This window comes from Caloenas nicobarica, chromosome 2 (assembly GCF_036013445.1).
Source record: "Caloenas nicobarica isolate bCalNic1 chromosome 2, bCalNic1.hap1, whole genome shotgun sequence".
In the NCBI taxonomy this organism is placed as follows: Eukaryota; Metazoa; Chordata; class Aves; order Columbiformes; family Columbidae; genus Caloenas; species Caloenas nicobarica.
The window spans coordinates 67,832,505-67,904,593 of NC_088246.1; the positions used below are offsets into that span (position 1 = coordinate 67,832,505).

Below are 72,089 nucleotides of genomic sequence, written 5' to 3' on the forward strand. Positions count from 1 at the left end.
TAAAACTTTGTAACTGACTTGAGAATTTATCTGATATCAGACTGCACAGGGGACTCACAAGATTTACACAAGATTAACTGGCAAAAACTCTCCTTTACCCAGAAATCAATCTTCCCAGTGTAGGAATATAAAATAAGATAAAATGATAAATCTAAAACATCCCTACTATATTTTCAGGGTTCTAAGCAAAAGGAAAAAAAACGTGATTTAAGCTGGCTAGCTGATTTGCTTAAAGGTTTTAGCTGATGGAAAAAAAAATAGTGAACAGATGGCGTGATGACATATACTTATTTTTTGTAAATGTTAAAATACTCTCTAGAGAAACAAAAGATCTAAATTCAGTCCATCACTCCTAAATCCACAATCCCCAGCTGACCATCCTAAACACTGTGTCATGGGGTATTCTGAGAGGGCTTTTTAAAATAACCATTAAAATACTAACCAACAAGGGTATCACAACTTCTAGCTGAGCACTCACATTACAGTTGCCCTCTAAGTGAATTTTAACATGGCAATACAGCCACACCTTTTAGCTTTACGATCAAGGTACTCTTACAGGAGTGTTCCTCCTTCAAACTCGCGTTCTCAACCAGTGGTAGAAAGGACCTGAACCCAGACCTCCAGAATGCAACTTGCTTTCTTAATCCCTGAACTTCAGAGAAGAATGAAAATGCCATCTTTTTCTTGGTTAGGACACCCTTTCCTGTTATTAAAAATACTTAGAAGCTAAATGAAATAATTAAATAAAAAGTTGAAATGAATATTTTCTTGGTGCAGAGGAAATTAATTAAGTGCAAAGTGAAGCGCTTGTTTTATTTGGAAGTGAGTGAAGCTGGGTCTCTCCTCTTCTTTTGCAAGGACTAGACTAGACAAAAAGCTGAACTACTAGTAGCAATTTTTACATACACATAAAGTTTTAGTTGAAAGGTATGAATTTAATACAGGAAGAATTATGTAAAACGGAAGGATCCTAATATGCCCAAGGACCAACAAGTTCCTTGCAGAGATTTATAATCTTTGACTTTAAAATCTGTGGAACAGCAAACTGTACACAGCACAGCTTGAGTTTTCATAAGTACTACAAAAACAGGGTCTAAACCCGTGTGGTCTGGAAGTGTCACAGGAGCAGCTTTTCTTTCAGGTCACATTACACCCGTTCCATTTCATTTTCAGTTGGACTCCAGAGTGCTCAAGGGAACAAAAGATGAAGAACAAACCAACTCTTTTCAAATCTTTCTATCATGGTCAATTTAAGCTTTAGACAAATATGGAGAATCTCACTTTACCCAAACTTCCAGCAATATAATTAAAAACTGTGCCCTAGGCTGAAGAAATAAGATAGATAAATACATAAGAGGGCCAGATCCTGCCCATAGGTAATTAACTAAATCACATATGTTGGAATTAAAAGAGAATTTGTGTCAATATTTCCAAAACCTGCATTTCACATTAAGTATTTTTTAAACCAAAAGTGTCCCTCTTGTGTTTCTTACTTCCAAGGTTTTTTCAGCTGTGTCACTGAAGACAAATATGGTGTCTCTCAATAAATCAGCCATATTTCAGGCTGTTATAATTGCATGACATCACTTCATCTTTCCTTAAAAATAATACTAATGTGGGCTATTTTCTGTTCAAACCATTTGCATGTAACTAATGAGTTCAATATGTCTACACTTCGCCACTATGCTCAAGAAGTTTAATAATACAATGTTCAGGGAGCACAAACACCTGACATGCTAAAACAGAATCACAGAATCACAGGATGTTAGGGATTGGAAGGGACCTCAAAAGATCATGTAGTCCAATCACCCCGCCAGAGCAGGAACACCCAGATGAGGTTACACAGGAAGGCGTCCAGGAGGGTTTTGAATGTCTCCAGAGAAGGAGACTCCACAACCTCCCTGGGCAGCCTGTTCCAGTGCTCTGTCACCCTCACCGGGAAGAAGTTTCTTCTCATATTTAAGTGGAATCTCCTGCGTTCCAGTTTGTACCCATTTCCCCTTATCATTGGTTTTCACCATGAAGAGCCTGGCTCCATCCTCATGACACTCACCCTTTACATATTTATAAACATTAACGAGGTCGCCTCTCAGGCTCCTCTTCTCCAAACTAAAGAGACCCAGCTCCCTCAGCCTTTCCTCATAAGGGAGATGCTCCACTCCCTTAATCATCTTCGTGGCTCTGCGCTAGACTCTCTCAAGCAGTTCCCTGTCCTTCTTGGACTGAGGGGCCCAGAAATGGACACAATATTCCAGATGCGGTCTCACCAGGGCAGAGTAGAGGGGGAGGAGAACCTCTCTCGACCTACTAACCACCCCCCTTCTAATACACCCCAGGATGCCATTGGCCTTCTTGGCCACAAGGGCACAGTGCTGGCTCATGGTCATCCTGCTATCCACCAGGACCCCCAGGTCCCTTTCCTCTACACCACTCTCTACAGGTCATTCCCCAAGTTATACTGGAACCTGGGGTTGTTGCTACCCACATGTAAGACTCTACACTTGCCCTTGTTATATTTCATTAAATTTTCCCTGCCCAACTCTCCAGTCTGTCCAGGTCTCGCTGGATGGCAGCACAGCCTTCTGGCGTGTCAGCCACTCCTCCCAGTTTGGTGTCATCAGCAAACTTGCTGACAGTTCACTCTATTCCCTCATCCAAGTCATTGATGAATATATTGAATAGTACTGGTCCCAGTACCAACCCTTGAGGCACTCCACTAGATACAGGCCTCCAACTAGACTCTGCCCCATTGACCACGACTCTCTGGCTTCTTTCCTTCAGCCAGTTCCCAGTCCACCTCACTACCCGATCGTCCAGTCCACACTTGCTCAGTTTAGCTGCGACATCCCTTCTCAGGTATACCATGGCCAAACAGCTACCAGTGACATATCCTGTGGCGTTTACAGAAAGAGTGAGGAATAATGCTGGAATTTCAGCCAAATACTTCCTTTCTCAGTACAATATGTCCCAGCGGTCAGGCTATGTGAAGGCTTTGGACAGGTGCTAAACCATGCTATGCTGGCCTCTGTCCATTGTGAAATGATGTATTACATTATTTTTTTGACTTATTCACATACTAAGCAATTAAACAACAATATTTAATAGAATCAAAGAAATTTAGCATAGGTAGTAGGAATGACCTAAAATTAACTTGGAATACAAATCCCCAGCTTAAATGCTTTGTTAATGTAACTGTCAGGCACGACCTGCTCACTCACAAAGGTCAAAACAAAGAAGTGACTGCAATGGTCCATGGTATTCTCTTGCACTGTGTTGTCCTATTCAAAGCTGACCATAGCGTGCTCTGCATTGCCACCAGGAGCTCACTTCTGCCAGATGCCAAAACAGAAGAGATAACACATCTTCATACTGCTTGTGATCTGATTCAAAACAGCCTCAGAACTCCACAAAGCAAACAGGCAACACAAGCATAGTAAGAAGAGCTGGGCTGTGGGTTGCTGTGAAACACAGGCAGTGCATGACAAATTGAGATGTGAAGAGATGTCCCAAGAGGAGAACCTTAGCTTGGGATATGGTGACCTGCATGTCTAGGCAAGACAAAGTGCTTCACAAGGTGAACACAGCATTTTCTTATTTTTTTCAGGATGGTTTAATGAGTTTGGCAGCATGAGATAGAGGAAAAACGGTCAGAACAGAAATTGTCACAGATCCTGCGCTTACTAAGACTGAAGCACTTTTTGGTCTGTGCTCTTCACATACTACTGCATCTTCATTGGCAGATCCTTTGTAGAGAAGCATCTCTGCAGCCAGTTGTAATTCTAACATGCTGTCCATGGGGCATAATTGAATGGCAGCCCTCAGTGGGTCAGTACCCCAAACTTACATTACTCTGAGTTCATTCTCAGCATATGTTGATAAATACTGTCATATTGCCAAGGCTGTCCTTCGAAAGATATAGCACACACATCTGGAGCAGGTGTCACTTAGAGGCACAAGAGACTAACCTGGGGATTGAGGAAGCATTTTGGTTCCGACAGGCTATCACCAATATGATTGCTTTATTTAGCATCTACTAAAATGGTGTGGCTTTCCTCTATATAACACACAGGTCAGAGCCCAATAGTCACAATAAAGCCCCAGGTACATAAAATGGGCAGAATTCATCCCAATAACAAATAAGTATAGCAGTCCATGGTTATTTCTTGCAGGCCAAGTTTGGCAGGCGCATCATAGTGCAGTCTATGCTCACTCTCTGGGCCTGGTTTGATCCCTCCTAAAACTGACTGGCTAAGAGTTAGCCATCCAATTCAAGCTAGTTATCACCTAACTCTATCAGAGGGAGGGCAGAAGCAAGAGAAATCTCCACAGAACTCAACTCACCATGAGAGATGTCTGAGACAAGTAGAATGCATTGGCCACTGGGTGTGCCTTGTGAACATTACAGAGGATAACTAGAAGTTTGTCAGATGAGATATTCAGTTCCAAAGCTGAAAAAAATGAATGCTTAGACAGCAAAACGAAGCTGTGGTCGCAAAACAGAAAAGCATGCATTTGTGCAAGAGTTACTGTGGCTCACTTGGCTAACTATAGCACTGAAGACATGGCCGTTGGCATGAACTAGTAACCATATACACAGGTTTCAGGAGCTCTTGTGCTTTATCTACTTTGAAGCCTACAGTAGCACTTTGATTCCACTACCTTAGTAGCCAGTCTGTGCTTGTCATGTCTCCAGTCTGCAATCAACACCACTTTGCTTTGTAGGCATATGTTCAGGGATGCAGGGAGAAGTTTTTAGTCACTATGCTTTTTTTCACAGCTTTCTTAAGCTTTACGGTCAAAATACAAGCAAGTATTTTTAACAAAACTATGGTAGCTCCAGTTGTTGACAACTGAGTAGATTTTTGAGCACAGGCAATTTCTTAAACTGTTAAATAAAGATAAATACTTCACAGTAAAATATGTATGTTTAGGTAAAATCTCATTCTGTGAATGGGTTCCTGAGGCCATCAAACAAGAGAGACTGGAAAACCAGCCTGATGACTCATGCTTGTTTGCACAAAGATACCCTTTTCACATTAGAATCTAATAAAACATGAAAGGCAGCTCTGTGTATATTCTTGCAAAAGCAACAGTGGCAGGAGGAAAGGGAGATGCTCATTCCTCTCGGGGAAGGCTCCCTGATCTTTAGACTGCTTTTGATCTTCAGTGAAACCTGAGCAGACAAGATCACCATTGCTACTCTGCTGCAGATGGGAATCAGCTCAGCCTCGGTTGACTGTGTCTTATAGGGCTGTAAAGTAGTGGCAGTTTGGAAGGATAGTTCAAAGTACTTGAAAAAGGTTTTAAATGTCTCATTGAAACACCTTGAGGAATACTCATTAGAGATGGAGACTTTTAGGAAAGGCCCGGAGACTGCTGTGAGAAAATCTCCTTTTCAGCTACACAAGGCTTGGCAGGTCTGAGCTCAGCTGTGCTCCCAGAACTTTAACTGCCAGAGATAATAAATAAATAATATTGGTTCTGCCAAAAATGGTAGGGAAATCTACTATCCAACAGTGAGATTCCCTTCAAAAACTAAGGAACAACACCCAGGGCAAGAAGTCAGCAGCTACATTTCTAGTCATGTTCATGTTCTTCAGGACTGCTAGGTGATCTTTTCTCTCTGACATTGAGAATGCCCTCTCTCCCTCATGGCCATTGAGAATTTCTGAAGTGCTTTCACTAACTCTCCCAAGATTACCTGCGGCTGTGCCCTGGCTCCTGACAGCATTCCCTCCATTATGCATCACATTAGCCCAAATGTGTTTACCTTCAGGACAAGGTGTAAGGTTCATCTATTCATTCAGGTTTATGCCAGCGGAATGAATGCAAGGCCTTGACTATGGCTTTGCTTATACAAGGAACCGAGGGTGTGAATTTACAAGCTACAGTGTGAATTTATACCATTCTGGCTGCTCCCTGCATGTGTACTTTTACATGCAGTTGAGGAAGCCACTTCGTACAAAGGAACTCTTAGTGTGCACTCTCAATGTCCATAGGTGGTTTTAGTGCAGAGCAGCTAAAGCAACATCATTCCACATCTAACTTACTGCTGGTAATTTACCTGTATAGAGAAGCCTTTGCATTGTGAATTTGCATGATTCCCAGAAAACAATGGCCAACAGTTAAAACAGTCAAGTTTCTTTAAAACCTTAACAGGAATAAAGGTTACCCAAAAGAAAATATAATGTTTTTGTTGTTATATGGGTATCTAGGTAGCCACTGTTTGAAGTGAAGTTAATTTGCCATCTAAAAAAGTTTTACTTAAGAATCAATTGTTCTTGTTTGCACACTGTAGATAATATAAAAATATCCGGAATTTTTCCTCACTTATACAGCAGTATTTCTCTACCTAAAGAAAGTGCAGAATTAACAAGCAAGCTGACACAGAGGTTCTCAAATTCATATTCAGTCCTCTCTGAGCTCAGAACAATTAGCTTGTTGGCATATCTTAAAACATGCAGGTGCCTGTGTACCTCTGTGGTCAGATGCCCATCTGATGGAACTTGACAGAGTTGCATCTGCGTCAACAATAGTCTGTCAATTTAGATAAGTAAAAGTATTGCCTTATTTATTTCCCAGAGGGTATAGTAAGGTAAGACATGCATGCTTTTCGTGACAACATTTTCTTGCTAGAGCCCAAGTTAAAAAAACCTGTTCTTTCTAAACAGACTGCATAAGAAAGAAATCATCTCCCGCTCCCAGTTAATTCATTCTAAATTCTTAGTAGGTCAACATCCACTTCAGGGTCTTCCAAGTGCATGTTGTCTCATCTGTGCTTGTCCTCAAAATTATAAACTCCTCAGGGTATGCTCTGTGCTTGTCTGTGTCTTGTTCAGTGCTGATCACATAATCAGAGATTAGCAACTAATTCTTACGATTAACAATAATAAATAATATGTGGCAAGATGTTCTCACACTTGCTTCTTTCCTGCGGAGCATGGCACAAGAGAACATGGCTTGGAATGACCTGGCAAGAAGCAGACTTTCCAGGATGCTGAAAGGTCAAGTCCCCAGAGAAAGGACACTTCAACACCCAATCAAAACACGACAGGCAAGCAATTCTCATGTAAGCTGTTCAGTTTGGAAGGGTGACGCTCTTTCCCTTTCCTGGGCTTTTCTGCAGGCTGAGTTTTTCCTTCTCTTCTCCATATGTAGGAAGCCAGCTAGGGTAACTGAAGTGCAGTAAAGGAAAATAAACAGATCTGCAAAGTGCTGAGTCCAGTCATTTTCCCCAGGAGAATCTGCGCAGCTCTGAGGCTTTACTGGGGATTGCAATTAACACCTGACTGAAGCGTGTTTATGAAAAAAGTTAGGGAGCAAGAGAGAGAGATGTTTCAGACTTGAACTGAATAGTTTGAATTGGCTCAGCATTATGGACTATTTTGGCAGTAGCTATGACTGAGTATAACCCTGAAATGAAAAGGAGCTTGGGGCTTCTTGCCACCTCCTCTCCCCACCATGATCTAGCTCCTAGTGCAAAGCATGTGTTTCCGTTTAATACAGGATAAGAGTCGCTTGATGTCTGGATTCTAATTCAAATGTTTATTCTTCTGTGGAATTATTAACATTATTTTTTCAGTTAGGTGTATCTTACTTCTACCTCAGATTAATAAAATCCCTTCCTCATTTCTTATGATCACACTGAAACCTCAGATTCTTGATAAATGTTCTATCATCTTCTAAATTCAGGCTGTATCCTATTTATAATTCTCTCTCCTTGTTTATAGACCAAATCCTCAAGTTCTTTCAGAATTAAAAGGAAAATCTCCTTCTGGCATTAGCAGTGAGTTAACAACAAAAACTGAGAACATTATGGACTTAATCCTTCACCAGTTTCCGTTCTTTTCATATCAGAATGACTCCATGAGCACAGCCACTGTATTCTCTCTGTCTTCCAGGAAGAGTTTATGTTTCTATTTTTCTCTTTTTTTGTTTGTTTTTTTTTTTTTGACTGACCTTAACTCCGCTATGTAAACTCAGTTTACATCAGAAACTACTTCTAGATTAGGTTTAGGACAGAGTTTGGATTTTTGCTTCAAGGCTCACCAAGACAAAGTTGGAGCTTAAACTTCAGAGCACCCATGTTTTACTAGCATTACTATAACATTTAAAATCACAAAAACCTGCTATGATTAATGTATGGATTTCCACCATCTTCGATAACTTGCAAAACATACCTGCTCCCTATATACCATGTTTATAAGCAGTTCCACCTACAAAATTCAGTCTGAGCTCCCCTGACATTCCATAAAATCTACTCAAGTGTTCTGAAGTAAGATGACGTGCATTGTCTGTTCAAGTACAGCACATAATAAATACCCAGCAAACACTGGTGTCAATACTGCTGTGGGAGCAGTAGCTCTATGAGTAACTCCTAAAAACCTGGGTTTAGACCTGCAGTACACAGGGCTCACAGTTCTTACTCTATATAACCAGGAAAAATTAAAACTTCAAAAGAAGCAGGAGGCACCACTCAAGCAACACCTGGGCCTATCTGCTTTCTGTTGACCGTTTGTCCCAAGTATACTGTCTAGTTTTTGTAGCATTGTCTGTGTTCCACAATGTATCGTTTAATTTCCTTTCCTGAAGATCCTTTGGCAAACTGCTTTTATGTCAGACATCCTAATTTATTCATCTGTTTTCCAGAATTTTACTACAGTTTTGTGTTATTACTGAAGACAAAGTATTTTCTAAAGAAAATATGCCAAAGGACAACAAAAGTACAGAAATTCTCTGCCCTTCTGCTCAGCAATTTTTAACCCTACTATTTATAGCAAAACTAAATGAGTCATAATGTCAAATAAATCAAAATTCTTATCATCCTGTGGTAGGACAGGGAATGCAAAGCACTATCTGCATATACAGCAGTAATAAAAACAAAACCAATAAGAAAATAAAATGTCCCAATAGTTTGATCAAATGGTCATTCTGCTTTGCATTTTTCCAAGTAACTAAGATTTCCAGGCATTTGGTCAAATGACTGACAATATAATCAGAATGATGGTGAGCAGACTGCCTGTTTTATAAACACCTCTTTGGGCAATCAGTCAAACTACAGAGCAATGCATACTCTTCCAAAAAGCTAAGATGAAACGCTTGTGGCATTTATATGCCCATCAGTCACAGCACAGGTCTGAGTAGTAGTTAGGGAACCATTTTCCTTGAGCCTGGTTAACAGCTACTGATCTACTTTTTATAATTAATGAAAGCTTCAATCTGGAAAGCTTGGTATTGTAAATTTGGCAAAAGCACATTAGGCAAGTCCACTCTATCATAGCCACATGATATTAATCAACTCTTGCTGTCTCTTCTCTCCAGGTGTGTGTTTCTTTCATTGGCAGGACTGAGGCAAACACATACTAGAAGACCAGCTCTTTAGGAGTCTAGTAGCGCACATTTTAAAGGAGAATTTGGCATGATGGACAAATCCACATGAATCTCTCACACTTCTCAAGTCTTTAGAGGTCTCTTTGGGATTACGTTTGGCACTGGACCATATCAGAGACAGACAGGGTCATGATTTGTGTGGGAGGTACAAAGCTAGGGATCCACAGCTGCGTGGGTCTTGCCACCCACTCAAATATCCATGAGAAGGCTGAATTTGATATGTTCATCGCTACCTTAGGAAACAGTCTCAAGTCCCAGCAGGCACCTGGAGCCATTCCCTGGGGCCTGCAGGGGAGACTGTCTTCCTAATTCACCACCATGCAGCTTCTCAGTGCTCAGTCGAGTTCTCCAGTCTTCACTGCCAATATATTTAACCTTGTGATTCAGTCATCACAATCACACAGTTGGAGTCAAATTTAAACAGTCCACATGCAGCTTCTCTGTGTGTGTGTGTATGTGTGTATGTATTCGAATTTTGTCAGGCCTTAGTGACAAGCTACCAGCAAGAAGGCCGTATCCTTGGTGCTTTGCTTTTTTTTTGTGCTTTTTTGGTTTTGCTCCTTAGTATTCCTAGGAACAGGAAAGTTTTGTGAATGAATCCACTACTCCCTTCTTTCACAGTTTTCCATAAACACAACCAAAACCACACATTACACTCTACCTTAGTGCTTTTCCCTACGCAACTGACTGTCCCTGGGAAAGCTGAGAAATACTAGGAAAAGGATGCTTGTTCAAAACATGTTTCCTAAATGTATCAACCTTTTGACCTATTCCTGTGTTACTGTTACAATGTCCTCCAACAGTCATAGCTTTGCTTGATTGTCAAGAACAGGGGTGTCAAACTCATTTTCACCAGGGGAAGTATAAATGTATAAATGTAGAAGTAGGTACATTTATACAGTCTGAAAATTACATTTGGCCCTTTGAAGGCAACTGCGAGGCTGACGTGTCCCCTGGTGAAAATGAGTTTGACACCCCTGGTCTAAAACGTAAGCAGCACAGTACAGCTTCAACTCTGACTTTCTTAAGGGGAAAGTGACACTCCTAAGTGACAATTCTGTGCTTCACAGATTAAGACTTCACAACTTCTTTGCTAGTAAGTCACAATTCTTCTTTTCTTTCTTGGGTAGAGTGACTCAAGCATATTATGAGAGCTACATATTTAGGAATACAATGAGCACCTTCATGAGGAAATTTGGCTGTGTGGACTGAAATCTGCTTTCACCAATGCAACTTGTCAGAACCTTCAAAAGGTCTCTCCTGTTTATGAAACATACAGCATTTAGAAAAAAAAAAAAAAAAAGTAAATTGAGAAACACTAGACAAAGTTACCATTTTCTTATTCAGAGTTCATAGTCTGCCATTAAGCCTTCAGAAAGTGGCACGAACAAAGTAACTGAAAAATCGTGACAGACTACTGAGTGTTGCTTAAGCCCTAGTTCTGCAGGCTTACGTACATGGTTAATTTTACACATACCAACTTTCTCACTGAAGTTTCTTCACCTAAGTTAAATCAAAGCAGCTATTTTTGGTCTTAAGTTTAAGCATGTGACTATCTACAGTACCAAATATGAGTCTACTACTGCCACTTTACCTTTCAAGCTTCTCTCTTCCTCAGTTCCTGGCTCTGTTGTCATCCTCTGTGGAATTTGGAGCGGACCTTCTCTGATGCTGGATGAGAACCTTTGTTTGTTTATGGGATGTTAGATGCCTAGACAACGATAGTGGAAAAGCCATCAAGTAACTTCAGTTGTATTTTCAATTAAATTAAATTAAATTTTTTTACTAAGCAGGGTGCAGAAAATAAAGTCGATACTTGCTAGAGCTTTTGGGTCAAATACAATGGATTCCCTCTAGATTTATGAAAAGTAAACGGAAAGTTGCATTCGTCCATCTCCATCCCTCACAATATTTTCTTTTCCCCCTATTTTTTCCTGGTGGTTACTTCACCAGTAGGAAAATACAGGAAAGACAAAGGAAGAGGTGGGTGTACAGCTCTCACTGTCTCATATACCAGTAGGCAAAATCAACAAGTCAGGCGGGAAATATCCAGCTGCATGTCACAGCCAGGCCTCCCACTCATCAGCCTGAGTCACTGCAGAGCTCCCTGAAGTGGTGGGCTTCTGGCCCATGGCTCAGCCAAGATATGAGATGTCTGCTCAGCCCTGCCACTGGCCCAGGGTGACAGAAAGGAGCAGAGGAACAACCTTTGTGCTGGCCCTTTACCAGCCACTGCAGTCATGAAGCAGACCTGAATGTGCCCTGTCTGGGTACAGTTTCATCATTTAAAAATTAAAACAAGCGCCACACCAAGCAATGGTATTGTCTCCTTGACATCCATACACAGTTCAAGATCATTAAAACTACTCCAGCCTCCTCATCTGTTGCCTTCTGGGAACAGAAATAAATGAGGTTTACATTAGATTATGTCTGACTAGTTCAGCTGCCAAATGTTTGGAGACTGCAAGTGCTTAGCAAAGCTCAAGTATATTACAATACTGCATAGAGAAGGGAGGCTTTTTCAAGGTCTCTACTGACTCTTTCCATTTACCTCACACTTACCTTAAACACAATGTGAGCTGAAGGAACTCTGCACCTCCCACAAGGCACTCTATGTGAAAGGATGATGTCCATAGACAGTCAGCACCTAAACCACACATGAGTTTACAGATCAAAATCAATGCTTCATGCCCTGAAGCAACTCTGTACGCCAGGGCAGACTTTGGAAAATGGGAATAATATGTTGCCTGTGACTAGCTCCACTAAATAAGAAAGCAGCTGCATTTGTAAAACTGGCTCTAAGACTTTCGGGTTTCACAGGCAGACATCATTTTCTGACATCTGGGAGGGAAATGTGAATTCCAAGCTTGCCACATATAGGGTCCCAATCAGATCTAAGATTTAACAGCAATACTTGATTTGAGTCCAATTTATTTTGGGATTGGGGTGTATTATTTTGAAAAGGACACAACTGAGCTTCAGAGAGAAGCACTACAAGATGAATAGAAATGTATATGTAGATTAGGGTTGGAAGGAAAGTAGGTTTCCTATGAGACCCTGTATGGGAAAAAGAAAAAGCTACTCAGTGTATATTTACAAAAGGAAAAACGGGATGGAAGAATGGTATCTTTTGGCTACTTGCAGCATACATCTGGGAAATTGAAAAGAACTAAAAGTTGTTCGGTGTCTTAAAAAAAAACAAAGCAATATGTTTCCCAGGTTGCTAGCCTATAAAACAAAAAGCAGGCTCATTAATGAACTCAGACGCTACACTACTCCATGATGGTCTGCACTGGGTTGAAAGTGCCAAGTGGAACTTTAAAGTGATAGAGAATGTAAGATACAGGGGAGAAGGGAAAAAGAGAAGAGAGAGGAGCAATGTGCTCTGTTAAAAAAGACTTCCCAGTAACTCCTGCACACGCATGGTTCTCTCACCCAGACCAAGATCTGCTTTCAGCTGATCCATCCACAGTCTTTCTTCCATCTCAGTTGTCACTGATCGGAGGCTTTTTGTCCACTGTCAGATGGCACATGCCATGTGTCAGACAATTTTTTTTTTTCAGACTCAATTAAAACAAACTTGAGTCCACCCAAGAGGCATCCTACCCCAGCTGCACTTCTGCTCTGATGTATACTCTGTTCCAACCGTACTGGAGACAATAAAAGAGTTGACGTGGAAAGACACTCTCTTTTTTAATTAAAATCATTTGTATCATGTAAAATACTCAGGACAGAAGCAAGTGGAGTTTATGAATATCAGATGAAGTCAGTCTCACAGAGCAAGAGCCAATATTTGCAATTCTATTGCTTAACATTGTTTGAGTTGGGAATTATAGCAGTTTTCTGATTAACTACCTGCAGGCATGCACCAGCTTGACCTTTTGCATGCTAAATTGCATGCACTAAATTAAATTTTCCTCTCTCTCTTACTAAGATACACGAGGCCAGTTACATGACTCAGGCTGCCCTTTTCCTCCTACCATTCCATATGCAAAGTCAATCCCAGCCAGTTAATCCTCTAATCTAAGAGCAGACTTCTGCATTTCTGTAATGATTAGAAGGATTTTTTTTTTTCTTTTAAGCAATTGTGGGTCAATAATTGGTATTCAGAAATCAGCACAAGTAGCATCATAATAAGGTAAGTTTCCTAATGACAGTTTTGCATGAGCACTTCAGAGGTAACTGAATGAGCAATGTACATTATTATTTCTCTATAAATTTGATGAAAAAAATATCATCAGCTACAATGTCTACTTAGTATACTTCTCCAGAGAACATGAGAGGAAAAAAAAGGGGAGGAGGGGGAAGGAGAAAAGACCACATTCAGCAGGTGATCTGTTGTCTTTTTGTATAGATAATGGACTAGAAACTTACATAAACTCCAACTATTCACAGTTATAAAATACTAGTCACTAACTTGAGAAATATTTCAGTTGCATCATTACTCAGACATTCTTATTATATTCTTAACAGAAATTATGCAAATCAGGGACAACTTTCCTGAAATCAGATGAAGTTATTTTGAGCCCAACCACACAGACTTAGTAGTACTTATTCCCCAACAAATCATGAGGAAATGTAATCAATTTACAGACTACATTGCTGAATTTACACAGATGAAGATTACAGGGAAAGTAACAGGTCAGGCTGTGAAAGAAAACAAAAATCTGTCCATTTTCTTAGTGACAACTAGGAAAGATTTATATAGTTCTAATATGTGTTATAATTTATTCCATGTTGAAATAAGACATTTTCGTTGCTACACTAAAACAGAGAAAGGGACTCAGTGCTTCGTAATTTAGATTACGTCACCTCAGAGAGGAAATACTCCTTGCTTGTCTATGCAAAAGCAATTCCAGACCCTGTCTTGTCTGAATGAGTAGAATAGGAAGCAGTTATAATTTCCCGACTGGGACACATCATGTCTACCCCACAAAGTTTAGTGTTGCTGCTGCTATGCAATGAAAGCTTATATTCTGTTGCCGTACCATGGGTCACAGAAAACACCAGGTCCAACCATGGCTTGACAGCATCAAACAGTACCCACCTGGCAGCTCTAATGGGGACTGGCTAAGCCTCAGTTCATTGCAGTGATGGACCATCAGTTTCCAAAGCCTTGTAGCCAGAATAGAACTTTAGAAGAAAAAACTCTAACAGAGACTCCATGTTGCTCAAATCAATCAGCTCAGGACCTTTCGAAACTTTTAACAGAAGGATTCTTCTGGAAAAATGGTTTGCAAACATTGTTCACTATCACTCTGACAAAGTCTTGTAGCAAACATGTCTCTCCTCTCTTTTATTATAACACATAAATTAGGAATATGCTTGCAGTTTACAGCAACTGTTTTCACAGAGAAATGTTGATTGGAAAGCATGTATGTGGTTTTGATGAGGATATTTTTTTAAAATTTTTTGTTAAATATTTTGTCTTTTTTCAAAGGATTGAGGTGGCCCGATCTTACTCTACAATTCATCCACTGCTTCCACACAGGCTCTCTCAGATAGAGAGAAGAACAAGCATGATGTGACTAAATATTTCTCCTTCAGCCACAAATCAGAGTTTGAAAATTTCAGCTCTGCTTACCTGATATAAACAAAAGCAGACCACGTATTTACCATGACTGCATTAGGATTTGTAGGACATAAGTATTTGCTTATACCAGTCACTGCTAAATTTTACTGGGTCTTTTTATTAGTATGTATCTGTAGGGTAAAATGACTTCTGAACTGATCAAAAGAAACCAATTATCATGCAAGTGGATGTTTTTAACTGAAAGAGTAGTTCCTATTCGTTACATGGACCCTCTGCCATTTATTCAAGAACGTAATGGCATATATGATCAGTTCCTTGTTGAATCAAGATGTATAGGTATAAATCTTCACAATCCCTTAAGTACCACCTACACAGACATCCTGGTTTTCTCTCTCTATAGTTTTGCGAAGACATTCCAAATATACCTGCTGTAAGGAAAGAAACTATTTTTCTTAATTTAGCAAATCTGAGAACTAAGCCAAATGAAAGTATCATATTCCTAACATATACTGCACAAAGCTCAGCTGTCTGAATATGAGTTGCACTTGCTCATCCTAGAAAATGGTCTGGCCAAGAGTTTACTACTTCATTATGGCCAAACTAGGTGTTGTAGAGACTGTGAAGTCAGAGATAAATGATTCTTCTCTCTGTTTAACAAGAGTTATTCTCAAACCCAAAAAAGTGGTGGTTTAATTTGTGTTTATTTGTTCCACTACAGTACATGATAAACTTGCAAAATCATGGAGAAGATCATTCTGGGAGTTATTGAAAAACATCTGAACAACAACGCAGTCATTGGTCCCAGCACAGGTTCATGAGGGGAAAGTCTTGCTTGTCAAACTTAATTTCATTCTACGACAAGGTTACTCACCTAGTTGACCAAGAGAAGCCTGTTGATGTGATATTTTTGGATTTTAGTAAAGCCTTTGACACTGTCTCTCACAGTATCCTCCTGGACAAGATGTCCAGCATACAGCTGGATAAATACACAATGCAGTGGGTGAGCAAGTGGCTGATGGGCCTGGCTCAAAGGTTTCTAGTAAATGGGGTAATGTCGGGCTGGTGACCAGTCGCTGGTGGGGTTCTGCAGGGATCCATCTTAGGGCCAGTGCTCTTCAATGTCTTTATAAATGACTTAGACTCAGGACTTGAGGCATTGCTTAGTAAGTTCACCAATGACACAAAATTGAGGGGAGTCATTGACACTCTCAAGTGCAGAGAGGCCCTGCAGAGGGATATGGACAAATTGGAGAACTGGGCAATCACCAGCCACATGATTCAACAAGGGCAAGTGCTGGATTTTGCACCTGGGACACGGCAACCCTGGCTGTACATACAGACTGGGGGGTGAGATGCTGGAAAGCAGCTCCGCAGAGAGGGATCTAGGGGTTCTGGTTGGCGGCAAGTTGAACATGAGCCAACAGTGTCCCTGGCAGCCAAGAGGGCAACCGTGTCCTGGGTGCATCAAGCCCAGCATTGCCAGCCGGGCAGGGAGGGGATTGTCCCGCTCTGCTCTGCACTGGTGCGGCCTCACCTGGAGCACTGTGTGCAGCTCTGGGCAACACAGGATAAAGGAGATATAAAGCTACAGGAGAGTGTCCAGAAGAGGGCCACAAAGTTGGTGAAGGGTTCAGAGGGGCAGCCATATGAGGAGCAGCTAAAGTCACTTGGTTCGTTCAGCCTGGAGAAGAGGAGACAAAGAGGACACCTCATCATGGTCTACGGCTTCCTCACAGTGAGAGGAGGAAGGGTGGGTGCTGAACTCTTCTCTTTAGTGTCCAATGACAGAACCCGAGGGAATGGCAGGAAGATGTGCCAGGGGAGGTTTAGGTTGGACATGAGGAAAAGGTTCTTCCCCCAGAGGGTGGTGGAGCACTGGAACAGGCTCCCCAGAGAGGTGTCACGGCCCCAAGCCTGACAGTGTTCAAGAAGAGACTGGACAACACCCTCAGACACACAGTGTGAGCTGTGGGGTTGTCATACGCAGGGACAGGAGTTGGACTCGAGGATCCTCGTGGGTTCCTTCCAACTCAGGACATTCTATGATTCTAACTTTCCTTTTTATTAAGTACTGTACATTGAAAGCCATGCATCATTTATTGTATGCAAACGTACATGTAATTTGCATCAGCCACAGGTGCCTGTAATGCCATGATGCACAAAGTGCAACAAAACCAAAATCCAGACATTGTGCATTATATGAGAAAAACAGGCAGAGCAAATTTCTAGGAGATATGCATACGGAAAATAAAAGAGAATTCACATTTCTCAAGGTCATCTCCTATGAGCTCAAGTTCACAGATCCCACAAAACAGCCCCTGCTGGGTCATATAAGCATCAGGTGAAGGGACCAGAAGGGAAAGAGACTGGCTGAACCTCAATGAAATTAATTTTAAAAGTCAAATAATTCAGACAAACTGATGGTAATCAGTATAGCTGTGAGAAGGAGATAAGATTCACTTGGGAGATTCTCCCAGGTACCCATCATAATCTGTTTAGTCCAAAGTTCAGTGTTCTTGGTATAGTTTCGCATCATTCTCCTTCTCTATTATACCAAGAGACAATGAAATCTGTGTCTTCTAAGTTATAATTGACAATTTCCTAAGATCTTTACTAGATCAATACACCAGAATCATATTGAGCAAAGCTCTTTGATTTGTTTTCACATATATCTGTCTGTATGTATATGTGTGCACAAAGTAGAGCCACACACAGTTTTATAATCCGTAATATTTTATCTACTGTGTATGTACATATAGCGCATTAAGCTTGAATTGTGTTGTCAAATATTTCACAATATCCTAATTCATTTGTAAGCATTGAAGTGCTTCCTTCTATAAAGCAAGGTAACAGAAACAATAGAGGTAATCAAATACATAATAATATAAAGATATTTTCCTTTATATTCTGCTTGCATTATTCCTGTAATATGTTATAGCTATGTGGTACACATTCTTCTGCCTGTAGGGTATATTCGAACCACTTCTAGATCTCAAAGAGAATCTCATCAGGGCCATAAGGCACATGGTTGTCCCAGGAACCACCCAGAAGTAACATTTGAGGGAGTAACAGAAACACACAGATCTTTACATTGAGGCAGGATGCATCTATTTTTTTCATTCCAGACCTCTCCTCCCACCACTCTTCACATATGCTTGCACTTCTGACCTGAGCCTCCAGAAGCGTGTGGGGAATTTGTACTGTATGTGACAGGGAAGAGCAATAAGCTCAGTTCCTCTGCAGATAGAGAACTGTAGCAGAAACTTGTTCAGTAACCTGCACAAGAATGCAAAGGAGTTTGTGGAAGAATCAGGAATGTAACCTAGATCACTAGGAAATCAGTTCAATTCTTTCACAATGGAGCATGTTACTATGGAGAAATCACTTTTGTCTCTATTGCAGACTTTTGGCATAAGATTTAACAAGCAGCAAAACTTCCATTTATTCTAAAAAGAAGAGCAGAGCACATAATACTCTTTCAAGAGCTGTAAGCTGCCAAGTGAAGAGCAAAAATGCAGGATTAGCATGTGAATTACTACTATCACTGTGCTAAAAAAAAAAAAAAAGTCCCATGCCATGTAAAGCTTTTTTTCACAGGCACATTTTTGTTTCTTACATATGGATGTTGGCAATTAGGGACTGAGTTAGTACATTCCAAACCAGTGAAATTCATACTGTGCAGAGCAAGGTATATGAGGCGATGCCAGGAGTTAATAAGCCAAAGGACAAGCTAACACTGCCAAGGGTGACCTTTGACAGGATGGTCAGAAGTCACAGGGCAAGCAAACCTAGAAACAGACTGGCCCTTTAAGCCTTCTCGTTGGGCTATGGGAGTGAGCTCTACCTGCTCTAGTCATTTCTGTCTGGAAACAAAAAAGGTCTTCAGTTTTGCTTAAGCTGTAATGACTCCTTCAGCTCCTGCCACAGGCAGACATTAGGCCATGACAAGAAAGCTCTCATTTGTGCTATGAGGTTGGCCATGTCAAAGGAGAATTAACAGAAGAAAGAAGAATAATATGCTCTGTTTTCCCAGTTATAAAACTGAGGCTTTCACTCATCCATATAACATTCCTGAATTAGGCAGCAGTCCTTAAAGGCCAGCATCCTTCACTTGCTATAAACACTTTAGTGAAAGCTCGGAAGAAAGCAACTTTAAACTCAAATACCAGATTATGTGCAAGTACTTCTATAGCATGTTTTCAAGTATATGATTAAGCCTTAATTACCTGAATTTAAGTTTGATTTTGAGAGTTGAACACACAGTTCCAGAATAGCATTATTGCTGGTTAAATACTTGCATCACCAACAAGGGAACAGAGATGGCCTCACCTGACTCCCAAAGCTAGGCAGAGCAGTGGAAATTACAAAAATTTTTCATGGAAATGACTGCAAATTAACTCAGAACAAGAATATTCATTTGTGCAACTGACAACTAATTTTGAAATAATGAATGCATTTAAGAGTAGCACAGTTTTTAATTGCAAACTCATGAAGGGAAAAATAAGCAACATGCTGAATAAATTGTTCGTTCTCAATGATTCATCCAGTCCTAATAACTATCCGTCTCTACAAATATTGTCATAAGGCATAATCAGCTGGTATAAAACAGCAGAAAGCAATGAGCCACAGAAAACCAAAGTACTATTATTGCAGTTTCAGTGCTGAAGGACAGACTTCATAAGTCTCTGGAAACCCTCCCTAGCTGCTGATGCCCCTGCAAGAGCGGAGTTTAAACTGCATTTTGCTGCCATGCGTCCTGGCTGAGACCCACGCAGCTCAATTATCTTTTGACCCTAAAGGCACCACAAGGCGCTTATTCTCCCCTCCTCCCATTTTTTCCGCCTCCTCTTGGGAAACCCAGAACCAGAGGTGCGGAGGGAAAGTCTCTGACCTGAATTGCTGCACAAGCAAAAACCTACAGGCTAAACGCTGCCACTGTATATGGGCTCAGGGAAAAAATGATGGGCCTGTCTCAAAAGAGCCCCCAACCATCATGTCTGAGAGCTCCTCTCAGGCGTCCTCAGCCTAAACATTTTATGGAGCATGGGGTCAGAGGTCACCAACTGTCAAAACATAGCACAAGTCACACTGCATGGCGGCGAGGAAACTAAGCAGACGGCAAAGGCGGAGCTCAGGGGCTGCATTTCTTAATGCGTGCTGCCCTTAAAAAGTAACAGGCTTTTTCCCCTAAATCTTTGTGATTTTTACAAGTCGAGCTCAAAGTTAAGGGAGCATGAGTTTTAAAAGATCAATGCACATGTGGAATTAGACTATTCTAAATGTCTTTTTTTTTTTTTTTTAACAGAGGGAAACAACCACCAAACTTTGAACAGCCAAATTTAACCAGCAGCGAACTCCAAAGCACCAGGTGCTTTCATAAACCCAAAGGTTCATAAATCTTTCCTTTAAAGTTCCCAATTTCAAAAAAGAGCTTGTTTTCTTTGTGGTTATTTTTCAATTTTTCTCCCTCCCCCCGCCCCGCTCTCTTCCCTGCCTTTGGGCGGATGACCTGCCAACCCTTGACAGCCTTTTAAGCTCGCCGTGCCGGCTCCTGCTGACGCTGCCGGAGACAGGCTGCCCGCTCGCGGGGCAGCGGGCTGCGGGCAGGGCTGCATCCGCCGGGAGGAATCACTGGAAAAGGGGCTGCACGGGGGAGCTCCAATTCCTATTTTTAAACACTGCCCGTCGCATAGCTCAAAAGAGTGCGAAGAGTTCAAGCGTTCAGTGAATCTGTTCTCCCCACTGCTCGCACATTTAAAATAGTAATAGTAATAATAATCAAGGCAGAATAGGCATCAGTCTCCTCAATCTACAGCCCATAGGCCACATACAGGCCACTGGGGCAACTCATCTGCCCTGTGGGGTAACATGGGAGACTGGCAGGCACAAGCAAGGGTTTCCGGGTCAGGCAAATCACAGATCACATTTGCTTCATGCAGGTCATGGCATCTGCAGGAAAGATGGCAGCTGGGAATAAACTTCTGCTATAACCAGAGCAAATCAACTGCCCTGCACCTTTGCTGCTTCTGGGTGTGAATTGACATGGAGAAAGGCAGCCATCAGGTCTAGCATGACCTCTGTCCTGGTTTTGTTAAAAACAAGACCAATTTCTCTTTTAGTGAATTTTCCTTTCGGCTAAGTTCTTCTTAGTAACTGCATTTTTCTGAAGTTGGATACATATTTTGGTAGACATAGCAATGGAATGCAAGGTCGCTGATAAGAATGCACATCACGTATTTGCAAAGAGGAGCGAACGGAACAGGTGACTAAAACTGACCAAGTATTCCATCCCATCCATGTCATACATCATATAAAGGTAGGAGATCATGAGAGTCTCGCTCTCTTCAACTATGGCCGACATCTGGGGAGGACTCTGCCTGCCGTCCCTGTGATCTGAGGCCTAGTGACAGACTGAACCCGGCTCTGGTTTGCTGCAGTGTCCAGCCCAGGACTTCTGGGTGCCTGCTCTGCTGCTGCTGGAGCAGCCGGTGCTGAGCTGCCGGGAATTTCAAGATTGGTGTATGTTTTGTATTATTTTCTCTATTTTATTAGTAGCATTAGTAAAACATTTTTAACTTTTTCCAACTTGCAAGTCCTCTCTGTCTCTCTTTGCCCTCCTATTGCCTTTCCTTAGTGGGGAGGGTGTGCTGGGGGGGGCGGGAAGGGGAGGAGGTTAACAAGCATCTGCCACGGTTTATTGTCACCCTGCATTAAACGGTGACAACCTCTTCTTGCAGCCAGAACCTGCTGGTAGCTGTTCTGTTTGCAGGAGCATAGAGGGATTTACCTCTGTCTGTATACAGTGGAGCATGTGAGCAGTACACTTCCAGGGAGCAAAAAACCTTCTGTAGTTTCTGTGATGTGAGAAGAACAGCGCTAACATATGCAATTCTCCTCTATTATTAAAAGAAGTCAGCCAAAAAGGCTGGATACTGTTCATTTACATGCTACTGTATAATCAAGACACATGCATACACATGGTCCTCTAATCTTCTGAAACTGGCAGAAAATAAAGCTGCAAGAATGGAAGAAATGGTCATAGATTTCTGGCTTCTTTCTTTGTTTCCTAATTACACCTCTAAAAACAGCTCACTTTCACACATGCCTCAAATTATACAACCACAAAACCATTTAGGTTGGAATGGTCACCTAGTCAAATCCCTGCTAGCAGGCTACTTCTTCTGCTCCACATGCAACACGGCATGGGGAGAGGGTTGCCAAAACAGCTATGAAACCACGAACTCACTTTACCTGAGCCAGACAGATGGGAATCTTCAGCCATTGCCACCTGTTTTCTTTAGAAACAGCACCAAACACACAGACCCATACATCGCTCGGTAGGGACTGATCACACACAACTACTCAACTATGTCACAAGTCTGGATGAGGGTAGGTTATTAAATCCCCAGCAAGTTGATGGGTGTTGTCCAGTCAGAGACAGTGCAGAAATTGCATTACATCTCTTTAAACCTGACCTAGTTAATAATAACATTCATATGAAGCCCTCAGATAAATATTTTAGTGATGAAGCTAATGAGGCAATGTGACCAAGGCCACACAGGAAGCCTTGATCAGTATCAGAGCTGAGATTACACAGCATAGGCTTGGCCTGAGTGCTCTGGCTGCTTCTGTGGTTCAGCTTGTTCAAGTGCCCACTTCTGTGGCCTGAGCCACGCTAGCTGATTAGAGATGGCACTGGCCCATATATATGAAGCTGAGTGAAGCAACAGTTTGGATACCAGCAGGAGTCACTGAAGCATTTGTTGCCAATCCTTCAGCTGGGCAATACTGTGTCTTCTGGAATAAGTGTTCCTTACTTTTTGTTGGAGCTTTCCTTTGCCGACTTTCATCCCACGTCATTATCCACCTCACATACATAAACATATACACATTTTGCCAGAAAATCAAATAAAATGATCACTTTGGTTTTTAAAGGGAAACAAGGAAAGCTTTCATGTTTCTCATGTTTAATGCTGTTGTAACTGCATTTGATATAGTCCCATGAGTAGACTCTCCAATAATAATGACTAAATCTCCTTTTATTTTGTAGGCTATTTAGGAGCTATTTGGAGCTGTAACCACAGTTATCCAGACAGCTCCCACCACATACATGTGGTATTATTTACTCAACCTCCTGATTCATTAAATGTATTTCCAGCTCCTCTAAGAAGTTTATTATTATTCCTCTGTGGCATCTTCATATTGATTATAATTTCAAAATTCTCTGCTGGAGATCAATGAGTATCCACTAAATTAGGTGAGAGTTGATGGGTATAAAATTGAAACACTGCAACTATTTGCTGTCTGCAGTAATCAAAGTAGTAAAGAGATTCCATCGCTCCTCACTCGCTCTCTAGAGCTAGCCCTGATTCTGTGTTGAACTGCAGGAAAAGAAACCATATAGCAAACAATTGGTAGAAAACTGACTTAAGCTAGCTAGTTAGCAACAGCAAATGCGGTGTCTAAAATCTTCCGGCATAGTGATCAGCATGACAAAGAAGCTATTCTTTTCTACAATAGCTCCTACAAAACCTTGATCCAGTCTTCCCTTAACTAAGTAATGTTAGAGAATTGCTCTTTTGATCCTGTATCTATCTCTGACAATTATGGACCTTGTTGAGAAACAACTCTCAGGCTAAATAAAAGATCTGATTTGAGGCTCATAAGCGGAAGGCAAGACTATCATGAGTGAGTTGGAACTGTAGACTCCTCAGTAATGGAATTTATGCCCCATGTTTCATAGTGGTGCCAGACCATCAGGTTTCTATGGATTCATTATTACTCGCACACAGTTAAAAGCAACTCTCAGGTACAAGTTTTCTTTCTCTTTCTTTGACTGGCCAAATTCCAAAGTGTCTGTCTGTTTTGGATTTGACAGTAGGGGTTCATGGCTGTGCTAGTATCTTATCTACCTCTAGCCTTGATTGTCCTTAAGACTATCTGAAAAATATTCTTCGGTTCCAACTGCAGCGAGTCAGTTCCCAAGCCAGAGAGTCCTCTGGGCAGAACATCACACCAACATTTTGTAGCAACTATTGCTTTTAAGTATGAGAAAATACCTAGTCCTTATCTTTTCAGCCTTAAATAGACTTGTCTAGTCATATACATATGAAGAGTCCCTTCTCATTCTACCATATTCTGTGATAAAATATCTAGAATCATAGAATGCCCTGAGTTGGAAGGGACCTACAAGGATCACTGAGCCCAACTCCTGTCCCTGCACAGGACAACCCCACAGCTCATACCGTGTGTCTGAGGCCATTGTCCAGTCTCTTCTTGAGCACTGTCAGGCTTGGGGCCGTGACACCTCCCTGGGGAGCCTGTTCCAGTGCTCCACCACTCTCTGGGAGAAGAACCTTTTCCTGATGTTTAACCTAAACCTCCCCTGGCACATCTTCCTGCCATTCCCTCGGGTTCTGTCATTGATTTAAGTAGGATCTCAGACCTGACAGAATGAAGGCTGGATCTTGGTAGGACCAGGTTTGGGTATGGGACTCACCCTTTCCAGAGTCATCCAGCAACCTAGAGACCTGACACCCTTAGAGAACGATGCATGCCTCCTCTTTTTCACAAAGCCTGTGCCAAAAAAATCAGAGTAGCTTGCAGCAAACAGTTTCAAAGGAATGTGACATGTAATTCTTATCCTGCCAATGAAATATATATATTATTAATAATAAAGATTTGTTTGTCTGATAGCATATTTCAAAGTTATTAGCAGTGAGACAGGTAACTATTATCGGTTTTACTAGATCCCCATGTTGATTTTGCCAAGATTAAAACAACAGGATAACACAACATAATACTTGTAATACTTAAAATTCTGAAATGATGTAACAAGTTAAAATGAGTTAAGAAGGGTCTGCAAGAGAAATGCGAAGATTTCAGGATCCCGAGTAGTGTATCAAAGCAACAGGTAAGTGATTTCCCTATTATCTGCCACGTTTTTGCAGGCAACGGTCATTAGAACCAAGATTATAAATACAGCAAAAAATACTTAATTCTTTATAATTTTCTCTATCATTTCTTTGCCAAACCCTATCAGTGTTGTTCAAAGGTTTCACTACCATTTCAAAGTAAGGATCTGAAGGTCAGTTCTTTCCTGAATCTACAGGAGTACACTTTAGAAGGGGAGCTGTATCACACTGCATCCCACAGATTCCACTAATTCAGTATAACATCAAGCCTCTCCTAGGAAATACCGTAGCATTTTTCTAATACTGGCCATCAGATCATGTATCCTAAGTGTATCATGACCTACTGAAAAACCTGGCCCAAGTTCACTTTACAATATGCTAAGATTAGCTGGCCTTCCATTAACAAAAAATACAGTAAGAAAGCAACAAGAGTCCAAGTGATGGGGATAGGAGCAGCTAGATGACTCATTTCACTGTTTGAGTAGAACCTTACTCTGTCAAAAGCATTAAAAATCAATATCGAGTGGTCTACTGATTTTTCCTGTTCCTTTAACTGTGCCTGACAGCCGTTATGTGGAGCAAGACCCCAACTTGGGTTTGCATGCACACATGTTGTGTGGGATGTTCTTGTGTATGCATATGGTTAGATGTGTCTGTGCAACAAATTTCTGGACTGATCTTCTGCGTCCAGAACCAAAAGAGTTATGTGTGTAAGTTGCATGCAGCCAGGTGCATTATTACATCTAGATACATGAACACAGGTGGCAGACTCATGGATTTGGGGAGGGTAAACAATCTTCGTCTCATAGCAGAAAGTAGTATGTGTCTCGTGTGGTGTCATAGTAGGGGAGGAACAGAAGATATATGGAGTTGAGAAAGGAAAACCTAAGCCAATACAAATGAAATAGGGTTATATGATCTATGGATGATTCTGCAGGGTTTAAAATAGTGATACACATGACCTATGCCTTTGAATATAGAAAAGTCATACTCCATCAAGGTTACAGAAATGGTTCCATTTCCAAAGGTATTAGAAGAGCAATGACACAATGTTAAAACTCTTCCTGCAGAAATAGCCACATATGCACTAGTGATTTTAACCCGAACCTCTAGAACTAGTTCCACGGTCACTTAGATTTATCACAAAACAGAAACATTAGGGCCACGTCCCTGAAAAAAAAGACAAAAAACCAAACCAAAACAAAAAACCCCACACAAAACCAAAAACAAACAACATCAAAAAAACCCACAACAACAAAAAAACTCCAAAACAAATAGAAACACTAGCCATTATTTTTTGTGAAGGGATTTATGCTAACTATGGACTTTTTTCTTCCACTGTCATTGTAAGGCATGTATATGTAATGCAGTTCTGGACAATGTGAGAGCAATTGTGTCTGCTTTTATTCAGAGGCTAGCAGGCCATTCTGACCTGACATCCTTAGGAAAAAAACCTTCAGACTAATCATATGCCTCCACAAAACCTTCAGTGGAAAGCACTGAACGCTGTCATGAGCCTGTCAGATAAGTTAGTTGTATCTCTTGCTGATTGATCCTTTTATTCTTCTTTTTTAAATAATGTGTGGATTTCATTTCAGAAGGCAAAAAGAATTTTGAATTCTCTCCAGATGTCATGAATTTTTGTTGTCTTTTTCCCACTCGCAGACACATGTTCTGAATAGAAGCAAATAGAGACAAAAAATAAGACAGCAATTTTTAAAAAGAAAACCATCAAAAGATATGAGGGATTTAAATTTAAAAATTTTGTGAATGGTGGCTGGAGGGAATGTGCAAGAACAGTCAGTTACTACTGGTATGTTTATAGGCCTTGAAGGCTCCTTATATCTAGCTCAATGAGAACGGTTAACAGCAGCTGTACCTCACACTAAGGTTTTACAGGATTAACGAAGCCTTTATTAAACCAAATAGCTGCAGTTTCTATTATTACCAGTATAGCTACAAAACCTTCACACTTGTCCATACATGGTAGAGAGTAAAATTGGAGCACAACTAAAATGACTGGCCACTTTGCCTTTCCATTCCTGTGATCATCACTATTTCTAATAAGGAATTGGATTTGTTCCTACTGGCAGTGTTTAAAATGAAAGTTGTCTGTTTTATTTGCTTGTTTGTGGTTTTTGTTTGTTTGTGGGGTTTTTTGTTTATTTTTGTTTTGTAATAGCCATAGATTTCTGGCATGCATTCAACCATGTAGGAAAGCAGGTTTTGTGGAAGATAAACTGACTACCACAGGAAAAATTTTGGAGATTACGTTATATTGTGTATCTAAGGATTATTTATCCCCCAAACAAGTCTGATGTAAACTGAAAAAGAAAACAAAACAACTTCTGCCATCTGGTCATCCTATTTCAGTCATTTGGAATCCTTACCTCACAACCACTTGCAAATACTGGATCCAGCTACAGGAGCTGTTGACGCACAAACTCAAGAGCTGTAACAGCAAAATGTGCTGCAATCTGATACCACCATCTTTCTCTCACAAAATTCTGCAAGCCAACATGCAAGACCTTTTTTCCTCCACAGTTATAAAGACAAGAAAGAAACATTAAAAAACTGAGAGCTTCTGTTCTACAATAATCTTTAAATGTAACCTGGCTCTCTCCCACACACATATGAAATATTTTTTTGTCATAAGATTTAGAGAAATATTACAGATTAGAAATCTTTACAATTGCATCCCTCACAACAAACATGAATGTAAAAATCTATTACTTTTGATATGAATGTCTCCGCCACTTTGTAAAGGTTTATCTAAAGACTGATAAGGTTAAGGATGTTGACAGGATACATGTTCAGAAAAGCAGGATTTTTGTAGAAAATTTGTGGCAGGTTTTTTTTTTTAAAGGAAAGAATGTAATAATCTGAGTAGAAGTTCAGTCCTTTAATAAAAAATAGTTTTAGTCTATAATGTAAAAAGCATTTAACTACCTCTACTTAGCATATTCACTTTTATGAAGGATACAAACTAGTTAGTTTTATTCACTATGAACAAATGATCTTTTCTGGTGCCTGCAAGTTAGGATGGTATTAATATGTTTCACAGATATAAAGCCAAACACTCTTGAAATATGCTCCACAGGCAATATTAGCCCCTAACTTTGTAACTGGCACCAAAACAGAAAAGCTATCAGGGGAAAGTGATGCAAAGATTATGCTGCACTCCATTCCCTCCTGTTGGTTTGTTGTTGGGGTTTTTTGGTTGTTGTTTTGTTGTTTGTTTATTTTCTCCCCAAGAAACATTATAACAATATTGAATCCTACATCCCTTGGCAAGAGCTGTGTTTGAAGTAGCTCAAACAATACTTTTATAATCACACCTCAGAAAACTAATGTAAAATATACAGATCACAAAGAAAAATCATAAAGACATCAGTGATGGTTATGTGCAAGCTGCTGAGCAGTGCAGTGTCCCCAATGTCTTCAAGTTCAATAAACACACTGCACTGGATGTCACTAATTAAGGGTCTGGAGAAAAACAGGCAGCTGTTCTTTTACCTCTTTCTGTCTACGCAACATCTACAGCCAACATAACAAGGTGCACACTGTATCTGACTTTACTGCTCTTGCTCAGTGACGAACCTATACCATGACAGCCATTTAGAGTGACTAGGCACTTCCAATAATGGCAATGTTATGACATTTCCATGATGACTTTGGCCTCAGCTTTCTAAATCCCACAAGATCAGGTTACAGACTGAGGACTTAGGAAATGAGTAAGAAAGCTCTAAAGGAGAAGTGCTGTGATTACATGCAAATATATTCATTAGAGAAGAGATTGAACAGAAATGCACCTTCAATATTTTTTAATGAATTTTTAAACATACAAATGTGCTGCAGGTGTGCAATTTAATGTATTTGACCTTTTAAGGAGTGGTTAGCAATGCTGCCTACCAAAAAGTTTACTATATTTTTTTCTATTTCTGTTTAAAAATGTTTACTTCAAACTCTTCAGATGTTTTAATTTTTATTAATAATCATTTATTTCATAGAATCATAGAATAGTTTGAGTTGGAAGGGACCTTCAAAGGTCATGTAGTCCAACTCCCTGAATGAGCAGGGACATCTTCAACTAGATCAGGTTGCTCAGAGCCTGGTCCACCCTGGCCTTGAATATTTCCAGTCTTTTACCATCCTCATTATAAAAAGTTTCTTCCTCATATGTAGCCTGAATCTCCCCTCCTTTAGTTTGAAACCATCACCCCTTGTCCCATCGCAGCAGCCCCTGCTAAAAAGTCTGTCCCCATCTTTCTTATTGTCCCTCTGAAGTACTGAAAGGCCACAAGAAGGTCTCCCCACAGCCTTCTCTTCTCCAGGCTGAACAACCCCAACTCTATCAGCCCCTCGGATCATCTTGGTAGCCTCCTCTGGACCATCTCCACCAGGTTCATGTCTTTCCTATCCTAAGGGCTCTTTGTTATATTACTGGATGTCCAATATAGCTATCATTTTTAAGTATTTGAGGTATAGGAGGACTGTTCCTGCTGTTTATACCTGTATGCATTTCCATGCATTGTTCACCTCATAACATACATTTCTTTTTAGTAGCACAGAATACATACTCACAGAATCACTCCTTCCACATTTTATCCCCAAAGAAAACATTTTAGATTTAGGAAGGAGGCGAATGCACTTTACTAAAACAATTTCACATCTTTCAAAAATCTATGTCAATATTCATTTCTATCCTGGGTTCAATAAATATGACAAGCTTAATTCAAATATCTGAAAAATGTGGTAGATTGGAAGAATAGTTCTAATGAGATACTAAACAAGATCTGAGATTCCAGGTTTCCCATGGGTCAGGAGATGCCCAATATACATACACCTCATTCCTTCAGTATTTTTAATTATTTATTTTTATTTATGTATTCAGCCTAAGGACAGTAACAAACAAAGAAAATATGTTAGGTTTTCAAACCAGTAAACTCTGACATTTAATGCTTCCTTAAAGACAAATAAATAATGGTCACACTCATTCAGTTCTATCCCATTATGAAATGGAGAATCTTGAGCAGAAGTATGCATTCCTACCTCTGATAAGTGCACAACTGAAAGTGAGATCCTCCCAAACAAAGAAAGAATGCCAGCACTGATCTCTGCCTGCTATTTGGCTTTCAGCTAATACAATACTCCCCTTAAAATTTTCTGTTCATCTTTTCCTCTCCATTCAATCCTTATGTACATATCAGAAATTATCTGACCAAAGAGTATTTCACATAAGGAGGAAAAAAGCATCTTCAGGAAAATGTACTTCTTCTAAAGCACAGGACAAAATCTCCATGTGCCATTTTGGGATACTATCTATCAGTAAAATCAAGCACTGCATGCTAAAACAGAAGCATTTTTACCACAACCCTTGGAAATATCTAGCTGTTGAAATGTGCTCAAAATCTCTGTGCACACTTCAGTGCTCTTTTCCGTTTATTTGCAATTTAAAAACAACCAAAAAATCTTCCTACTTTTACAGCCTCTATTTCCACAAAGCACTTAAGGAAATGTTTTTCCAGTGATGCATTTATCCATAGAATTAAAAATATGCAAATATTTAAACCAGGTTCCTATTTCTCCTATTTCACACTTGTTACCAGGAAAATTGCAGCCTTCTAATGACAATTTTACTGTTTATTATCTTTTATTAAAAGTATGTTACACAAATATAATATTTAAAACAGTACCAATAATTACCTATTCCACTAGTAAGTTCCACTGTGGCATGCTTACCCTAAGTAAATTCTTGAAACTCATTCTACTTCATCCTGAAGAACAATCAGCTGAAATCAGGTTTTCATGGAGAATAATCTACTGATTGTAGCAGAACATGATCAAGGGAAAAAAAAATGAGAGATAAAAGCAAATGTATTGGAAAATAAGCAAAAAAACATACAAATTTTTAAAATCACTTCAGCCTTGGGAGTTATGATGTTCAATATGCCAATATGAGTTATGAAGTTCAAGCATACTTCTTCCTGTAGCTAAGACAGAGCATTTCAATGATGTTTTTACAGCAATAACTGTATCTTATAGGTCAAAGTGTCCAAATACTTACATGCTTGTAATACTCCACCATTTGGACTGGACTGTAATTTACAGCTTTGGAAATCAGGCCAACTATGGCCCAGAATTAGAATTAGAATAAGGCTCAAACTGGACAGACAGAAGAAACTGTCACAACTCCTCAAATCCTCAACTGTGTGGTAATACTCCCAGGCATCTATTCTAAAGCGTTTTTTTTGAGGGTGGAGATTCCCCTTATTTGTCTTTATTTTTAAAATCACTAGTTTTCAAGCTCTGAAAAACAAAAATTGGATTTAAGGTATAGAATAAACAATATTGCAGCCATGTGACATGAAATGCTGAACCAGCACAGGCTCCCTCTGCTACTTCACGTTTATACAAAAAGTTTTGTAGGATATCTTTGTCCTAGCAGATGTCAGATTATTATCATCCGACCTCCACCAGTCAGATAAATCTGGTATCAAGTCTCAAGCTAGGATAAGTACCATAACGTGGTCTCTTGATAATTCAGCTGAAGTACCATAATGCAGTTATGTGTGATCCAGGTCAAATTTATACTGTCAGGTTATTTGATAATACATGGATACAGAATTAGTGAACACAGAGCCACGGGCTTCAAACAGCTTCAAGTATCAGGACCAATATGTACTAACTAGCTTTTACTCCATTCTTTGCCAATTCTCCTGTTTTTTTTGTCTATCATTAGCTGGAATTCTGCTTGGGATTTGCACTTAATATTTCATGGTGCACTTGGGCATATGTCATCATAGTGGCAATGTTGATAAATGATTTTTGAAACATGTTCTGCCATTTTATTTTTACATCTACTTCTGAAATTGTATGAAACCACACTGGTACTTAAACTGGAAATCTTCCAAAGATTTCCACCTTTCTTTTTTCTCCATGCAGAATCATTTTCCCTTATGTGCTTATCTATTTTTACCAGCCTTTGATCACACTATGAAAGCACTCAATCTCCATTTTGCTGAGACAAACATTTGGAGAGAATCCTCTTTAAATTCTCCTGTTCCCTATATGAAGAAGATGGAGAGGAAGAGACCTTGATTTACGTAATCCTAAAAAATTACTTGAACTTTGCACAAAAGTTTCATGGAGATTATAGGGAGCAATCAGAAAAGACATTTGAAACTAACTAGATTGAAAAAATATTCTGTTTATGTTCCTCCTCAAAATGTATTTTTCACATGTTTGAAAAGTTAAAGTGCTCTGAGGATTTGGTTTTGATCCAGATCAAATAGTTTTGTATCTTTCCAAAGCTAACGATTAAATGAAGTTGACTGGACAACTTTGTAAACTATTCTATAGAAGGAATACAAGAGCAACTGTATTTTCAGTACTATGACTCCAACCTACATATTCAAAATAGGAAAACATAAAACTTTTCATTTCGTTGTGTATCGGTAGAGTCAGGCATCCATCGCATACAGGAATATTTTTCTGAATATTCAGTTTTACATGCTAAGTCATCTGCATACGTAACTTGAGGATCACCTTTTAAAAACATAGCCAAACATCTGGCATTTCAAACTTCTGCATTAGCTAACCTTCTGTTATTAAATACAGATACTTCTAGGTAAGTAAAAGACAAAATTAAGTTATATTGCCCAGTCTTCGGTTCACCTTCTTAAACTAAATATCCAGCAAAGAACTATTCTATTAGAAAATATTTTTTATTCCTTTGTGGTAGCTATCAATCAGACTCAACACTTTGCACATCTCAAAAACTTTACGTAAACCAAAACAGAATAAGAATATTCAGTCTTCCAGTACTGATCAATAGCTCTTAATCAAAACGTGACAGTCTAACTCATGGTCTGTAACCTGATATGAGGTGGAAAGACAAGATTATTGAGAAATGAGCACTAAATGCTGTTATCTGTACTACTGATACATCACATGTAATGCCTATGAACCATCAGTAATGAGCTAAAAGTTATATAACAAAGTCTGCATATAGTAATTCCTTCTTTTGGCACATTGTTTACACTGGGTGGTAATAATCTATTAATTTTACTTCCAGAAATGTTGTTCTTGAAGATAAAAGGAATGTGGTAATTAAAAAAAAAACAAAAAAACCAAACCACTTTAATTAAATTCCTAAGGCAAAAGTGAAAGACAAAGGGAGACAGAAACATACCACTAATCACAGCCATGCTTTTTAGTTCCTCAGGTTGTTCTAGGAGCTCTCCCCTCAGTACTGATGACTCTCCAGCTATTTACAGTGCTGTCCTGAGCTACCGTCAGAATTAGGAGGCTACTAGGGGCCAGGATCAGCTTCTTTTACTAAGATTCAGGAAACAATCAGAGAAGATGGGATGCCAAGTTTCATATTACTTCTTTGGAGGATATAAACCCAGACCATTTTCAAAAGGCAAGGGAGCATTTTCATCTCCTTTCAAGGGGGTTTTTTTCAGCTTTTAAATAGAACCAAATTCCTAATTTATAAAGAAAACTTGAGACCTATTTATTTCTGGTTATCGTAACATTTCCTCTCCTTTCCCCTCTCTCACCTTTGTTTCCTTTTGGGTACTAGTAAGAAACAATGGTCGTCACTTAAAGCGCAGGTCTGGGAATCACGAAATTCTGGGTTTTTTTCCTGTGCAGCCACAAATAAACACCTTAACTTTCACATCAGTTCTCACACCTGATAAAAAAACTTTACCTTTATATTTACAGAGTGTTTCTTCTTTCCTTCTGCCTATGATTCTTAATTGCTGACAATTTTAATTCATTTATGTTTGTAAAGTAGTTGAGGATTTCAGCATGGAACATGAAAGAGAAAAGAAAAATATTTTGTGGTAGAATGCTTTAATGAAAACACCTTGCAGTAGTTCCAAATAAACCACTCTTTCCTGTGATCTACATTTAAGGTGCTTATCTACCCTTACAGAGCAACAGACAAGCTCTTCTCAAAGGTAAGTCATATGAGAATCCTGACTTTAGCTGATAATGTCAGGCCTGAAAGGAGCTTGCCTTCAATAATGGTTAAGGGAGCCTAGGCAGTTTACCTACTGCCTTTGTGAACCTCTTCCTTTGTTATCTAGTCCCTAATATTAATTAACTATATGCCTTAATTTGGCATCATTATCAACCCCTCAAAATGCCAAGAAAAGCAGACTAGTAAATGAAAGAGTAAATGGTGGCTTGAGAAGTGTTCATTCCTTTTGTTCACAAGGCTCTTCTGATGTTATAAGATACCAGGATTTTTTCAAGCTTACCTGTAATCTTATCAGGGAAGATTTTCAAATGAAGCTGAATTGAATCAAGATCATAAGCCCTATGGCTGTGGTTTAGAAGACACTTGTTTTTCTACCTTCCATTCTAGAGTTTTGGCTGTGGCCCTATTCTAATTTTATTGCCTTCATCAGATTGCCACTTTTCCCTGCTGCAGGCAACAACTGCTTCATTTACTCATCGGGCCCCCAATTTGCAGACAAGACCCAGCCTCTAAGCAGAACAAACTTCTAGCAATCGTCCTAGAACTTAGCAGATGCAGACCACTTGCTATCGGTTCCGGTTTACTGCTTTTACTGCTTCCCAAGGGATGCCTTCCATGGTTTACCCCTTAAATATTCTACCTTTCTTCTCCCTTGTTTATCATTGCTTCAAGAATCATCTCCATAGTTATGAAATAATGAAGCATTAGGGGTTACATACATACCTGTTCCACAACTACAGAACAAGTTGTCTAGAGGCAAGAAAATTCATTAACACTATACACCATATTTATTATAATCATTTAATTTGGAAAGTCTTTCTATGGGTAAACAGACCTGAGAAACAGATGAAAGAATAAACATTTGCCAACATATTCATACAGAGGAACCTCACACAACCAGAAAACAGAGCCAACCTGCTGGGGCTAGTTTGTAGATTACCACAGATGCATCAGATCTGGAAACAAATGCCACTGATTACGACAGCAGATGTTTTGCATGTGGTGGAAATACGCACCTTTTACGTGGAGAGTTTTCCAGTATAGAAGACAATCTCATGGGGTTTTAGATTTTTTCATTTAATAATGCTGCCTTACTCATAAAACATTTGTGATTAAACAGTAAACATATAACTTTTTCCTCTTTGATTGTTGCAAAGTACTCCATTTTTAATATAAGAACTGCCCACATTTCTCTAAACATCTCTCAGACTAAGGATCTGTGCTGTGTAATATCTGTGTAAATCTAAGGATTTGTGCTGTGTAATATCTTTTTTAACTGTATGGCATTATATACCCAGAATGTCACATCTGTAATTTTACAGATAGTGACCTGTCTTTCCAGGGGCCTCCATTCCCTTTCTATGGATAAATTTCAGTACAATTTATGCTGGTTTTCTCACTGTGGACATTGTAAAACATTGTTTCCCTCCCACAAATAGCCAGAATTTTAACATTAGCAATCTTGGATGGTTAAAGAAACAGGAAATGGTGAAAAGAGAGTTGTAGGTAAGGGCAACAGCAGGCTAGAAACATTGAGAATACCGGTCTCAGAAGTGAGAACTGGAGCTTTCTAGGATCACTGGCATTTGCACCTCATTCAGGACAAAGTTTTGGCACCCTTTTTATCCAACAATACTTAGGATCCCACAGCTGAACTTCTTAATGAAATTTCCTCTCACAGTTAAAAATAAAAATCAAAAAAACAATGAATATGAATGTGGAACAAAGGCGATTTGATGTTTGTAATTATCTTGGTAAACTCTACGACCTTCTGAATGTATGCAAAATGGACCCTGTATGGTGTATATAAAATCGGTGTGTGCAGAGAACAAGAGCAAGCATTAGACTTCTTTCTGGTTAAGCAAGTCATCATACAGGCTCCTTACCATGAGCAACAAGGAGGCTTCACTGAAAGGTAAGACTTTCGCTATTCACTTGCTGATAACTTTTCTATTTCTTTAAATTTATACTGAATTAGGAAATAACTGAAATGTAACAGCTCTAGAAACTGAGGTCGTGCTGCCACTTAGTCTTCCAGTAATGGTGAAACCTGCCTCCGCCTCAAATGTTTAGTGTTCAAAGCCTGGAATTAGAAGACAGCTTGATCCCTTTTTCCTTGGTCTTTTTTCTCCTAAGACTACCTTTGCACTGGGCAGTGTCACAGCAAATTGACTTGAGTGATGTGACACCTGCACACGAAAGACTAAATCCAGACTGCTTTGCTACACCACTCAGAAGGCAATGACTAAAAGTCATTATCCACAAGTCTAGAAGCAATGTAGTAATTTTGAAGTGAATGTTTTCATAACCATCTTCAACTTCCTAAGTCAACAAGTCTCAGTTTTTCTTATTCATAGAATTATTCCCTGCGGTACTTTCCCAACTGCAGTATGCGGTATGTACCTTGTTCATGGGGGAGGAGGAAGGTTTACTTCAATATTGTGTAGATGCTCTTTTACTGAATTTAGAGCTAGAAACTTTTCACATGATAACATTAGCGAAAGCTCTGCTAATTTATGGAGTACACTTTAATTTAGCATTTAAAATAAGTCTAGTGAACAAATAAAAGTAGGAGGCAAATTTCCATAACTAAAACTTTCAGAGTACAGAAGAGTGTTCTTTGAATAAGTACATTCATTTACCAAATATTTGAATTTTTTCCATTGTTTTTCTGTGCATATTTTATTTCACCGAATGGAAAATTTGACTCTGTTAAGTTAATATTTAAAGTTTTAAACAGATGAGATTTTGTGGTTTAGATAATAAGAAGTCCTCTAGATCAGTTTCAGAAGCTCAGGAGAAAATAAACAAGTTCTCTCCGATTTCTTAGCAGCAGGCAATTTAGGGTTAAACTCTAAAGAGCAAAGCAGCACAGCTGCTGGAAGTCTTCTGAAGGAACTCCCAGGACAATCAAAATCTTAAGAGAGTGACCTAACCACCCTCCCACAAAATTAATTCAAACTCCAAATGTTTGCAAAGAAGAAAAGGACCTATGGGAGGAGGAGGGAAAAAAAAAAAAATCTGTTTTCCAAACGTACGTATCTGTGCCAATATCATTGTGTATATTTACACTGTGAAGAAATTTGATTTTTTTCTTTGATTTATCACTATGTAATAAAGTCAGGCACAATGGTAAGAGATTTTGGAATACAGAATACACTGCAGCACAGGTTACTTTGTCTCAAACTCTGTAGCAGACTCTGCTATACAGTCAGGATGACAGAGAGGAGAAAGGATAACAGAACTACAGTGCTTCCCTCCTCCATTGATTTTCAGCAGCCAGTACAGGGGGTGCTCTGAGCCATGTGACAGCGCAGCCAAAATCACCCAGCATCTGGCTCTGACGGCTACTTCTAAAGGCACATACAAGTCCGTTTGATTCCATTTTGGTTTGTTTCAAACCTGAACAGGTTTGTTGCTGGTTGTCCTTCTGGTGTCCAACATGCTCCTGACAAAGGAAGGAGTGACGTCCTTGCCAATTTGCCCCAATGGATCTGCCAATTGCCAAGTTTCCCTTGGAGAACTTTTTGATCGAGCAGTTAAGCTTTCACACTACATCCACTTCCTCTCTTCAGAAATATTCAATGAATTTGTAAGTACTCTGCCTTTTCCTGAGAGTAAGAAAATATAAAAATTCAATTTAATACTTTTTAAGCACAAACATATGTTAACATATTAAATCCTTCAATAAGTAAACAAATATGACTGCTGCACAGACAGTGATTAGTCCCAAAGGTGACCAAACCTGTGTATACTGCTGACCATTGCTAACATCCCCAATATTTCTATTAAAAGATGCCATTTTTCCACCATTCTTCATCTGTAAAACAAGTTTGTGTTTGCTGGGTGCCAGTTTCACCCTAAAGACTCACAAGAAACTTTTGACCTTTACAGCATAAAAGCAGTGATAAAAGCAATGGAACAACAATTAGTTGATACAGTGTTTGAATTGAAGCTCTTCTTACTTATCTGTTTCAATAATGCCTGTCCTTGCTGATCTGTAGGATGAACGCTATGCTCAGGGCCGGGGTTTTATTACAAAAGCTGTTAATGGCTGCCACACTTCCTCCTTAACCACTCCTGAAGATAAGGAGCAAGCTCAGCAGATTCACGTAAGTCCCATTTCTAATGTCATTCAGCTTGAGAGAGAAAGGGGGAAGAGGGAGGGTTAAGCAATAGAGAGGCAGCAGACAGAGAGGGAGGGAAAACGGTTTAATCAAAATAAAAAGTCAGGAAGAGGAAAGCACCAAAAAGCCAAGAAAAGTTGATATAACATTTGCTGATACTAAGTTACAGACTATACAGAATACATAAGTACCAGTAGCTTTCATCTTCCCTTCCTTTTCCTGTATGTTACATTCAGTCATTGCATCTTATTTCCAGTTACAATGTAACCTCCAGTTACCATTCTTTTACAGCACTGAGAACACCACAACTTTTGAACGTTATCTTCAAACACCTTATAGACTATTATTATATTAACAATCATAAAAATACATTGACTAAATAGTGAATACTGTATGTAGGCAGAGGTAAATAGTTTTCCACTAATTGAAAAATTTGACTTTACTAAACAAATGCCAAGTAGATATTTTTGCTGTTACCAGTAGGCAAAAGTGGTCACATCAACATGCAAATACAAAACCTCTAGTGCAAAATACTGCAAAATGCTTGTAAAGATTAGCATGCTACATATGCCAATTTAATAATTATAAACTGAAGGAAAGATGAAGATAGTCTTGTTCAGCCTATGCTCATATATACAATTTGAAAATATGAAGGATAAAAAAATAAGCACAGGTGTATGAGTGGGACTGTGCCAGGGAGAAATCTTTATCAGTTTCATGATGGTGATGTCCTTGCAATCCCAGCATTGTCGTCTTCTCAGTATGTCATTCAGAAATTCTATTGGGACCAACAGAATTCACAGCCCTGGGTACACAACAAGTCTGTTTGTGTTCAGATCCAGTGCATCTAGTGAAGAAGAAATGGTTGAATATTACCATAACCATAAGCTTTATGAATTTTTATTGCCCACAAGGAAGAACAATTTTTGAAACCAGAGAGCTACTGCTGGAAGTACCGCTCTTCAAAGAGGAGGACAGATGAGTTATGTAGAGGCAATAAAAGCTATTTAGTCATTTACTGTAATGTGCGTCTTCCATTCCATACTAAAATTAAAAAAAAAAAAAAATAAAATGTTCATTAAAAAAACAGATAAGAAGTTTTGTTCACAGAGATGAAATGTAGTTGTGCTTGCTTGTTTTTAACGCAGAGAGGGTTTGATGACATTTTTCAGCACTGCTTGTGCTAATATTGTAAAACACGGTGACAACAGTGACAAACTTCAAAAATAAAACTGCATAGAGGCATCTAAGGCAGGGATATAGGGCACATTCAGTGGTAGGTCCTGGAATAAGTTCCCAAATCACTATGTCTGAGTACTTTGCTCTAAATGCCTCCTAATGCTGCCAGTATTTAGCCTTCCTATTTTAACTTCCTTTCCTTAATGTTGGTGAGCAGCATGAAGACCTACTGAATTTAGTACTGGGAGTGCTGCGCTCCTGGAACGATCCCCTGATCCATCTGGCCTCTGAAGTACAAAGAATCAAAGAAGCTCCAGACACGATCCTCTGGAAGGCTGTAGAAATTGAAGAACAAAACAAGCGGCTTCTAGAAGGAATGGAAAAAATAGTTGGGCGGGTAAGTATTAGGTCCGTAACATCCTTCCAGCCTGTTGCTGTCAGGAAAACACACACAGTCATAGGCCCTCCCTCCCTGAAATAGGAAACTGTAAATGTGAAGGAAAAAAAGGGAGCCATGATAGCCGAATCTGAGAACTTTCCAGCTTTCTTCTTTCAGCTTTCTTTTCTTCTGCTATCTTGCAATTTCTAAAGAGAGCGATGTGACAGGCATAGCATAATCCAGTATACGCCCAGTCCTGCTTCAAGGGAAAGCGTAATCATCAGGACTGGTAATAGTCATTCTATCTTTTAGTATTTTGAATTTCCAGTCTTTATTTTTTAAGGATGTGTCTGCGTTTTTTCACATGCACATATTTATATGTATGTTTTAGCATATTTATACACATATCTGTATACATATAGGTGGTGTGTATAGTTTTCAGAAACAGATACTGTGTTTAAAACGGTTCTGGAATTCTGGGCTATTGCTAAGATGTGGCATACAGTGAAGTAATCCTGGTATCTTTCATTTCTTGCACCGTACTGGTTCCTCTGAACTCTGGCTCTGACTTGGTTCTCCCTAAGGTTAGACAACAAAGCTGTTGTCTGACAAAACCCATACTCAAATACCCCTTGTTACCAGTAATTGATTGAAAGCTTTCCTGAATAAAATCAGCTCTAGCTTGTTTATTTTTAAAGGGGCCTCCGTTAGCCCCTAAATATATCATTCTGTCAGTGAGCTAGATGTTAACAAGAGATTCTGGCTTTACTGGCTTTTGCTTAGGCTCTGAACAGCTGAAGAGCATTAAGAGTGCCACCATCACGGTATCCACCACTTTCCACTGGACCACTCAGGGTCTCTCTTTCAGTTACGTGTTTCTTTACTCGGAAACAGCCCATCCAGGCCACAAATGCATTTATGAGTGAAATCAAATACATCTCTATCCCATATCCACGTGTGAAAAGGGTGCAGGCGTGGATCCAAGATAAGAGTAGAAGTCAGGTGCTGCTACAGTTACCCTGTCACCACCTTCTCATTCACATTATTTACAGAAGGAGGTTGAAGATAAGAGTGGCAAATTCATTAGTGTCAGACCACATTTCTGAGTGGCAATAGGTCTATCTTTTTTTTGCCTGTTGCTTAAACTGAGTGATAGCGGCTCCACAAATACTCTCCTATGAGCTTTCACAAAGTACAGCTGGTGGCAAGTAAGGAAGATGCACAAGGAACAACAGGCACAGATTTCCTTCCTGCTATGCAAGGTAGATTTCTGTGATATGATAAAATTAATTATCTCAAACAACGAGACCTAAACCAATCTTCAACTCAGATACTAAGTCAGTACATGAGTTCCTACACATAGCTTTCTAAAATTAGAAGTCACTGCATCATTCAGCTTTTTTTTTTTTTTTTAATGGAATCTGAGGTACAGCACATCTGAAGATGTGCTGTTGACAGATTCATCTGGTAACATGTTCCTGAAGCTGCCTTTATCAGAGAGATCACCTAAGAGATGAACCTAGACAAAGCTGGAGATACACAAAAAGACGTTCTAGGAACAAGTGTTAACAAAGATTTCAAGGTGGAAGGAACCAAAAAGAGATGTCACTGAGTCCATGCATGCATGAAGGTTTGATTTCCCTGCAAAGTCAGATTCCACTGGACGTTGGTTAACACACTAGTTCTTTAAAACACTACTAACACAGTTAAGCTTTTTACATATTTTAGGGAAATACACTGAAAAATCTGACAAGTTAATTCAAAATCTGCATGAAGATGTAGAACATTATGCAGAATAGTGGGAACCATAACAGGAAACACTTTACAAGCCATACACTAGCAACTAGCATTCCTCAAGACCAGTATTTTAAATGCTCTGTTCTACATCCAGACTGATTAACTATCACTTACTACAACATCATTTTGTGTCTTTAGGTTCATACTGGTGAGATCGGAAATGAAGTTTACTCTCAGTGGGAAGGCCTTCCATCCCTGCAGCTCCCTGATGAGGACTCCAGACTCTTTGCCTTTTACAACCTGCTGCATTGCCTCCGCCGAGACTCCCACAAAATTGACAACTATCTCAAGCTTCTGAAGTGCCGCCTAATCCACGATAGCAATTGTTAATCCTAATAGCTTACTGAAATCATTTGTCGTGGTGTTCTTGTTGCTTTGCCACTTTTCATTGCAAACTCTATGAAAAGTCACGCTGTACAGTACTAGGATCATCAGTAACTTTCAGGCATGTTTGTGTGAATTCTGGCTACAACTATTAGCACATTTTATCTCAGTGTTTTGAAATGTTATAAATTACTAGTATGACAAGAATACACTTTTTTGTCTGATCTCCTCACCTAGTAGCCTTTCAGTAATAACCAGGACATGCAGTTATAAATAAAAATATTATTAAATCCAAAAGTGCATAACACTAAGTGGTGTCAGTGAATGAAAAATAGCTGGTGTGGTTTATACCGTTAGCAGTAGCTTCTTTTTGGATCTCACTCTCCAGTTACTGATGACAGGATATCTTACTTCCATTGTTCTCTACACACCCTTCAAAAAAGAGGGAAAGAAAAACGAGGGACATCCATCACCTATTACACTTAACTACTCTACTCTTAAAGTGTGGTCTGAAATCCAATCTACTTGGATCGATGCTTTTACTCTGGACAAAAACTGTCTGAGTAGGGACGAGAAAGGTAAGAAATCCATCCTGGCTATTAATTCCCCATGCAATCCATGGAGAGAGAAGACACATCTGGAATTTTAAGGACAGAGATCCAGGTATATCTACCTCTCTACTGACTATTTGGAGAAGAGGCATTTCCAAAGGAAGGTTCATTACATTTGAGGTAACTGAGGGTAAAGGAACCAATAGGTTTCAGCAGGTCCCGATAGGAAATGCTGGGCATCCATATCATATCCATCTACCCTTCACATTCCTCACAAGTGATGTGGTAGTTGCAGTTGTTCAGAAAACTTTCTAGCTATAAAAAGGCACTAGCTGAGCTAAAGTGTCAGCTGTCCTAAACCTAAAGTGTCTCCATTCACTGTGGGTTTAGTCACACTGAAAGTTTTGAAGGCACTCATTTTGAAACACTATGCTTAAACATGTGAAAACTGGAGAGACCAAAACAACTTACTACTTTTGAAAAAATATGGCTTACAGTCACACAGCAAGAAAGAAGCCAAATAGCACCTTCAGCCATTGACCATAACTATACGCTGTCTTTGTAAGCCCTAAACAAACTCAGCCTTGGCTTCATCACACAGCTTTAGCAGAGAAGAGCTTAAATTCAAATCAGATCCTCATGGGTTTGGCTTTCCACTAGACAAGTCTGCTGCATTGGTCCAGAGTTTGGCTGGCCTGGAAGAAGAGTGAAACACCAGAGAAGATAAGTTTGAGGACTTAAGCCTCTCATTACCATAACAGGATAAACATAGTTATAATAGGTATTTACACAGATTAGATAATACGAACTGCTAGAAAGGTCTCATTTTAGCCATCTCTATAAGGATATAATGCTACTTGCATATCTAATTATGTGTGTGTATATATAATGGGTTTTTCATGTCTTCATATTTTCAATTATTGATTGCCTCAGACTTTTTCTGGTTAAGTATATACTGAGTCCATTCTTAATATATATAAAATCACCTGTATAGCAAACAAATTCCTTGTTGACAGTCATAACTGACATCTTTTACAAGCTCTGAAATGCACAAAACTTGGGGCATATGCAACAGTGGTTTAACAGCACACAGCTGTACAACACTACAGTCAAGGAAGAAAATGGGTAAAATTTGCCAGGCACACGCAAATGCCTAGACTAGAATTTAATCTGATCACAATATTCTGTTTTTTCTTATAATGCCAAAGGGAAAAAAGGCATTTTAAAGGGAAAAAAAGAAAAAATATCCTTTATAATTACCACAAGTGCTTAGAATTACAGTGTGAGTTCTTATTCAAAAGAAAACATGAATAATGGGACTACTCTGTATTGAGCTGGAAAAACGATTATGTCTCCTACTCCTACCTCAGAATCTCTTTAGAATTCCAAAGCAACTTGATTAATAGGACAGACATTCATAATTTTACACTTACATGACTAGATCTAAAACAATGACTTTTATTAAATTCTTAAAAATTACAGTGCTGAAACAATTGTTTAAAACTTGCATGCACTGGCTTTATTGTAGCCTGTTTTAGTATAACTATGAGTTGTTAATTTCATAAAGAAAGATGAGAGAGAATGACCAAAAAAATTCTAAAGAACTGAAAAGCTATCTGGTTTGCAGCTGTTTAGCTAAAGAGGTATTTAAAAGTGATCTGGTTCATATTCTGAGCCATCACAGCTGTCACAGACAGAAAGATGCTGAACTCCATGAGCACATTCAAAGCTACACCTTCATTGTCAAGTGTCCTGGGACAGACAATGCCTTTAGACTTTGAATGTTCAAGCCACAATATAGGCCAGTTGGCAATTTTCTTTTTTTCAGTTGCTAATAGGAGCAATACACTCTTATCTCACTAATATTTCATTAATTAGTGCATGTTCATAAGACCTGACCAACTATTCTCTTCTGTCCAATAAAAATAGTTATATAGCCAACGTCTTATTTTACACCAAATTGAATTAATAATAAACATTTGCTTTCTAAATGAAAAGAACATACATCAATAAGAGTTTTATTCCAAGTGTATTAACCTCTGGCTACTTCAGGTTTCCAGCGTTTGAAATGGCTAGCTTTCTAATTATTTATTCAACACCCAAATATGCCATATTTAAATTTCTGCTGTTTTCTTTATTTCTGTTCATTTAAGATTGCTTAGTGATAGGAACGGAAAGATCCATGTGGTTGAAATAGAGGCCCAGTTTCTGTTCCCTTTGAAAATTATATCCAAGCTTCCATAGATGGCACTAAATTTAAGATAAGACCTTGTGACACCAAATCTAAATGGTACGAAGTCCAAACCAATTTATCACTGGGAGCATTTATCACTGAACACAACAGAGCAATGGAGACATGCAAAACAAAAATCTAACTTGCTGTTCAAGATTTTTGCCTAGACTCTAGGACTATATCCAACCGTTGGAGCAAACAGAAATAATTTTCAGGATGACTTTAAAGCAAAGAAAGGAAGATTTTACTGACAGTACATGCAGAATATGTCATTTGGAACCAGCTGCTTAACTAGTAATGTGATAATCTCTGTACTATCTTTTTTTTTTTTTTTCTTTTGAGATTCTACAAAAAGCCTCCAATAGTTTAACTTCTAGTGGGGAGGGGGGCGGGAAAGAGACTGTAACTCATCTGTACAGTACAGTTTACCTTCACAGTATTATTTCAAAGGCAATCCACAATTCTATAACAAGGGATACAGTGTAGAAATCGCAAATACCATCTAAGTTTAATTTCTGAACATAAATTCTCTGATATTTTAAACTGAGTCTGCTTATTATAAATGAAATGTATACAAACAATAAATTATGTCAGACATGTAAACTCAGTAATCATACTTATGTATATATCCATACACTATAGAAATAAAATACTACAATCTTGCATGAGAATAACATCATAGGCATACGTATTCCCACTGAAATTACTGGGTTTACTGATCTGTAAACCTATTCACACATACGACTATTTCTACCTCAAGCTCTTAGTGACTTGTGCCTGCAAATGACTGGCAAACCTTGAAGACTGCAGCAGAGCCTCAATGTTCAATTCAATTGAAACTTAAGACTGACTATCCATAGGTTTATGTGAAGTGTTAAAAGGAGGTTTAAGACTAGTTTTAAAACATAATTGTATCTTTTTGAAGTTCCTTGTGCTGGTATCCATCTTTAGGAATGAAGCTAAATTCAAATAAACATCAATCTTGGAAAATGGTAGGAATGTCAGCTATGGTGTTCCAACTATTTTTTTTCCCCAAACAACTCAATGACTATCAGATAACATTTCAACAATATCTACTATCTTTGGGATTCCAAGGCTATATTTAGATACACTCCTTATAATTGAATATTTTTTTAAATGTATGTTTCCTCATAGTGATTTTTCATTTTCTTTCATGTATTCAACTATGAGGAGGAAATGAAAACAGATGAGTAATGGTGCCTAACATCCTCTGACCTGTATCTTTTTTCATACAGGTGAAAGCAGTACAAACTGCCCTTACCTTCAGTGAAAAAAAAAAATAGGTTCAGAGACTTCTCCCATTTTCTCTGACCTTTTTTTTTTTACGGCCCTACGGGCAGATTCCCTGGAACGCAAGAAAATACAATGATATTTTAAAGGAAAATCCAGGGCCCACCTTTCAATCTGTAATTTTATTGTGCATTGGGGGAAAAACCAAATCCTGTTGCTTACATTGTCACTAATTCTCTTTCATATCAACATGTTTATGCTCCTTTAATCATCTAATAAGCACTAGAATCTCATGATAATATTCTGGGTTTTGGGGGGAAGAATAAGTTGTCATGGCATACTGCCTTCTTATTGAATTACGAGATGTAATAACTTTTTGGTGTTTTCCCTCATGAAGGAGTTCTGAAGTTCTTTCATTGAATGGTAACATTTTATACCAATATTGGCCAGTCCGCATCATCTTATTGTTCTTCCTCGGTACACAGTGTGAGGGGTAACAAACTATAATAAGTGAAAGGAGGTTAAAGAAAGACTTTCAGGATCACAGAAACACTTGGTCTCTGGCTCAAGAAGTACTGACGTATAGATGGATGAATGTTCCTTTCCTTTTTACTGTTGATACTGATCCCCACTAAAAGTTCTGAGGACATGTCTTGGACAGAGCCCTTTTCTGGGAATTCCTGTATTTCACAACCATTAAAAACGGATGGCATAGCCACTATCCAAAATTTGTTCAAGAACACTTCTAGAACAAACACTTCTTTACAATTTATCCAGTCTGGTACCACAAAGTGCTTCGCCAAGCATAAAAATTAATAGTATTTACTAACAATATTTAATAGTAGTAGTCTCTCAAAAACTCACTTTTCCTGTCAAACATCACCACACTAGTTATGGGAACACTTTTCCCTTTTTAATAAATGATAGGGTTCATTACACTGAAGAGTTCAGATCACTTATTAATTCATGAGTGACAGTGTGAGTCATCAAAAATGCTAAGAGCAGTCATTCCAGCATGTCAAAGCTATAAAAGTCATATCGATTGTACCATATACCACATGTTGCAAAGGACTTTGCAGAATACAAAATACATAACATGCATGCGCACTCAATGAGTAGGAATCAGTTTGTGCACTAAATGACTAACTCTAAAAGTATTCCCATTTACTGATAAAGTTTTTTTCACTATTAAGCTGACTACCTCCCTGACAAATAAGTCAAAAGTTAATAAAGAATATTATGGGTTTTTGCAGTATTATCAGAAATACTATACCCACACTCATTAATCAAGTCACTGTTACTGTACACTAACAGTGAAAAAAAAAAAAGTCCCTTCCCAGCAAGGCCCTGCTCTGTTTACTTATAATTCAAACAAGTAGGAACCAGAAGTACGCAAAGTGTGGTATATATAGCATAGCTTTTCTCGCTGTCATTCTTTTCACTCTATTGCTAAGTTAGAAATAATTCCTGAAATATAAATAGATAGTATTGTGCTTACCTTTTCTGACTTCATGTTTGAAAGCACTACGCGTGGTTTGCAGGATTAGGCCAATAATCATACACGACAATAGGCTCTTTCTTTAGCCAGATGATTGAAATAACAATAATCTTCCCCAGGAGCCTTTTTTTGGGAGATTTCCAGCCTGATTTCACAGATAAAAATAGCTCATTTAGCTCAAAAAATCTTCCAAGCCTTTTGATGATTATCCAAGCCTAACAAAAGCCTCGGGACCTTTTGGATATTCCAACATCATGGACTTACAGCACATGTGCTAAAACTTAATATGACAAAAGCTACTTGAATCAATTTGATTTTCATGGTATCTTCATGAGACCCATGCAATAGAGACCATGGGTCCTCATGTCAAAGCTAATGCAATAAGCAGCTCAGCAATTCTTTAAAACGGCTTTTGTGTTTTGCAACGAATCTGTTCTTCTGTTTTCCTGTTGCATCAAAGTGAGAAAATAAAAAAGATTGGTTTTTATCATCTTGTACTAGAAAATACTTCATTGTATTAGAAAATTCTCTCATGCTCTCTAAAGGGCCATGTGAAGGAAGAAAGTGAAATGCACAGCCTGAATTTACTGAGAGATTAGCTTTTGATGGATGGTACCATGGAAAAGGTAAAGCAAAAGCATCAGAAATGGTTTGCAAGAAGTTTAGGATACTCATTTATTTTTATTTTCACTTGAGATTCCTTCTAAGTGAAAGAAAGGTTTAGGTGAATAAGACATAAACAGACTCATACAAAAGCAAATCTTGAAGCTTTTAATACAGTGGTGGATAGTAGCATTGTTCTGCAAAAGATGTTTTCTGTCACCTAAATAACCCTCGTTGTGTATGTTATAACTCACCAAAAAAAAAACACCACCAAAAAAAACAAAGAAAAAAAGAGTTCACTGCTGCTTTGAGAGGGAAAAGGCACCTGAATGATTATTTTTATCATGCACATCACCTCAGTATCAAAGCATGGCATGCCTGGTGTAGCCTCTTTATCAAAGGGATTATTAATTCTGTCTTGGCCTAAATTAAGAGTAATATCTATTGTCATGGCAGAAATCTGACTGGGGACAAGACAGCAGAGCAAAACTGTAGAATGATGGTGCTACCATACTGAACATGCACAACACATTTTAGAGAAATGGTCAAGAAACACCACACACTCTTCTCCAAAACATGCACTGAATCATAGAATGATTTGGGTTGAAAGGGACGTTTAAAAATCATCTAGTCAAACCCGCCTGCCATGAGCTGTTACATAATTCACTAACTCAGTTGCACAAAACCCTGTCAAACCTGACTTTAAACACTTGTGATGGTGAGGCATCCACAAGTTCTCTGGGCAAGCTGTTCCAGTATCCGATCACTCTAATTGCATTTTTTTTTCCTTTTATCCAATCTAAATCTACCCTCTTTCAGTTTAAAACTGCTGCCCCTTGTCACTACAGGACAAGACTCCTCCTTTATATACTGAAAGGCTGCAAAAAGGTTTCCCTGGAGCCTTCAGGCTGAACAACCCCAACTCTCTCAGCCTGTCCTCAGAGGAGAGGTGTTCCAGATCTCTGATCATTTCTGTGGCCTCCTTTGGATCTGCTCTAACAGGTCCATGTCTTTCTTGCAATGAGCACTTCAGAACTGGACACAGTACTGCAAGTGCCATTGCATAAAAGCAGAGGAGAAGTGAAGAATCACCTCCCTCGAGCTGCTGGCCATGCTTCTTTTTATGTGGCACAGTATATCGACAGCTATGGTGTTTAAGCAGAGTGTTATTTGCTTTCTGACCTGCTATGGTTGTTGAACCTCATGGGGTTTGTATAGGTCCACTCCTTAATAATGAGAAAATATTCCTTGAGCAGGAGTCTCCATCAAACTACCATTTTAACAACAGTTCAAGAAATATTTCTCAGTGGAAAAAGGGACCAAAAACTAGTATGATAATGTGCTATGCAAAAGCTTTTGCAAAATGCAATGTTGTACAAAGTATATCAATGCGCAGTTCAAGATGAAAACATAAATAGCAATTAACAAATAACCTGATGAACATAAGAGTGTTTTTTGTGATAATTTTTGAAAAACAATCTTTTATTTGGAGTCCAGAGATAGCCACAAGTCAGCTAAGTAACACAGACTCTCAAGTAACATCTAACAAATATATCTGATCCCTTAACACCGTGGTTAAAAAATAAAGACTGTCCCAAGACTTCCCCTGTGGCCAGCACCTACAAAGCAGAAATATGCAGAGCTTACACTAAAGGAAACTGGATTTTTTTTTTTTATTCTCTGCGTAAGCTCATCCCCTTTAGAAAATAGTTAATACCTCCCTATTCACAATTAATTATCAGTGGTTGTAAGTTATCAAGATTTCTCCAGTAGGTCCACTCAGATGTGTTATTTCTTTCAAGGGAAACCCAATTTCAATAACATATTAAACATATCCTTTCCACTGCACTGGATGTTTTTAAAGAGCTGACCTTTTTATCATCATCAGACCCATGGACTTTGAAATCCTGATGGAACTGAACCCAAACGCTGAATTGCTTCTTTAAGCAGCCATTACAAGAAGGTAGGGTGCTGAAAAATGGAAACAATGAAGGATTAAGCCTGTTTTACTACACCTTATCGTCCCTCCAACACCCCACAGCCACCCTCAAGATCCTTACTTTCAGGACCATGGCTGTGTAGGCCTGGGCAAGTTAGGGACAGGAAAGGGGACCAAGGCGAAATGGCTGGTTTGGAGGCGTGAAGGCGAGTTAGCGATTAACTCGGCAGCAATGGGGAGAGGCTGGCGGCCGAGGCAGCCCCACGACCTGGTGGTTGCTAGGCAACTCGGGCCTCCCGCTGCCCCCGGGGCCTTCAGCGCAGGCTGGGGGGGCTCGGGGAGCCGGGGAGAGAAAGGATTTTTGACCAGGCTACAGAGAGCCAGGCACGCACATACATTATTGCAAATAAGGAGGGAGTGGGGAAAATAACCAGAGTTTCGCTCCGCTTTCGAATTCAGAACATTCAGTGGGTAGCAGGTTTTCCTGTGCTTTTTGTGTTCTTCTTTTTTTTTTTTAAATGTAACTGACAAAATCTGGCAACAATGCACAGTGTAAAAAGTGACATTTTGACTCTAAGGGAGGAATTATTTGCAATTTGTTTTGAACAGAAGCTTAGTTCATGTCAGATGTGAACCTCCAGACAATTATTAGTTTAAACTGCCTGCTATGTGTTTAAAAATTTCAGTCAATTTAGAACTGATCTGAATTGCAAATGGGATGGTAATAAGCCATGAGGGAGCAACATATCTCTCTTTCACACTTGCAACCCTCTGCTTTAAGGGGCCTGGACTGCACTGAAATATGAAAATACCACTTTAGTCATGCGCATTGCCGACAGACATGGAAACGTAGGAGATCCAGAATCAGAAAGTGGCAGTGGGAGGAGAAGACCAGGAGCCACCACAGGAGCAAAGAAACAGATGTATCCCCTGCTTTGAACAAGAGGCAGCGCTCAGTTTTCCACAGAATGGTCTGACTTGCTGATGGCACAGTAATTCACGGGCCTGGCACCTGACCATCTGTGCTTGGTTACTTTGATTTCTGAGGATCTGAGGTGTTTCTCATCCTCTGTGAAAACATTTTTGTAAATGAGTGTAAGCTCTGCATCACCTAAGGCTTTCTGCGCAGTTACCTGTATTTCCTCAAAATTAACTGTCAAACAACGTTCTGTGTGCAAATGAGTGAAAAGATACGTTTTTCATTCTTGAGCTTTCAGCTCAAGATGGTGCTGTGCAATACACAGATCCATTGACTGATGAGACATTTGCACAACTAAAACAGAGTAAACATCTTTTATATGATAGCAATAAGCATTGTAGATCCTATCCCAAGTATCTTTTCCCACTGAAGAATACTACAAATCACCTGCTCATGTTTTGTAGGTGTTTCATAGGTGGACAGACTTTCTTCTACAGCCTTATTGCCACTCTATAGCCACACTTGGATAGCTGTCACTGTTTTTTTTACCCTGCCTCACAAAATTATATACTTTATAAAACTAATGTATTTCGTGGTTTCTCAAGTTTGCAGCCGAGGCTGACTCTGTGCCTCACTATACCAGCTGATAAACAACATACTCTCTGAATTCAAGCAGATTCCCATGCCCCTATGATGAAGGGAGAGATGCAGACTTCTGATCTGCATCTATAAAAGCTGAGTGCTGATACCTTGGTATCAACCAGTGCAGTAGAAATTCCCATACCATTGGACACTTTTGCAATCCTACAGCTGAACAGTTTCCTAATGGGATTCTGGGACTCCTTCCTTAGGTGTGTAAATACAGCTCCTTGAGATTTTGTTTCTAGAGAACCTCTTTGTTAATGGGGGACTAGCCCAGAGACATCGACAGCAAACCACAGAGACTTCATAGAGTCTCACCTCACAGGAGGTCCAGTTGACCCAAATGCTGCTGTGCTAGCACACATTCTGGACAGGATTTCTGCAAAACATGCCTTCATTCTTAGGAAAGCATTAAAGTGGATATCACATTAATTCTTTCATGGCGTATCCACTCAATCCCCTCTGCTTTTCAGAGATAACACCTTATAACTGCTGACTTCAGGTGAATTTGGATATTACTCCACATCTCAGCTTTCCTAGAAGGTTCATGTCAGCTTCTGGCTGGCTGGCAATATGCTAGAGAGGGGATTGCTTGCACAGTGCCTTTATTGAACTGCCACACAGCTGAAAGGAAATGGGCATGGTCAAATAGGTCAAAGTTAGACTGCTGAGCCAGACACTTTGCATAAGAAGGGGGCAGCTAAGCAAGGAAAATGCAACTCAGGTAAAACTATGGACGCAGATGAATAGTACAAGAGCTCGATTAACCATCTTTCCACCCAGGACAGAAAAAAGTCTTTCAGTCTGAGCCTCTCTGAGTCAAACTGTACTCACTAGCACACATCCGAACCAACCTTAACATGGACTAATTCTATTGACACAGGTTTCTAAATCTTGGTGTAAACATATGTGGAAAAGTACACATGTATAAATTATTCCACTTTAGCATTTGCAAGAGATTCTATTGCACAAATATTAAAAACAAAGGAACAAAATACTTTCAATATTCAAAATTTCATATAAAAAGGCTATAGCAATATGAATAAGCTTCAAACAGCGAAAATCTGAGTTTTTGTTTTGGGTAACTTCTTCAAGGACAGGTACATCTAAAACTACTTGAGTAGTGCAAACTTGGCAGATAGTTCTGCACCAGCAAAAGTAAAGAATTCTGAACTCTTTATTCCCTTGGAGCACAACAGAATATTCATCTCCCTCAAAGCCACATGAAGTAAATTAATCCTTTCCAATTATCTTTTCAAGGCATATTTGGGGTAAAAATTCTCTACTTTCATACATACATGTGTGGTTCTTCCACTTATTTTAGTAAGATAAAAGACATTTCCAATTTGGATCTCTGAAAAGGTCTGACATTCAGTACTTATTATAGCAAAGATGAAGAACACTCCTACTGAGCACTAGTATTTAAGATTTATTCCTTTCAGAAGTGATATTATGGCACAGGACAATTAACATATTCCCAGAAGTATATCTTTCAAGCAAAAAATTTCCTGTGATAAATACAGAATTAAAGATAGTATTATATGTTAATTCAGATGGAAATGGAGCAGTTAAATACTTCCAAATCTAAACTCTAGCTATTTACAATTTCCCCAGCAACTGCAAAGTAACTAAAAAATTAAAAAAAAAAAGTCATGCTTTCCTATCATTACATTGGATTTAAGCAAGACAGTGCACCAAACGAGACAATCAGAATCTAGCGAAACATTGTAAGGAGAAAAATATAGAAATCTTTTACCCTCTGCTCCTTTTTTAGTGATTTTAGGCAGTTCTGTATTTTTGTCTCCTCAGAAGAGCTATTCAATATTCATTCCATCAATTATTCTGGCAAACTCTGTACATGCCAAAGTCCATTCTCTAAACATATTTTCTTTTCAACACATAATTGGTTTAATCATCATAAATGGGTTCTTGCATGCAAAAGTAACCTCCTGCATGTGCACCTCCATAATCTAGTAGTTTAAAGATATATAGGGCAACTGTTGAGATTTACATATCTGCTCCATTTACATTTGTAAACTGACTTCCATGTAGAGGGTTCTTATCCTTATTTGACATATGGCACAGGCCAAAGATCTGCAGTTGTATTTACTGAAAGGAAACCAACACAAACAGTGAAAGGGAAAGAGATGAGCAACTTGGGAGATGTGATTTCTTGGACTTTTAAGCATGTGTGTGTGTGATAGTCTATACTTTTTGTGTCAGATATCTGGCTATCTAAATATTACTTTTCACATGACATAGTCCTGAGAGCATCTAGTATAAATTATCGTATATTAGTTATGAAAAGATGGTCATGTGAATGGAATCTGAAAGACAAACAATCATCTCTCAGCTGCAACTGAACATAATCCAAACACAGAGTAATATTTTGCTTTGGTTAAAGAAGAATGCTACAGGAATCAAAGGCTCAGACCTACATTCCTTCTCTGCATGGATACTCCTATTGATTTCAGTGGGATGGCTAATGTAATATGGTACAATCAATCAGTGTTATATTTTAATCCCCAAAGAATATCAACATAGGTACATGACATTCATGTAAAAAATACATTCCTTGAGGGGAGGTCCTTGCAGAGATCTTTTACATTGGAAAAAATTTTAATCAACGTACTCAAGGTTCAAGTTGTGAAAATTCAGTTCTTGACTCTAAATCTGTCTGTATCATTGCTAATAGATTTTGAAAAAGTTTCCTAGCCAGTAAGGCAAATCGTAAACACATATCTTTTTGAAATGTCTTTGTGTGAAAATACTGATATGCACCCATTTAGTTGGAAGGGTATCATGGCCTTTTCCAAAGAGAGGACAGGGAAGGAAAACCACTGTGCTCCGAGATTCGTTCAAATTCTTCAAGAGAGTAGCAAATTCTCACCCCATTGCCTCCAGAAAGAAGACAGTGGAGTTTTGGAGTCAAAGTCCCACCTCTTGCAGTGCTGCTGATTTTGGAGTATCCAGCTGAAGTCCATCTGAGCTGCTTTGTGGTGTCCTGTTGCTGAATCCATGCTATGCCTGCTGTGGTAGATAGAACCTCCTCCCATAAAGTTGGAGATGAATGTGGTATTGCATACAAGAAGTGATACATAAACACAGAGTTGCACAAAGCCCCATATGGTTTCCACAAAAGAAAGATGGAAAATATCAAGGCAGATGCTTCCCACAAACACCACCTAGATGCGGGAAGGAGGAATTCTGCATGAAGTGCACCTCCTCCATGCATATCTACAGAATTCAATCCAGCCCTTATTTCTCATCTTCCAAACATGGTTTTTATTCAAAGAATGAGACATGACAGAATGTATGTGTATATGAAATAACATGTGCCTTGGGGACAGTAACAGAGGGAGGTGAAGATAACCCCAAATGTGAAGGTGAAGACAATGATGCAAAATGCAGTTCATCTCCTGCAGACACAAGCCTAGAAGTCCTGTTACTGTGAACACAAATAGTTCTGGACAACCTCCCCTTCAAAAAAAAAAGTCCTTTTCCTGATGAATCTGTATAAAATGTTCTCATTGACACAAAATAGAATGTAAAGAAGTGGACAAAAATATGACAAAAGAACTGCTTCTAAAGCCTAGCAGTTCATGCTATGGTGATTTACCGAAAGGAATGACTGTGTTGCTGGATCACAGTGTTATCGAATGGCTGCTTGGAGACAGAATGTAGTGTGAAGCCAAAACATCTTGCTCTATGTTATCGTGGTCACTGCTGTCCTCTCTGTCTTACTCACTTTGTTGCACTGGTGTGTGGGTAGGACTGGCTTGCAGTTGAAAATTATTTTCATTCTATTTTCTTAATGCACGTTTAAATGCCTGATTTTTGCTAACATCTCCAAGCCTCCAAACTCTCAGTCATATACGCAGTTTTCTCCTCAATGCTATGAGATGATTTAAGAAAGATGGGATTGGACACGCAAATAAGGGTTTGTGTGGGTAAGACCATGTCTCATACCGTAAAATATATATGAGAAGGTATAAATATATATTTTCTTATAAAAATAAACAAGAAGGCATGTATCTGTTTTACAATGAAGAAGCAAATTATACTGGGAGTAATTGTTTGGTAACGGGTTTTAACACTGCCAAGCAACCGACAGATCAGTCCTAATGTTAATATTTACAATAAAGTCTTTTTTTTTTCTTTTTTTTTTCACTTCTAACATGCTATTTAAAAAAAAAAAAAACAAAACACAATGAAACAAATATAATCACTCTTAATATTCCACAGAGCTGCTTTGCAGTTTTAATTTATGCTTCATACTGATTTGGTAAAATTTATGTGTTTGATACTTGAACAACTTTTACACAGGAAAAAGAGGACTTGTTGTTCAGAGACTGACACCTCTCTTCCATTCCTTTCCCTCCTCCTATGAAAGTGCAACCTACAAGAAAGAAATGTAAAATGGTTTTGGTTTTGTTTGTTTGTCGTTTAGTTTTGTTGTGGTTTTTGTTTAATAGTTTAGCAAAACTTTGCAAATGTTGAAAATCCATTTCCCTACAGCTTGAGAGGCCTACAGCATAGCTGAGTGCTTAGAAACTGGCCATTCTGTAGCTGGGCTATGTCTTACAAACAGAATATATCTAGAAAAAGGGGAAATATTACTGGAAATACCAAGGATTGTTTCCAAGACAATAGCTCCGAAGACAAGACATCCACTGGAGAGGCAATCCATCTGTCCATGTATCTATATGCCTTATATGACTCTAGAAAACACTATTTCCAGGTATTAAGGCTCACTTCATCTTTAATAGCCTCATTAGAACTGCATAAACATTCATCCACAGAGCAGCAATACAGAAGATGACATGTCTTCGTGATTCAAGGGGGCAGATGGTGTCATCATAAAGCAATCAGTTGGCTCACTGCCTGGAGCAGCTGGAGAGGACTGGTGTGAGAAGTACCACAAAGGATGGAATTCAGCAAGGTGGTGGGCAAGCAGAAAGCCAACGGTAGACTGGATCCTTCCTGTTGAAAAAGATTGAGAAAGGTCAGCAGTTCAGAGGTAGTTATGGAGCATGCACTACCAGAAGAAAAGAAGATTGTGGCAACAGATATGCGTTCTAAGGGTTAACCTGAAACACAGCTGTGCACTTTGCTGGCATATAAGCCTAACATACTCAGTGAGGTGATTTATGTAATGTAGAATACAGAAACATAAATGTCTATCTTCGTGTACTAAGTCCGTTAACATTAGAATTAGATATGTCATCTGTACCCAGTATGCATTATTTTACTCATCATTACATATTTATTCCTTTGTCAGATTTTTGTTTAAATGAGCTTCACTGAACACAAAAGACCTGAATAATTTGATATGCAATAAATGTGTCCTTGTAGCCTTATTATTTCCTTAAATAGAAAAAGGAATATGGCTAGATCAGCTCAAATGACAATTCACTGTCTTATATTAGATTCACTGGGTTACAGAGGGAAACATTCATGCACTCTCAAATGAAAGGGTTCAAAAAATGACAGAACGTATAGTTAATTAGTTGACTGGATTATTCAGTCCCTCCATAAACGCATGAGCTCTGCTTTAGTAAAGAAGCAAGCACTGACAGAAGTTAATGCCTTGGAGATTCTTCTTTAAACATTTTAGACTCTTGTCAAAATTATAATTGCATTCATATGAGATTTCCTGTATTTGGTATCACAGGGAGGAGTTGATCTTTTTTCACCTCGTAGGAGTTTTTCAGCTGGAAAAGGGAACTGAACAAATGAAAAAAAAAATGGATGGCATGCATCAGGAGCAATTGTGCAGGTGCTGTACAAAACACCTTGCAAAACTGTTACTTGTCTAAAAGGCACTTACAGTATAAGAGTGAGACAAAAAATGACAAGCAGAAAAAACCAGACAGATAGATGAACAAAGAAGCAGTGACACAGTTGGTCAGTGTGATAGGCAGCATTCTCAGCATATCTCTAGTCTGACAGCAGTCAAAATTTTAATCAACTTCACAGCAAAATAGAGTTTTAAGGAGGCAGCTAAGGAAAATCTCTTACAAAAATGTGAGATGAGACAAGCTAAAACTCTAAAATCTGTGAAATGTTTCGCTTTTTTGCTCTGAAATCCTTTACTTCTAAGGGAATAAATATAAAGAAAATCATGCGGTTTTCTGATGTCTGGATTCCTAGATCCATACCCCAGCATGACACACTTTCTTTTCATTCACTGATGGTCTGTATTGTCTTAATGCAACTGAAGAAGCCTTTATTTTCACTTCAAATTCCTTCACCTCTTAGAAAATTGGCAGGCCATCCCTGTAAGAAGAAAGCTCCTTTTGCTCTGAACACATTTACCATCTCCAGGCACACCAGACTTTTGCAGGGTGTCAGCTGTGAAGCAAACATGAATATGTTCATATGATCAACAGCTGCAATGTGAAAATGCCTGTGGGGATGGGGAAATATTCTAGACCCCTACTCATCAGCTCTGCACACTGGGAAGTGATTAAAAGAATGAGTCTAAGAATTACCAGGAAGCCAACAGTTATTTAGGGAAGAAAAAAGACAGGAACTGATTTTCTATGACATTCAGAAGGGATAAGATGTTATTACTTCAGGATTCTTGTACAAGTATTAGCAATCTTTTTTTTCAAAATTAATCTAAGCAGCAAAAATCAAACCTGGGCTTTGAAACAGTGACATTAGGACCCATAGTGCTGTCTGAAAACCTGTCAGTAATTGTTCTAAGTATATAGAGAATCATATACAGTTTTTCTAAAGCTTGTGAACACTTAGTGAGTTATTGCATCATTTACTAAGCTGGTACTAAATACAACAGACTTTCCAAAACAAGCCTCCTTCATTTAGCTCTCCACTTTATATCCAGAATATTTACAGATATTTACACTCAGATCATAGTCACTTAAAATGCACTTTAAAATATTATGTTATTGTTTGCAGAGACTGAATATACAGAGACTCATGAAAAGCAAAGTTTGATTTACAAATTAAGAAATACTGAAATTAGCATTGCTGTTTGTTTTCCTTTGGTGTCCACACCCTCCCAACTATTATGCATGTAAAACTGGATGAAGAACAAACATCTTGGGAAATCTACTATTGATCTAAATCAGTAATAGGATTCCCTTTAAAATAACAGAAATGCTGGGGAATGGAGACAGGAAATAAATTAAGAGAAGCAGAATTATTCATAATGGCAGCTGCTCTTGTCTCCCTAGGATTCAGCACCTTAGATTTACATTCGCCTCCTCTTACTGGTCTGCCTGACTTCTGTTGTTTTGGTTTTTTTCTGCTATTGCCCAGCAGGCTCTTGCAAAAGGGTGTAATTTGCACCCACTTTAAAAAATATCGTATTGGTGACAGCTCTATTAGTCCAAGTGATCCAGGTTGAAGTTTTGCAAATGACTTCTATGTCAAAAAAATCTTTATATAGGCTTTGGTAAGCATGGACACATTTGATATTAAAGAGAATCATTCCCCTTTGCACAGCCAGGCTGCACAAGAAGAAGATTGTAGCTGCTACACCAAGGATGTATAGGAGGAAAATTGGCTCACTGCATTTGATGATGCTTCTCACTTACAGCAGAGTGGTCATTTGGCATGTTGCAAGTCACTGCGCTACAACAAACACAAACTCTTGCCACCTTGTCAGCAATTCCTGACCCTGTGTTAGACAGTATTACACTGGCAAGATGCCTCCCCCAGCACATAGGTGGCAGAGTCATTTTCCACAAGTCTCACAAATAAGAACCAGATACTGTCCCTGTCAGATGGAGACAGTTGAACATACTATGTTAATACTATATTAGTAATACTATATAACACGGGACACCTTATCACCAAGTTCCAGTATTTAAAGGGTGGCTCCAAAGAAGATGCAGACTCCCTTTTTACAAGGAATCACATGGAAAAGGCAAGGGGTAACGGGTACATTTTACTCCTGGGGAGATTCTGATTGGAAACAAAAGGAAGATTTTTCACAATGAGAAAAATCAGCCACTGGAATAATCTCCCCGGGGAAGTGGTGGATTCTCCAACTTTGGACACTTTTAAGATTCAGCTGGACAGGGTGCTGGGCTATCTTGTGTAAACTGTGCTTTTGCCATGAAAGGTTGGACCAGATGATGCTCGAAGTCCCTTCCAACCTGATATTTTATAATTTTATGAATACTGGTAATGCCCACCTCCAAAACCTCTCCTGACATTTAAGGGGCCCCTGTTGGAATGCTAATTTCAGCAATAGATTTTATTGTTTTCCTGCATGGTTGCTGTCCTGGGTATATAAGATATCAATTGTCTAATGTGTAGTTTACCAAGCTGTCATTCCTCTCCACCTGGACCCAAAGCCAGTCTTGTATACGGAGTTTCAACGACTACAATGAAAACATTATCAGGTCAGGGCACTGTGGAGAGTTGCTGATGCCATGCTGATGAATTCTGAAGGTTTCAGTCACTCTGCCATACTACCCTGCAAGCCCCTAAGATGACATCCACGAGTTGCCATACTGAAATGCATACATACTCTAAGAACTGTGCAAACATTTAATAATTAATGACCACTAGAATTGTTTATTAAAAAGTATTCCAGTTAAACAAAGTCTTGTCATTCTGTTTTTGTTCACTATGGTAAGACACATGAAAAAGTAAATACTTTTCTGGGCTGCAGTTTTTAAGTTTGTTGTTGATAGATCTTCTCTATTCTTAAGACACTGTGCTGCAAACACCCATCTAAGCATTTGTTAAAGGCAAAAACATAATCCAGCTTCCATTTGGTATTATCAAATCTGCAGAAACCACTGCCCATTCAAGAATTAACCATTAGACTTGAGAAAGTCAAGTACATAAGAGTCTTAAACTATGACAAAAAGACCCTCTTTTTCATTTTGCCATGAGAAAAATTATTAATCACTATGAAAATATTTATCATAGACAACCACTGGTGTAAATCATAAACAAAGAAGTCTGTGTCAGAGAATGCATCCTACTTCTCACTTCAACAAGGGCAGAGCTGGACTTTTCCTTGTATTTAGTATTATGGTTATTTATAGTCTCAACTTTACATACAGGGGACTCATTAAAAGGAAGATATTGCCTCTGCCTAAAGAATTTTCAGTCTGAGCTAGCTGAAATACATATTTGAGCAGGCAAATTTGGGCCTTGAGGGGAGAAGGAATGCACAATACACAGGAACTAAAGTATTGGTTCGTTCTAAAGAACTCTCTCATCCATCATCATGTTTCTAACAATGGAAGTGGGATATGATCAGGATAAGACCAGTAGAGGTAGGCAGCTTTCTATTGCCAGGTCCTCTGTAGGCAGGAGGTGATCAAATTTCTGGAGTGGATACTGGATGCAGCCATCACACTGAACATGACTGTGGACCTGTTTTGCATAAACATGGATATTTTTACTTTAAAACACTTAAACTTTTGTTTTCCAAAACTGCCAGCTGCAGTGAATTCCACAACTTGTTGTGTGATAATGATTTATTTTTGTTTTCTTTAGATACTTCCTTGGCTGGAAGGATCAGAAGAAAAAAAAAAAAAAGTCTGCTAAAAAGGGATTTAATTTGTGTTTGTAAGAGTTAAAGATGGTGAAGAAGAAAGGTGGAACTGTTTACCTGATAGCAATCAGGAATGGGGAATGAGGTGCAAAAATAGTAAAAATTATTCAAGAGGGCAGTCAGAAAGGAATTTGTCTCAATGTTACAAATAGCACAAATCCTCCTACAGGATTCTAACACTGGTAAAAATTTTGCCAAAAACACCAACTTACCTTCACTGAGATGTGTAAGAGGATATTTCATTCTCACATTTTATTACTGACATGTAGCTTCAAAAAATAGGTATATTTATTTGACCTGCCTCCAAAATCACCTCATTTCTCTTAAATCTAGTAATGCTGGAGAAACTTGGTTTTACCCACAGAAGTTAAGGACACTGTAGACTTTTGAAATAATTGCTTAGGTACATTTCTGCCAACAGGCACTTGTTCTACAACATTAGCAGTTTTGTCATGAAGTCAATCTGCCTCATAAGCTTCTCTGATTGAATCTTCACCTTTTGTTCCAAATTTTGACTGAAGAATCATCCTTTCATTTAAAGTCAAAATACTGAATTGAAGCAAAACTCTACTCAAAATTCTTCACAGAACTTACTTGGTTTTAGAAAGTGGTATTACCCTGTATAAGAGGGAAGATCATATGAAGCAGAAGTGTATAATGCAATGGATTCAGACTTTGCAAAGCAAAGATTTGGGGTAAATGGGTGTTGTTGCTGCGCAGTGATGATCTGTCAGTCTAATCATTGCTGCTTGTTCTACCTATGGAGAATAGTAAATGGAAATGAAATTACCCAAGTCTGAAGGGAACACTGAATGTAAAAATTTTTACAGGGTACAGGGATAAGTTCAGAAAATAAAATTTAATACCTTTTATAAATCAAGGCAGATTAAGTTCGAGTACAACTACAAAAGATTAACCTCAATCTTTGAGAAAATAAGTGCACAATTTTATGAGATCTGCTGGAAGAACCAGTTTTTTCCTCCTCATCTTTCCTCCTTGCCCTTTTCTTCAGTGAACTCTCCATAAAAGGGGAAGCTGAATGATAGAGTGCACTTGGAATCTGACCTTAAAGTCAAATAATGAACCTTGACTTCAGCACTTCAAAACTATTCATTATATTTTTTAACAGATGTTTTAGTTATATTCATTGTTACAATGCAGTAGCTTTCAATGAGATTCACGTAATTCAATGTTCTCTTTCTGGCCCAAAATGTGCCTATCACAGCCCCATTTAAGCCACATAGCATGGGTTACATCAAGGTAATCAGGACTGACTGATCGAGTTTCCGCATATCTAGGATCCATTTTCAAAATTCCCTCTGATGTTTATATTGGATAAGTAGAAAAATGCATTCTTCTGAATGTTCATCTAGACTCTTTTTCAGGGCCTTAAGCATTTTCCGTAATTCTGGCCTTCAGATTTCCTTCTGGATCCCTCACTTTGTCTCTGTGAACATTACGCCTGCGAGTAGTTTTTCATCCTTTCTCCCTTGCAGTGCATTCTGCTCTGGCTTTTATAGCCTTCTTGACATCCAAATGGAGGCAGTTCTTCTATCTCCACATCTCACAGTGCAGCTGAATTCTTTTGTGGTCACTGAAGTGTTGAGGCTGTCTTAGCTGTGCTGATTAGCATTTGTGGTGATGCCATGCCTCACTAAACACAAGGGAGATCTCTCTCGCAGCCAGATTTGTTCCAGTCTAAGCTCCTAAACCAACTTTGAAGAAAGGCATGATAGATAAAGATGCATACACATGCATGTGCATCCATATGTATATGAGTCTTTTCAGTTAATTAATTGTAGTAGTAGTTTCTTCTAAAGGGAATGTTTCAGTTCTGAATTTCAGGAAATCTAATTCCATTTGCACCTTTAAAATCCCTCTTTTACTGAGCGTAAACAATTGAGAACATTTGTTTCAACTTATGAACTTTTATTATGTAATAGCTAGATGACTAACTGGCCCTGGTGGGTTTGGAAAAAACTGCTTACACAATTCTACCTAATTATATATGTGTGCCCTGACATACATCCTCCAGGGTGTATGGGGAATGGGTAGTGGTCCATTCAAATACAGGATTGAAGGATCATTAAGATTAACAGCTATTCATGAAAGAGCAATCAAAAAGGATGTGACATTACCTGCATCAGTCTGGGGTTGAGAAAAAAGAGAGACCTCCCATAAACTCAGTTTAGAAGGATAAAAGAGAAAGAGAATCCCTTTGTTTAGCACTATATGTGAGATAAAAATAAATAGACTTACTGCTGCAAATATAGCCCCTCTACAGACATGCAGGAAACATTAGAGATCCTCAAGAGGAAGTAGTGGGAGGTTTTTTACGATCCTTTTTTTTGTCTTTAACAATACTGGTTTTACTATTCTAATACTCTCCAGCCTCACTGAAACCATACCTATGATAAAAGGGGGGTGGGGGTGTTGAAGTGGGATGTGTATTTTTGAGATGTTTGGAGGTGATATCTCTTTCTCCATTTGGAGCCATTGCTCCCACTGTGCCAGTTTTTACTGACCCACTTACAGGGTGCTCTGGGGGATGAAGGGGAGGAGGGAGGTAGATGCTTCAGTAAGGACAACAAAAGGTGGCCTTTATAAGGTAGCATGTATGCTAATTCTCTGAGGAGAATTAGGTGTTAAAACCAGAGAAAAAAAATACCCTTCAGCCCTTCAAATACAGTAATGAAAACAAAGCGGTTTTCCTTCACTCAAATATTTAAAATATTAAAAGTTTGAAAGTTCCACAAATGGAATCCAATTATTCTCACAACCAGAGGCTAATTTCCCCAACATTCTGAGCCACTGATGCTCAGCAACCGTCTGAGAGGTTTTGCACTCTAAAATCTAGGGCAGCTGACAGTCAACAGATCTGCTTCGCTGAGAGGATTTGCTGTTAATTTTGTCCAGCTTCTGTTTTCCAATGCCAGTCAACATTTTCCAAGTAAACTCATCCATGAATTCATGTAAAGACTCAACTTAAAGCCAGTAGGCACTGACGGATCGCTCTTTATGCTTTAGATGCATTCCTAACTCAGCCAAAAGGTGGGTACCTTGTGATGCAATATATTAATCATTTATATATTGTTAAATTAGTGCAACTATTTGAGCACCTTAAAATGTTGAGCTGTTACTCTCTGCATGTGTTTAGCTTAAATGATCAAAAACTGACAGCAGCAGTGTTATTTGTTTGAAAAAGTATATAAAAATCTGACCAGTGCACAACAATGCCACACTGAAATTCTCTGTCCATCATTGTCGCAGTGATAATTTAGGGCCAAAAATCAATATGTTCTTTGGAAAGCCAGATAGAGGGTGGTGAGGGAAGGGAAGAAAGGAAGGATAAAAGAGAAAAAGGAAAGTAATTTAATCCCTGACCCCTTGAAGTTTTCCTGGTTCAGTGTTTGCTGGCTAAAGCTGGAGTCATCAGGCAATGTTCAGAGCTGGGCCTGACCCTCACACTGTTAATGTGTTGGCCACAAATATCTTGTGCAAGGGTGCTTTTGTCACAACAGACACTCTTTTCTGTCAAAATAATCTTGAGATCAAATTAGTACCATGAGCAGCAATCAGCAGGTGGGAAAAAAGAGTATGATGCCAGTCAAGCAGGCATGGTTCAAAATGCTACCCTTCTGTCAAAAGACAGACCAGACAATGTCTCTATAATGTCCTATTGTAAACATATATCAATTGTTGTTGCAAATAGTCTTGTTTAAATTAAGCCATTGTAAAATCCATAACTTCACTCTCATCCATGCCGCTTACTGATATGCCCTATTTACTCTAAGCTTGAAAAGCCACTGATAATATTTACACTGTCTCTCTCAAACTGTATGTCAATACAGCACAGCAGTTCTGACTATTAGGGATCTACTTGCTATGGTATAATCTGTCTTCATGCAGTCTCACTTTTGCAAAACTGAAGCATTTACATGTCTTCACTATGACTACTGAGATAATGCCTGTTATTGCAACATCTAGGTCACTTGTTAAAGCTGAGTCACGTCACCAGTCATATTTGCCAGTCATAAAAACACTGATGCTCTCCAGACAAAAGCACCTGTGATTTCTCCTCTAAATAAGTTTTAAGGTTTGTAGAAAGAAAAGGACAATACTAACATGTTGCAATCGTCCATGATGCATATATCGGGCAATGCATATAGTTTGTTGTGAAAGTCATTTAGTCCTTTGTCTGGCATAAACTAATACATTTACAGGAGCAACACAATAATCTCAGAATAGATTCTCAGAGTAAATAAAGGTACATAAATTAAACTCTTGAATATATGATAGATGTTGTATAAAAATATCTTAGACTCACTGGTTTGGAAGGAGGTTTCTTCTTTTATGGCAGGCATTAGTCCCTTTATAGCAAATTATTTTGCTACTCTGTTATTAAACATGTTTAACCTTTTTTTTTTTTTTAAAAAATCTGCTCATTCAAATAGTCTCAGCTTGACATCTCACTGAAATATATTTCTGCTGTGATTTACAAAGTGGACAGGACTCACTCAGCTAGTCAATAATTGATCCAAAGTGGTGACCAGAATATAAAATTTGCACCCTCTAGGCAGAAAGTAGTCACAGCCTAGATTTCCAAAATGATATCCAATATTCCAGATTTTTCCAAAGCAAAATAAATATATTTTTTAATCTTTCATTAAGGGGGCATTCATAATATTATTCCCAGCTCTAAGGAGACCAGTGTCACACCATGGTTATTTTTCTTGGGTTTTCTCATTTATACTAAGAGATAAACATACCCTCTTTCTGTGAGAAGAACATATTGCTAAGATCACAAACAGAGACAAGAGAAACAGCATATTTGTAACACATAATACAACCAAATATCATCCTGAAGTAGAATATTTATCCCATGGTGCATATGTCAAAACTCCAGTAACTTCTGAGTCCAGGAAGTTTATTTAAAACTGAGTGTGATTAAAAAAATTTAAAAGTTTAGATGTAAGAGAGGTTTGACCTGACTTTTCAAGAAAAGGCCTAAATAAGGATACAACTCTGAATTGCAGTGTGTTTTAATGTTGTATTAGATATTTTCTAACATTTTCAGGGGTTAGATTTCCAAGTGATCTTTTAATTTTAAGAGCACAAAAGTAAGTTGTACCTAGTTTTAAGAGGAGAAAGTGTAAGTAGGTTCACAGTTATAGCCCACTAGATAAATTGGATCCATAATCTAACTCAATATTTCGACTTCTAAATGACCTGATTGTTTAACACAAGTATTAAACACACCAAAACCAAGTAGGAAACTAAATCACAGCTTTTGTCTTCTTAAAACCTCTGTCACTGCACAGTCACAGAACCATAGAATGGTTTGGGTTGGAAGGGACCTTAAAGATCATCTAGTTCCAACCTCTCTGTCATGGGCAGGGACACCTTTCACTAAACCAGGTTGCTCAAAGCCCCATCCAACCAGTCCTACACACAATGCATGACAGATTGTATTAATGGTGAAAAGATTCTTTTTATGAAGAGAAGTTAAGGAAACATTCTGCTCTTAAGCAAAGCCACTCAGTAATTTAAGAAGATGTTTTCCTTATAGGTCCCTACAGATGGTTAATGCATTACTGAATACCAGCACGAACTTCTTCTAAATAAGTAGACAATTTTAGGAGGATTGCTTCAGTAAAATCTTTGTCCACAATAAACCTCGCTCTTAAAAATTTAAAAAAAAAAAAAAAGTTTTCTTGCAAGTTTAAAACATCCAGAATTCATTCAGCACTGACCACCAGTTGTGCATAGTCTTGCAACAAGATATTGGCCAACGTGAGAAGCTGGCCATTTGCTCCTATGTCACATGGGGTTTGTTCCTTATTTAGTATAATGAATATGCAAGGATTCATTTCTATCATCATTTCCACGTATATTTTACCTTTGCCAAAGCCAGTTTAAGTGTGCATTCTGAGGAGTCTTAAATTTGGCCTTGAGGGAAAACAAAATTGAGCAGGCTGGGCATTGCAAAGCAGCCAACATCAGTGAGCCAAATTAATTTCTGGCATAACCTTGCTGGCTAGGGTTCAGCAGGGAAGTGTTAGTGCAGGGGGACCAGGGATGGAGATAAGAAAGAACATACAGAAGACTGCTAAGGTGGTTTGTTCAGCGATCCTTGGAGCAGCATCTCCAAGAATTGACAAATAAGAGTGTCAAATGTAGAAGTGCAAGTATTTGTCTTGAGCTGGAGAACTGAACCTGAACAATTAATGCGCTGTGTGTATACATAATCCATTTTTAATCTTCAATATGACAGTAGTTTTCAGGATAGCACTCCACAAAATGATGGGTGATGAACAGGAATGCTTCAGTTAGGCAGGGAAAACCCTTGGAACTCCAAAAACTTGTTGTGCTAAACAAGGTATTCTTATTACAGCAAAAATTTACATCACATACAGGCAACAGAGAAATTTGCTGGAATCACTTTTATTTCCCTTAACTCATATGCTTCAAGTCCCTCTTACATATTCAGTGACCTGACAGAAAAGAGCTGGATCCTCAATGTTTGCCAGCAGAGTTATAGTAAAGTTCATGGCTATGTGTCACCCTCTGCTATCTGAGGGCCCGACATGGTGCAGCCACAGAAATCCAGGCAAATGACTGCTTTCCAGGCAATTTTATCTGAATCATCCTTCTGAACTCTGGCTACAGAATTTTTCTTTAAGTTAAAGTCTTGAAACATTAAAGAACAGCATGCATCAACTTAATTGGAAACAGTTTTGCCTCAACACATCCTGCGTTTGTTCAAGGACTTGGAGAGAGGAAAAGCCCCTGCTCTGAAGCACTGTGACAACTTAAGATAAATTTCAGCATTACTTTTCTAACAGAATATAATTGAAAACATACTTCAACAGAGACTCTAACTCTGGGTAGAGATGTGTTTAACCCACAAGTCTGGATCTCAGCATTCCCAAGTCTTGAAGGAATCCTGACTCTGACCCAAATTATCTTCTTTTTCTATAACAAGTAAAACCAGTTTTAATACTACTGAGCTGAGTTCATCAATTATTCAAAGTCACTGCTTTTACCATCATTTATGTGTTCCTTTTCATCACACTGATGTCTAAAGTCTCTGTTTTTCCCAATCTCAAAGATTAGGTCAAATAACTGTATATCGTAGAAGGCAGTCCCTCTTCCAAAACCCTGACATCTAAACAGACAAAACTGTCAAACAGTAAGATAAAGGATGCATTGTTATCCCCATTTTCAGCTGGGAAACCATGCCTTAAGATGACTAAGAGTAGACTCTCAAGGGAGGTCAAGGATCAGATTCTCAAATGCTCATGAGAAGAAAAAAAAAAAAAAAAACAAAAAATGAGCCGGGAGGGAAAAGGGAGAAAAGAAAAAAAAAAAAAAAGGCTCCAAGCCCTGTAGTTCCTACTTTAATTATAGATTTTCAAAATACTTTTTTGCTCATCTTGAAGATCTGACCACTTAGGCACCCGTTTGAGTGGCCAAATGGGAAGTTATCTCTCTAGGAAATCAGCCTCCCAGTCTGGGTGCTACTGCCATTCTGAAGTGTCGCAGTGCGCGAGTCGCCCAAGGTCACAGAGGAAGTCTCTTGCAAAGCCAGAAATTTGAACCAACATCTCCTGTGCCCGAACCACAAGTCTATCCTTCCTCTCCCTAACAACACAGTGTATTTCTTTGTTAGGCTTCTTTCTAGTTAGATATAACATAATGGGCCTTTTTCTTTATTCATCTGTAATGGTAATATGACATTATGAGACTGGCACTTGTCATTCACAGGGAATGCTCTTTTTCCGCTTGCCCCCAAAACACAAACACATTTAGCAGATTGTCGTCTGCAGATGACACTAGAATCTCTGTATTTTAGAATATTTTTCCAGCAGACTCACAAGAGTAAATTGCCCTTTATTAATATTTTTCAGGATATGAGAGGCTGACAACTTGTGGATCAATCCCAGCTACAAAGAGTTTTGCCCCTTTACCACAGCCTGGGGCTGGGGGGAAGCATTTTTGGTGAAGATAAAGATAACATCAGGTTGTTCATGTCATATGCCTTAGTAGCTTCTGCTACCATGTGAAGGCCTAAATACTAGAGTAACATGTCAGTAGCCACTGGCTACCATGATATGCGTGAGCAGCCTTAAGCGTCCCTGAAAGATACGTAGAGTAGAACAGCACAAAGTGGAAAACCCAGGCACAGTGCCATGTTTTCTTTTGCCACGTTTTCCATTTTATTTAGGGAAACACATGTAATTACCATTTTAAGCCCTGGAGACTACAGGGGGATGTCACTCTACAAACCAAGAGAATTATAGATATTCACTTTTTCTGCACAGACAAATAAAAGAATGCATGTGAAAAATGTCTGATGTACAGAACTCCATTCATCTCTGAGTTACTATTTTTGCGTTTGCTTCGTTTGGGCTTTTTCTTTTTTTTTTTTTTTTTAATTCAGTTTCTTCAAACGCTGCCGTCTTCTACATGACCTTTTTGATCAATAGTCCTTTGTTGTGCTGTGAGGCCTTTGCAGCAGAGGACAGAATGACTACAGCTAATCCTTATCTAATGTTTACCTTTAAACTCTTTGGGTCTTGGCACAGGTTTGAGACATGTATTTTGTTTAGATTTTATAACTCTAAATGATGAGCATTACTTGAGAACATAGTCTCCTCCAGAGATCCTGGAGTTCTCATCTGATGTTCCTCTGCTCCTGCAGCCACCCCCATCTCTAACCCACAGAATACTTGCACTTTCCTGCTTCACCATCTCAGAAATTAGTGGATTACCTCAGTTCTTCTGATACATCTCTTGGCAAGTCAATGAAAGTCAGGTTGCCAACTATTTTCGTGTGGAAAACAGGCCTCTCCCTGTCTTTTTAAGTGTAGAAGACATTTTTTGTGGGGAGTGGACTCAAAAAGCCTCTTTGTCAGTTTCTGCAGTTGCACATCATTTTAAAAACCAACTCCAACAGGTTTTTGTCACTATACTATCTTCTCACAGGAATTTCACTGACAAAAAATTGTGACTGATTTTCAAATGGGAAATCAATACGAAACTTTCTGTTCTTCCTGCCCTTAAGAAAGCCTGTTACCCTGTGTATTAAGAACTATTTTTGTTTCAGACATTGCACTGTAACACTACATCTCTGGCAGCTCCTAGAACAAAACCATCAAGACACATGGGACCCCTCTCCTCAGCAACTTTATCTCAACCAGTACTTTCATTTAAGCAAACAGCCTAAAGCATGACTCATACCGCAGTGAGAGACAACTATTTGAAAACTTGAGGGCTGCTGCAACTGACCACAGTAAGGGCAAAGGTATAAAAAATAAGCCTAATGCTACAACTGCAGATGCAAAAAAATTTAATACTCCCACAGAGGGAAAGCCAGATCTGTCAGGCAGTCCGAGGCTCCACAGGATATTTGGCTGCTACAGCAGAAGGAGGACAGCCTGGGGCCAGGCGTGGAGACTCTGGCCCTTGGAATCAGGTATATATGCACTTTAGAGTGTTGGTGACAATGGGAAATCCTTGGGCTGAGCATTTCTGTTACCAAGTGGGTAACAGTAACATACCATTTTTGTGAAGTAAGTTTTCACCAAATTTCAAGATCCTCTTGGTGTACTTCTGTCCTGGTTTTGTCTGGGATAGTTAATTTTCTTTCTGGTAGCTGGTATAGTTCTGTGTTTTGGACTTAGTGTGAGAAGAATGTTGATAATACACGGATGTTTTGGTTGTTGCCAGGTAGTCAAGGACTTTTTGGCTTCCCTTGCTCTAACAGATGCACAAGAAGCTGGGAGGGAGCAAAGCCAGGACAGCTGACCCAAACTGGCCAAAGAGATAGCATATGACGTCATGCTCAATATATAAACTGGAGTTGGCCAGGGGGCAAATATTGCTGCCTGGAAATGAATAGGCTATGGGTGTCACAGGTGGTGAGCAACTGCATTGTGCATCACTTGCTTTGTATATTCTGTTATTATTATTATATTCTTCTCCCTTACTATCCAATTAAACTATTCTTAACCCATGAGGTTTTTTTCCCTTTCTTATTATCTCCCTCATCCCACTTGGGGTGGGCAGAGAGAACAAGTGTCTGTGTGATCCTACTTGCCTGCTGGTGTTAAACCACAACAACTTTAGAGCTGTAAAGTTAACCTGCAAAAAGGTATTTGGTGTTTCTTTGGTTTAGCTAGGGTTTTTGTTTTTAATTAGCACACATACATTTAAAAAGACCTCATGCAAAGCTAGAGCTTGTCATTAAAATTGCCTCTAAACTTACTGTGAAATAGATTTGGATCCTAAAAAAACCCAACCAAACAACAAAAAACCCCACAACCAACAACAACCACCCACGAAAAAATGTACTAAGTTTTGCCCTTTTCCCAGTCCCTAACAGTGACTGCTGAGAAAGTGCAAGTTACCAACTATCGAAATGCTACAGAAATGTTCTAAAATAAATCAGGAATTTATATCCAAGCAGATATAACCAAGGTAAACCCATTTTCATCTTTACAATGTGCAATAATGTATTAGTGAGTGACCAATACACTGCTTATGAGAAGAAAAAAAAATACACGAAAAAGCCTTTTCACAGTTCAATAGAAAGTTACAATATTTGAGAAATGAATAAGAAGTCATGTAACAGCTTTGCAGCTTTTGAACTTTCACATGTTTCAGATTTTTCTAATGCTTGTGCAGATTAAAGAGATTCACATCTCAATGGCTGGGGCACCTCACATTTTTTCTGGACCAAGTTTAATGCCTTCCACACTGTAGAAATTTGACTTTGTATGAACATATCCCGAGTTCAAGGAATTTTTCATACTTAGGTGTGCGTTTTCCAGTACGTTTATTTTTATATTAACCCTGTCAAAGGGCACAGTGTCTTGGATCATAAGAATGAGCAACTCCTTCAATTTCACACATCAACACACTGGGCCTTTGCAGCATGCTTTCCTTGCCAGATCCCAAAAACAAATTAAAAGTGGAGGGGAAGGAAGCCAGGAGAGAATGAAACAGAAGACATTCATATTTTTTTGCTTCTGTGTATTGTCTCAACCCAGACCCCAGAATAAAAAGAAGAACCATTTATTTCATTAATGTGCAAAGTTCATGGTTTTAAAGCTACAACTACACCCTTTTCATCTCGTAGGAGACATTTCAAAGCAGGGCTGTGGGACCAAATGAAAGAGAAGAATCCCTGACGTCCATCCAGTTCACAGAGAAAAGAACCTGCATTTTCTACCCTTTGACATAAGATTAAGGAGTGAAAAAAAG

General features: G+C 38.9%; 1 protein-coding gene across 1 annotated transcript; it reads left to right on the forward strand.

The window, feature by feature from the left end:
* Positions 1–35,719: 35,719 nt before the first annotated feature.
* On the forward strand, positions 35,720–41,644 carry PRL (prolactin). Its single transcript, XM_065629125.1, has 5 exons — positions 35,720–35,747; positions 37,243–37,424; positions 37,837–37,944; positions 39,356–39,535; positions 41,453–41,644. The coding sequence occupies exons 1-5, from the start codon at positions 35,720–35,722 to the stop codon at positions 41,642–41,644; spliced, it is 690 nt and encodes a 229-aa protein (XP_065485197.1).
* The last annotated feature ends 30,445 nt before the right edge of the window (positions 41,645–72,089 follow it).

Coding starts and splice junctions, on each gene's coding strand:
- PRL (XM_065629125.1), top strand. CDS start 35,720: ATGAGCAACAAGGAGGCTTCACTGAAAG. Junction 35,748..37,242: donor CAAGGAGGCTTCACTGAAAG/GTAAGACTTTCG, acceptor AAACCTGAACAG/GTTTGTTGCTGGTTGTCCTT. Junction 39,536..41,452: donor TGGAAAAAATAGTTGGGCGG/GTAAGTATTAGG, acceptor TTGTGTCTTTAG/GTTCATACTGGTGAGATCGG.